A 72,089-nucleotide genomic window follows, 5' to 3' on the forward strand; every position below is an offset into this window, starting at 1 on the left:
GTTAGGATTATGTTAGCAATTGCTGCATTTTTCGATTGTGAAATATGGCAGATAGACATCAAAACTGTGTTCCTTAATGATTTCTTAAGGAAGAGTTGTATACGATGCAACCGGAAGGTCTTGTCGATCATAAGGATGTTAATAAGGTATGCAAGCTCCAGAGATCCATCTATGGACTGGTGCAAGCATCTCAGAGTTGGAATGTTTGCCTTGATGAGGTGATCAAAGCTTTTGGTTTTATACAAACTTATGGAGAAACTTGTATTTACAAGAAAGTGAGTGGGAGCTCTGTAGCATTTCGAATACTGTATGTGGATTACATGTTGAAAATGATATAGAATTTCTGGAAAGCATAAAGGGTTATTTGAACAAGAGTTTTTCAATGAGATACCTGGGTGAGGCTTCTTACATATTGGGCATCAAGATCTACAGAGATACATCAAGATTCTTGATAGGACTTTCATAGAGCACATACCTTGACAAGATCTTGAAGAAGTCCAAAATTGATCAGTCAAAGAACGGGTTCTTGCCTATGTTGCAAGGTGTGAAGTTGAGTAAGACTCAAAGCCTGGCCATGACAAAAGAAAGAGAAAGGATGAAAGTCGACCCCTATGCCTCGGCCATAGGCTCTATAATGTACGCCATGTTGTGTACCAGACCTAATGTGTGCCTTGCCATAAGTCCGGTAGGTAGGTACCACAGTGATCCATGAGTGGATCACAGGAAAGCGGTCAAAAATATCCTAAGTACTTGAAGAAGAGGACTAAGGGAATGTTTCTCATTTATGGAGGTGATAGATAGCTCATCTTAAAGGGTTAAGTCGATGCTAGCTTTGACACTGATATGGATGACTCAAAGTCTCAAACTGGATACGTATTTATTTTGAATGGTGGAGCAGTCACGTGGAGTAGTTCCAAGTAGAGCGTCGTAGAGGGATTTACATGTGAAGCAAAACATATAGCTACTTTGGAAGCAGCGTAGGAAGGATTCCGGATGAAGGAATTCATATCCGATCTAGGAGTGGTACCTAGTGCACGGATCCAATGAATATCTTTTGTGACAACACTGGTGCCATTACCATTGCCAAGGAACCAAGGTTTCACAAGAAAACAAAGAACATTAAACATCGCGTCAACTCCATCCGTGATTACATCAAGGAGGGAGGCATAGAACCTTGCAAAGTACATACGAATCTGAATGTTGCAGACCCATTGACTAAATCTCTTCCACGAGCAGAACATGATCAGCACCAGAACTCTATGGGTGTTAGATTCATTATGATGTAAACTAGATTATTGACTCTAGTGCAAGTGCGAGACTATTGGAAATATGTCCTAGAGGCAATAATAAAGTAGTTATTATCATATTTCCTTGTTCATGATAAATGTTTATTATACATTCTAGAATTGTATTGACTGGAAACTTAAATACATGTGTGGATACATAAACAACACTATACCCCTAGTGAGCCTCTTACAGACTAGCTCGTTGATCAAAGATGGTTAAGGTTTCCTAACCATAGACATGAGTTGTCATTTTATAATGGGATCACATCATTAGGAGAATGATGTGATGGACAAACCCAACCATAAGCTTAGCATCAGATCGTATCGCCTAGTTTATTTGCTACAGCTTTCTTCATGTCAAGTATCTGTTACTTAGACCATGAGATCACACCACTCACGAATACTGGAAGAATACTTTGTGGTTTATCGAACGTCACTTCTTAACTGGGTGGTCATAAATATGCTCTACAGGTATCTTGGAAAGTGTTTGTTGGGTTGCATGGATCGAGACTGGGATTTGTCGCTCCTGTGACGGAGAGATATCTATGCGCCCTCACGATGATAAAACATCACAAGAATCTTCCAAGCATGTGACTAATGAATTTAATTACAGGGATCTTGTATTATGGAACGAGCAAAGAGACTTGCTGGTAATGAGATTGAACTAGGTATGGAGATACCGACGATCGAATCTCGAGCAAGTAACATATCTCAGGACAAAGGGAATTGTATGTGGGATTAACTGAATCCTTGACATCGTGGTTCAACCGATAAAGATCTTCATTGAATATGTGGGAGTCAATACGGGCATCCAGGTCCCTCCATTAATTATTAATCAGAGAGGACTCTCGGTCATGTCTACATGTTCTCGAACTCATAGGGTCACACACTTAACGTTTGGTAATGCTAGTGTGGTATTGGGAAATTAATAGTGGTGAGACCAAATGTTGTTCGGATCCTTGGATGAGATCCATGATATCACGAGGAGCTCCAGAATGGTCCAAAGGTACATATTTATATATGGGAAGTCATATTCAGGGTTTCGGAAAAGTTCGGGAATTTTTAGTAGAGTACCGCGAAGGTTCTAGAAGGTTCCAGGGGTTCCACCATGGGGCCCAATGACCCGAGAAGGTCCCACATGGACCGAGGGGTGGGGATACAGCCCACATGGTTGGCCGCACCAATCCCCAAGTCCCATGTCGTTTAAATCTAGAGGTAAGGTCTTATCTCTCAAGTTAAAGGCTTGAATCTAGAGATAAGATGTTATCTCCAAATTTAAAGGCATTTCTTCCTTGTGGCCGGCCCTAGGAGGGTTTTGGATGCCCTCCCCTGCCCCCTAGACTATATAAAGAGAGGGGAGGCACATGGGGGCAGCCACCTTCCACCCTTGGCCGTCGTCTCTCCCAACTCCTCCCATCTCCTCGTGTAGACAACTTGTCCTACATGGTGTGGACTAGAGGATGAATTTGAGCTACTAGATCAAGATATGAATTCCGGAATTGGGATATGGCTAGGGTTTCGGGATGGTGGAGGGATGTGGAGCTAGAGGGGTGCTTTTGGAGGGGTATGGCTACAAAATGGAGAGGGGGAAACCCCAGAAGAGTGGGAGGAGGCTCCTCAAGGTGAGGGGTCTTATATAGGAGAGGTGGGATGCTCTGATCCGTCGGATGGTGATATGATGGCTCAAACAGGAGAGGGAAGAAGGTGGAGATAGGTGGGATATGGTCTATATGCACTAGGTGGCCTCGAACCAACAACAGTTTTATTCGCAAATATTTATCATTTAGAACGACTAATACCGCTTGCATATTTGAAGTTTTGGGTAGCAACGACTAATGCCGCTTGCATATTTGAAGTTTTGGGTAGCATACGGACTCCATTTCGATGAAACTTGAAACGTAGCCTCACTAAACAGTTCTGAGACCGCATAAATCATACCAACTATATGGAGGCCGTTTGGCATATACTTAAAAAATATGCATTCATTTAATAGACGGAGGGTTTGCGTGATGGTGACAGCTAGGCTTATGCAAAAGATGTGAAATAATTTGTGTACCCCCACAATACTACAACGAGGTCGTGTTTGATTGTTCGAATCATAGTCTCGATCCAGAAGATCTCAAGAGAGAAGGTGGCTTATTTATTCACCATTTAACTAAATGGTGAAATAAAATATTCAAGATAATTATTTAATTAGGGAAACCAATTTTAATTAGGGAAAAACTTTGGGATGTTACATTGGTGAGCTGGTCATTGAGTGTGGATTCCCTGGTCGAGTGGGAGGCCTTGTAGGTCCCATGGTTATGATATTTGCATGGGTCGCTCATGATCTCCTTGTAGGTGCGTCCTGGTCACCTTTCCTTGCTCTCCTACTTCTTCTTGGTTCCAGGCTGGATGGCCTCGTTGGTTGCTGCAACAAGGTCTGAATCTTGTTCTTCCTTCCTAGTGGTCCTAGTTGTGGTTTTTGTTGCATCCTCTTGAGCCCTCGCCATCAACGGGCTCCTGGGTGTCCGGTATTGGCATCGGGCGCGGGGCGGTGCTGGCAGTTCTTTTGCTTGTGATGTAGTCATTGGCGGCCTTCATGAGTTGTGCCACCATGGTGAGCCTTCCATCAGCCTGCTTCTTGTAGAACTTGTGATGGAGGAAGGGGTCCTGATCACAATTGATGAAGGCGTCTATCACCTGCTAGCCGATGACCGTCGTGAGAGTGTTCCTTTTCTTCATGCAGCGTGAGATGAAGTTGCAGACGATTTTGTTGTCGCCTTGGATGTAGTTGTGGAGTTCATACGCGCTTCTAGGGTGTTGGTATGTGCCCCCAAAACTATTGAGGAAAGCCGTCTCGAAGTCCAACCAGGTGCGGATGGAGCTGGGTGGAAGCCCATTGAGCCAAGTACGTGTTGAGCCCGTGAGGCATATGGGTGCGTAGCGTAGGGTGTTCCCTAAGCCGTAGTTCTCCATGCCGACTACTTTGAGGTAGTCGTTGAGCCAGTGGTCTGACTTTGATTTGCCGAAATATTTTTGGACACCTCATAGTTGTTGTCGTAGTGTGCCATCTCGCAGGATCGGAGGTGATCACAGAGGTCGGGTGGTGACTCAGGTGATCATGCACCAGTGGAGCCCATAGTGGGAGGGGTGCCAGGCTCCGACCTATGGCGGAGATTGCTTGTTGAGGTTTTCGGCCTCCCCTATTGGTGTGGCCTCCGACATGGGGACTGAGGCATGTCGATTATCCTAGGGTAGGCGCTCCATAGCTGAAAGGACGTTGTTGGTGCTGGCCAGACGCTGCATGTACTCGTTGATACTCTCCTAGAGCTCCATTTTGTTGTGGAGCACCCTTCTGAGATTTGTGATGATATTCGGGTTCCTGGTGTTTCGTGGAGCATGTAGGCCGGTACCGTGGCAGCTTGGAAGCTGTGGGCTGGTGTTTGGAGCAGGGTGACGTCTGTGGGCTTGTTGAAGCCCATATCGGCCTCATAACCTAAGGCCATGAGGGCGCTGGTGGTTGCCGGTTGGCGTCGTGATTGGCATTGCCTCTCGTTCGTAACTGTCTCAAGCCATCACGCCTCCTGCGTGGCAACATCCACCATGCCTTGTTCGAGCTGTTGTTGGGCGACTAATGTGGCTTGCCGAAAGGTCTCAGTTGCCTGTGTGGTGGGGTCGCCCACTAGTATGGGGGTGCTGAGGAATCGCAACGCGTCTTAAGTGATGATGGGTTGCGTCATTGTTACACCGATGTGGCCAGGAATTCTGTCCCTAGGAGTAGCGAAGCCCATGGGCGGCACCGAGGGATGTTGGATGTGCCTAGATGGTGTCTGAGCGGAGGTGGGGCCAGAGTTGTTGATGGAGCAATGACTGACAACTATGAAGCCAGAGGAGCGACGGGAGGCCCCTTGTGTGATGTTGCAGCCCTCATTGGTTCTGAAGAGGTCTCGGTTGGTGTTGTCATCATGACCAGTTGGAGAGTGATGGCTTGTGGGGCCTCGTTGTCATTCAATGTTGGTGCGGGAGTTGAGGCCGACTAGCTGTCTCCGGCCTCCATGGCTAGGGTCCGGAGTGATCTCGGCTTCAAACCCTCCACATCGGAGAATTGTATGACGTCGACTGTGTTGATGCTGCAGTCGAAGATGTGTCCGTCAATGATGCAGTCCTCTCGTATATGGTCTATGAAGCAGTTGTCGCACATCATGGCGACTAGGTGTGACATTGGGGCGAACTGGTGGTATTCCGTGAGATTGGCACAGCATGCCGACCACGGGGTCAGGGCCCAAGCCCCGATCATCAAACTCATTGGGGGCAGGGTCATCGCCTTCTGAGTCGGAAGTTGGTGGTGAGGACGTCGTGGAGCTTGACAAGTCTGGCCAGGCTCTAACGTCACCGTCAATCTAGTTGTGCGAGCAAGGGAGGCTAATGGGTTGATGTCGACCCGGCCCATCCCATCTGCAGTGAAGGTGAAGGAGCCAAAAGTTAGGCTTTCTCTTGGCGTGAGGCTGCCGAAAACCGGAGGAGGTCCGATCTAGGATCGACCTCCGGCCAATGCATCCCGTGCCTAGTGTGCCAACTAATGGTGCATAATTCCGTTAGTGCCCATGGTAAGGTAGCGAACGTAGCCGAGCGTACCAGATCAGAGGCCGCACGGAGAGTTTACCCAGGTTCGGGCCTCCGAGAAGGACTAATACACTACGTCCTGCTTTCTGTTTGTATTCATGGTGGGATAACTCATGTGGGGGAATACAATGGGAGATGGAGAGTGAGTCTACCGAGAGTATGGTTCTACGGATATACATGAGAATGAGAGCCCCTAGCCTCCACCTTATATAGATGGTGAGGCTAGGGTTTTATAGAGGGAGTAGATCCAATATGCCCGCCGCCATATTGACTTGGGGACTAAGATGGTCTTTGGATGCATATTCAATCCTTCGGGCTCCTTCCTGTCGCCAGATCCTTGGTGGCCCCCTAGGCCCCGTGGTAGGCCTGCTGTTGGGCTCCCCTTCAAGAAGCCACCCCCGATGTATTCTGTCGTTGATCGCACTCTTCTTCGGGTTGTCAATCATCTGGTTGGTTCGCTTGGTTTCCTTCTGCTCATGTGGTTACAGGTGGAGGGGTCCGATTCCGATGGTTTGGGTCATTTGCTGCGGGGGTGCGGTCAGGTTTTCTCTCTACTCAAGCAAACGACGTATGTATCACCAAAGAAATACATGAACAATGATCACCGTTGTTGTCTGTCATTAGTAAATACAACGTAAATACAAACGCAATACAAAGATAATCACTTGCAGACAGTTCAAGAAAAACATCTTTCAAATAGTTCGCCTAAGTTCTCATTGTATTTGTTTTTTGCATTCATAAAATATGTAGTTCATAAATTGTTTGACTTTAATTGGTCTTTCGGCAAGGACGCAACGGGTCATCTAATATGATGGATAAATTCGTACTATTCTAGAAAAATGTCAAATAAACTTGGAGCAAGATTTATTTTTCCTTAAAAAAATACATGAGCGGGATTTTGTTCCTCTAAATAGCAAAAACTTGTAGAGAAAATATCTCGTGGAACTATTTGAATGACTGCTATTACATAAAACTCAACATCTTATCCACTATTTGAATGAATGCGATTACATACATAAGAATCAACGTCTTAACTACTCTCTTCGTTTCACAAATATGCTCCCTCGTCACACAACATAAGAGCATTTTTGACACTACACAAATATACGTAGGATTTTCTAACTTTTTTCTGAATTAGATGTAGATGTTTGTTCTAGGGATCTATGAGGTCGATGTGGAATTCTATTTACTCAATTTAAGTTGAGTATTTGTTTCCCTCCTTTTCCAGCCAGGATCGTTAGTGCTAATGGTAGTCTGGATGCTGTGGAAGGAGCGCAACAACCGTGTCTTCCAGCGCGTGGCCGCCGTCGCCTCAGAGCTTTGTCATCAGATCATGTCGGAGGTCGGACTTTGGAAGATCTCAGGCGCGGTAGGGTTGACACACATTTGGCATTAGAGGCTCGGTCTTTCCCAGGGCGCTGTTTCTTCATGGTACCTTTGCGGCGGCCCTCCCGTAAGGCTATCACCAGCGCCATTTGTGGTGCTGCAACAACCTGTAAACGAACTCTGTATCGTCTGCTCTCCCTCTTCTAATACATCGACACGCAAGTCTTTTGCGTGTTCGCAAAAAAAAATTCCTGTATTTTCAATATCCATACAATCGAGTCCTTAGGTTTCCGAAATAGTGTAATAGAAAAAGAAGTGGTTCGAATCATTGCTATTTTACTCGGACCTGTTCTGAAAAAGTCGAGGTATTTCGATATTGGGAAAGTCCATAAAATTTAGGAACATTAGAGTTCTCATTAAAACAAATTTCGTTTGGTAGTATCGTTTCCATTTATTTTTTATAATAAACTCTGCATAAATTTCAAGTCATGTGTAGTGAAGACTATATTTATCTTTAACAAAATATGCTACTACTATACCAATATAACATTCAATCGGATTCCATGTGCTTGTTGTCTCAATGTTTTGGTACATGTTAGACGTGGAGCTGAAGTTAGGTAATAACTTGGAAGCAGGCTTCATCCCTGCACACAAATTTGATCAGGCGGCGGCGGCGGCGGTGGAGGTGGAGGTGTTGGTGCACTCTCCGCATGTCTATCTGTGCTGCTGGTGTTAGTCTTGTGAAGTAGAAAAGTCCCTGCAACAATAGTCACGAACCCACATAGTTGAGTAGCTATCTGTGTTGCACTCTGTGAAACCCAATCCTGAAATGGGGAAATAATCATGGCCTTAAGCCAGATAAAAATTATGTATACATATTACTTAAGAAAGGATCAATTTATTAATGCACATAATTATGCCAGGATATTGTTTATAGTACACGACTCATCAAGTAAAGAAGCAACCACTTCAATATTACTCCCTCTGTAAAGAAATTTAAGAACGTTTAGATCTCTAGTGATCTAAACGCCCTTATAATTCTTTACAGAGGGAGTACAAGATTAATCTTACAGGAGCACATAAAATGTCGCATATTTCCACTATCTACGTGTTGTGGAGATGGGCTAGAGGCGTACATATGCAAGGCAGTGACTACATTATCGGATTATTCCATGTATTGGTTATGAAAGCCTTAGGCACGGATTTTTATGGTTATTTCTACTTGCCGGCTATCGAGACGAGGGGTGGCATCTTGGTTGCTTGGATTAGTCGCACAGTTTGGATGAGCAACGTCCACTTATCGGACAATTGTGTGACGTCTCTGGTCTCCCCCTCCCTTGAAGACCATTGGTCGGTGGACAAGGTCGCTTTGCTCGAAGAGATGCGAGATGTCCTACTAGGCCACTAGGTCGTCATTTAGGGACTTAAAAGATGCTCTACCGTGACGAGGACAAGAGCAATGACAACCTCCACCGCTTCATGGTGAGGAGATTATGCCGTTTCCTCAATGATTGCAAACTTAAATAACTTTACTGAATCAGCACCAGGTTATAGAGGAACAACTCCACCTTAACGCTACAAAGTGTACATCACTAGTGTTGAAGAACTACTTCAACGTATTGCGCCACATATCGCTCTAGAAGCAACTATAGGCCGATATGGCAGCATGAGTGCAGTCCAAAACTCCTTAAACACAAGATCTAGTCCAAGATCTTAGATTAAAACACCAAGTTCTATTATAGGCAGTGAGTACAAAGGTTGGTTAGAAACTAGAGATCAGGACCTCTATTTAGGCCTTATACAATGCAAGGTGCTTAGGAGAGGTGCTTGAAGAAATAAACTAGGCTTTTCTTAAGCACCGGTGCTTATTTGTACAGGGTAGACGCTTAACTAGGCGTCTCTCCTGTAGAAATAGGCACTGGTGCGTGAGAAAATTCGGTTTATTTTTCTAAGCACCTCCCTAAGCATCCAGCATTGTATAAGGCCTTATAGGGCCTTAACAAGCCTTCACATCTTAACTTCTACTTATAGCTGAAGACTCTGGAAAACATTACTTAAGGTTCAGCCTCTACTCATAGCTAGAAGACTCTAGAAACATTATCTATCGGATAAGAAAACAAATACAACAACTTGTGTTCTACCCGATTTTGCGAATACTTTTGAGATTGAATGTGATGCAAATGGAACTGACATAGGCAGCGTGCTTATGCAAGAGCGCAGATCAAAGCAAACAAGCAAACCATAGGGGTGACCTGATCTTCACGAACTGGAGATGGATGCGGGGAAGAACATAAGCAGAGGAAAACACTCAACAAGGACAAGATTCACAACCAAACACACTTCTCATAACCAAAAGTTAACATAGGCGGTACTTCTTGATCCAAACACAACAAAGGAAGATGGAAACCAAAAGATAGTTCATCTCTTTTTGACCCCGAAACCGTAGAACAATAGTTCTACGGTATATTTTCATTAAAAAGTAAGTATGTACAAGCAAAGGAAATAAAGGGAAAATACATGGCATCTACCCAACTCCAGTTTTTTCTAACATGATGAAATATTATCTGTCGGGGCTTATGAGAGTAGGGAACTTATCCATTGCTCAAGAGCGGCAACGTTCTTCTCTTTAGTTCTATACTTGACTAGAGAAAGATCTTGGTATAAACCCTGCTTCCAGGCATCTATTCCTGGGGGGACATTATTGAAGATTTTCCCATTCCTTTGCATCCAAATGTTCCAGCATCCCATAATCACAATGTCCATGGCAATCTGGGTTGGAAAGCATTGCTTTAGGAAGATGGTATCATCAAAAGCAGAGGCACCTCTGTGTCTGTTTGGAGCAATAGAATCCCAGCAGGAAAGGGCAAATTGGCAATCTCAGAGGAGATGTAATGATGTTTCCTCAACATGATCTTGGCAGAGGGCACATTCATAACTCTGAAGCAAGAAATTTTTCCTTTTGAGCAGGCTTCTGGAGCTAATTGTCATGAAGTAACAGCCAAAAGAAGATTTTGTGCCTTATTCTGCTGGCCGCTTTCCATAGATCTCTGAACAAGTGGTGAGTGTCAGAAGGTCCCATCAGATGTTTGTACATCTTACTGACAGAGAAAATACTAGATTTTCACTTCCAAGAATCATTAGAATTTCCCAGGTGTTGCAAAATGGGTGTAATATCATTCAGTTGCTGGAAGGCAATGGAGGAGAGTGGAGTATGAAATTGCTGCATGATATCCAATGACTGTTTCATGTGTGCAACTGAACATTGGCCATCAATTACGAAAGAGTGTAATTCAGGATATTGATGTGCCAGGGGGTTTTCATGCCAATTATCAGTCCAGAACAAAGTGGTCTCTCCAGTGCCCACTGTAGAGTGTGCCACTTCCTTGAGAGGAATTAGCTTCAAATGTGCTTTCCACCAAAAAGAACCTTCCAGTTTGCCTTGAGGTGGATTGGTGGTGTAGTAAGATTCCCACAGCAAATTGACCCAGGGCAGATTTTGCTTGTTGAAGAATTTGTACAGATTTTTGATGAGCAGAGGTTTATTGTGCAGTTGAATATCTACCACTCCTAGTCCCCATGAGACTTAGGTTTGCAAACTGTCCCCCAGGAAATCATTGCTTTTCTAGTTTCTTCAGAACCAATTTTTCTCCAAAAGCAGTGCCTAAGGTATTTATTAATCTGATCAATTACTCCCACTGGCAAGGCAAAGGCAACTCATGAAGAATGTTGGAAGGGCAGAGAACACTGATTTAATCAATTGTAGTCTTCCATCATAGAAGATTAAAGTTGAACAGCCAGATATTCTTCTCTCAATTCTTTGCAGCATAGGACAGAAAACTTCAATTTTCAGCTTATTGACACTGAGGGGCAATCCTAAGTAGGGAAAGGGGAAACTTCCTTCCTTGCATTGAAGTATGCTAAGGATATCACCCATTTTGTGAGATGCCACATTGATTGGAATCACAATGAATTTGTTGTAGTTGACTTTGAGTCCAGTTTGGGCAGTAAAATGTGCCAACAGATTTTTTATCTGCATTAATTGCATGTCCTTAGCAGGAAGAACCATAATGGTATCATCTGCATATTGGATTACAGGGAAATCAGGACAACTGTTTACTTGTAATGGAGGGGAGATTATCCTTTTCCTCATGGCTTCATTGAGGATGGACTGAAGCAAATCAGCAACCAAAACAAATAGGAGTGGTGAGAGAGGATCTCCTTGTCTGACTCCCCTCTTGCAGTGAAAAACTTTACCAGGTATTCCATTTAGCAGCACAGCAGATGTACCAGATTTGAAAATCATATCAATCCAGTTTATCCATCTCTTCCCAAAACCTTTGGCTGATAGGATAACAGTATGGGATCGATCTATTGCTCTCTGAAGTAGTAGCTGTTACAGATCGAGTACATGGAGCGGCGCTCTCGAATGGGGAAAACAGGAAGAACTAGGGTTTGTGAGGGATTAGGTAGTCGCCGCCGACTCGTGCCGTGATCCACTGGATGTCGATGCCGTCTCGCTCTCCCCTTCAAGTAGCTGCGCCAGTGGGCTTCAGTTAGCCTACGTTGGCCCGAAGATGCGTGGGTTGGGCTTCTTGGGCCTTGACGACCGTGGCGCCTGGACGACGCGGTCGCTGTTGTTGCTGGCTTGTGGCCCTGGCTGGTCAGGGGCGTTGACATCCCCCTCTTCTTGAGTAGAGGCTTGTCCCCGAGCCTCCGCGAGCGGGAAGCGCTCCTGGAGACTGGCCTTGTCCTCCCACGTGTCGCCCAGCACCTCGGAATTGGACCAACGCACGCGCACCTGCTCGCGCATCTTGCCCTTCGAGAGCCTCCATCTTGACTGAAGAATGGCTACAGGAACTGTACACTGAGGCAATTGAGATTCGACCTCATACCCGAGTGCATCACGCGGCGTAGCAGAGAAACGTGAAACACCGGGTGAATCGTTGCTTGCGGAGGGAGTTGAAGCTTGTATGCGACTTCATTGATCTTGGCTATGATCGGAAACGGGTTGTAGTACTTGTACGCCAGCTTGTGATTTGCTCTTGGCGCGACGGAGGTTTGGATGTAGGGTTGCAGCTTCAGGAACACTTGATCACCCACTTCGAACATTCGAAATGAGCGCTTCTTATCTGCCTGACTCTTCATCACCTGCCTTGCTCTATTCAGATGCTGCTGCAAAAGTTCTTGTACTGTATCCCTTTCTTTGATCCACGCTTTGAGTGCTGGCACGGAATAGGTGTTCTCGGCTGTGATCCCCCGGTGCCGCGGCTCGTACCCAAACATGGCTTTGAAAGGTGTCATCCCTATAGCCGAATGATGAGAGTTGTTGTACCAGAATTGAGCTAGCGGAATCCAGAAACTCCACCGTCTTGGGCATGCTTGCGTGAAGCATCGTAAGAAAGTTTCCACACACTGATTAACCCGCTCGGTTTGGCCATCTGTCTGCGGGTGATTGGCCGTGCTGAGCCTGAGCTGAGTGCCTGCGGCCTTGAACAATTCCTGCCAAAAATGACTGGTGAAAACCGGGTCACGATCTAACACAATAGCTCCTGGTAGTCCATGAACCTTGTAAACTTGTTGGATGAAAAGCTGGGCTACTGATGCTGCTGTATACGGGTGGGCTAGAGGCAAAAAGTAGCTGAATTTGGTCCTTCTATCGACGATCACCAACAGGCAGTTGAACCGGCTTGATTGGGGGAGGCCCTCCACGAAATCCATGGAGATCATGTCCCAAGGCTTGGTAGGGATCGGTAAAGGCAACAAGAGCCCGGGTGAAGCCGCTCTGTCCGGTTTGGCTTGCTGACACACCGCACAGCACTGCACGTAATGTTTAATTTGTATCTTCATCTTGGGCCACGCGAAAAGACGTCTGATATGTCTGTAAGTCACCGGGAACCCTGAGTGACCTCCGACTGGGCTATCGTGGAAAGCTTGGATGATGGCTGCTGTATGTGAGTTCCTCCTCTCAGCCAAATTCTCCCTCTGAACCGGATAATGCCTTGCTGCAGCTGAAACCTGCCCTTGGGATCTTCACGCACGGCTAGTTGTTCCAAAAGCTTCTGAGCATGGGGGTTGCTGTTATAGCTGCTGAGGACGTCTTCCAGCCAACTGGGTTGACACGATGTGACCATAGCTAGAACTTATGTTTGGTTGGCGCGCGATAACGCATCTGCGCCGTTGTTTTCAGCTCCTTTCTTGTACTTGATGCGATACCTGAGTCCCAAAAGCTTGGTAAAGGCTTTCTGCTGCCATGGAGTATTCAATCGTTGCTCTTCTAGGTGGGTGAGGCTTTTTTGGTCCGTGTAGATGATGAACTCCGAGTGCTGAAGATACGGGCGCCATTGGTCCACTGCTACGATGATAGCCAGGTACTCTTTCTCGTAAGTGGACAGGCCTTGATATCTCGGGCTGAGTGCCTTGCTCATGAAGGCGATGGGGTGTCCCTGTTGCTGCAGAATTGCCCCTATGCCTCAATCGCACGCGTCTGTCTCCACTGTGAACGGCTGATCAAAATTGGGTAAAGCCAACACCGGAGCTGTGATGAGTTGTTCCTTCAAGACTTGAAAAGCCGTTTCTGTGATAGAAGTCCAGAGAAATGGAACCCCCTTCTTCAGTAAATCGAACAGTGGCCGCGCAATCACTCCGAAATTGCGGACGAAGCGGCGGTAGTAACCTGCCAGCCCCAAGAAACTACGGACTTCCTTGACATCTTGCGGGGAGGACCAGTTGACCACTGCAGCTATCTTGGACGGATCCGTGGGTACCCCTTGTGCGCTGATGACGTGGCCCAGGTAGGCTACTTGCTTTGCCCGAAAGCACATTTGCTGAGCTTCACCTTCCATTGGTCTTTGCGAAGCAGTTCCAGAACTTGCCTCACATGGCATTTGTGTTCCTCTAAGGTGGCGTTGACATTGGCCTTCAAGATATCTAGGATGGTTTGGTGCTCTATTAAATCAAAGGCTTTTTCAAAGTCCAATTTCAGGATGAGTATTTCCTCTTTAGATTGCTGGCATTGGTGAAGATAGTTCATCTCCATGGGATCTTGAATTCGTAGAGGAATCTTCTCCACAAGGGAGGTCTTGAACTTCAATAGAGTTTCTCCACAAGTGGGAGGCCTTAAACTCACTTGAGGATATCCCATTGGGTAGATAAAGGAGCAAAGCTCTCTAAGTTTGTGTTCTGAACTTTGTTAACCCTAGAGAGGAGGTGAGCAGAGCCCTTTTTGTCCCGCATTCAAGGATACTATTGCGAAGACCTCTATTTATAGGGCTTTAGGAAGCTTTCACATCTCAACTTCTACTTCTAGACAGATGACTCTAGAATACATTACTTACTTAAGGTTCAGCCTCTACTCATAGCTAAAAGACTCCAGAAAGATTATCTATAGGATAAGAAAACTAATACAACAAGCAATGACTTATGGACCAGCTTGTCTAGATTGGAGTAGAAGTATGTGAAAGTCAAAAAGGTTTTGACTTCTGTTTTTCTCTCTTTAATTTTCTCTAATGTTTCTCATCATTCTCCCGTGGTTGTTGGGAAACCAACCTCGAGTTGTCTTCATAAAGGGCTTGCTCTGGGTGGTAGAGAGTCAAGTCTACAACATTGAATGTGTTAGATATACCCATCTTGCTTGGAAGATCGATCACATAAGCATTATTGTTTATCTTCCTCGGAATAGAAAAGGGCCCATAATTTCATGCCTATGCCTCCCTTTAACACCTAAAGGCGGTCTTTCTTTCCGGAGGTATACCATCACCAACTTAGAATGATTTCGACCTCTTCTGCAGTCAGCTAACTGTTTATACTTCTGATTATGTGCTTCCAAAACCCTACGATCTTCAAATAGTTCAGTGTAGTTATCAGCAGAAGACAATGCTAATTTTTGGTTTCCCCTTGATGGTAGCTTCATCAGGTCCACCACATGTCTTGAAACTTTAGTGCAGATAATGGAGAGGACTCCTTCATGTCGATCTATGCCTTGTGTTGTTGCAGGAGAACTCGAAAAGAGATAAAACCAAATCCCATTGTCCCTTTCTTCCTCCACATGCAACGGATCAGATTACCCAAATATTTGTTCACCTCTTTAGTTTAACCACATGTTTCTGGGTGGGCAGTGCTAGAAAATTTTAATTCAGTGTTGAATTGCTTCTACAAATTTTAATATTTGGAAAAAAGAAGAGACTGCCTTATGGCAGAGATCGAGGGACAGGAAAATCTTAGAGGGGGATAGGAACAATGCCTATTTTCAAGCTCTTGCTAACCATAGACATAGAAAGAACCATATTACTGAACTGAACAGCCCAGGGGGGTGGTTACTTCCACCAAAGATATGCTTGATGTGGCTACTTCCTTTTATAAGGAGCTGTTTGCTTTTGAACCTAGATTTCTGGGAGGTGGATGAAATGGTTTGTGATGAGGAAAGAGAAGCCCTAGAGAGATCTTTTTCTGAAGATGAAATCAAACAAGCTATAATGAGTTCTTTTGCCAGTGGTGCTCCTGGCCCTGATGGCCTTTCTTTTTTATTCTACCAAACTTTCTGGGATTTAATTAAAGAGGATTTTATGTGGATGGTTAGAGATTTTGAGATTGGTGTTCTAGATATGTATAAGCTGAACTATGCCATCATTACCCTCATTCCTAAAGTTCCTATGGCTAGAGATATGAAAAACTTTAGACCTATTAGTTTAAGCAATTGTGCTGTTAAAATTTTCTCCAAGGCCATGACCACTAGGGTCTCCCCTTTGTGTGACAAACTTATTTCATCTAACCAAACTGCCTTTATTAAAGGTAGGTTCATTTTGGAAAGTGTGGCTATGGCTCATGAGGTCATTCATGAGATTCATAGGTCTGGTTCCAGTGGTTTAATCCTTAAGCTAGACTATGAGAAAGCCTATGATAGAGTAAGTTGGGATTTTCTGAAGGAAATGCTTCTTTCTAGAGGCTTTGGCAGTAAATGGGTGGGGTGGGTGATGTCTACTATTCACCAGGGGACATTCCAGGTCAGAATTAATGACACCAATGGCCCTCAATTTGCTGGTGGTAAAGGTTTAAAACAAGGCGACCCCCATTCACCCCTGCTGTTTAATTTGGTGGCTGATGTTTTTTCTAAAATGCTGCAGAAAGCTGTTAATAATAACTTCATATGTGGGCTTCTGCCTAATGCAATTCCTGGGAGAGTAGTCAGCCTGCAATATGCTGACGACACTATCCTGTTCCTTGACAATTCTGTAGTGTGCCAAGAACCTGAAGTGGATATTAACTTGCTTTGAGAAACTTTCTGGTTTGAAAATTAACTTTCACAAAAGTGACCTACATACTATCAATGTACCTAATCAAATGGCTAAGGAATTTGCTCAGGTGTTTTGCTGTCAGCTGGGGGATTTCCCCTTTAAGTACTTAGGTGTGCCTCTGCACTTTAAAAAACTTAGGAAAGAAGACTTGCAACCCATTATAGACAGGATTATCAAGAATATAGCTGGGTGGTTGGGGAGATTTCTCTCTTATAGAGGCAAACTGATCTTGCTTACTACCTGCATTGCTAGTATCCCTACCTATCTGATGTCTATTGTTAAATTTCCTAAATGGGCCATTGACATGATTACTTCTCAGATGTCCCATTTTTTCTAGGGGAATGTGGGAGATACTCATAAATATCATCTTGCTAGCTGGGGCCTGATCTCCAGGAGGAAGGAGTATGGTGGTTTGGGGGTACCCAATCTTAGGGATTTCAATATGGCCCTCCTGGCTTCCCGGGGAAAAAGATTTTTTGATGATAGAGCTAGTGACTGGAAAAAGATTCTGGCTTACAAATATAATGTTGATAACCCAAACCTCTTTAGTACTAGAACTACCATGGGATCCCCATTCATGAAAAGCTTAGCCTGAGCTTTGACAGCAGCTAAAAACTTCTATAGGTGGATCCCTGGAGATGGTAAGACAATTGCCTTTTGGCATGACACGTGGATTGGGGATTGTTCCCTGAAAACTGCCTTTTGGGACTTGTTTGAAATCTGTCAACAACAAGAAGCTACTCTGGCTCAAGTGTGGGTTGGGGGTGAACTCCAACTAACCTTTAGGAGATGTGTGAATGGAGAAACTCTATCCAGATGGAGTGATCTTGTTAATCTAGTGAAACAAGTTGTTTTATCTGATTCACCAGATCAGCCTGTTTGGCGGCTGGAACCATCTGGTAAATATTCCGTCAAGTCTTTTTACAAACTGATTAACTTTGGAGGGATCACTTCTGAGATCAGAGATGATATATGGAAAATTAAAGTCCCCCCTAATATTCATGTCTTCCTTTGGTTGATCTATTACAATAAGAGCCTGACCAGAGACAACTTAGCCAAACGTAGACATGTAGAGGATAAGACTTGTGTCTTTTGTGAGGAATTAGAAACTATCCAACATCTGTTTTTTGACTGCATTGTTGCCAGGCAGGTTTGGGAACTGTTAGCTGAATGCTTTAAGATTAGTGTACCTGACTCTTTTACTGTTTTATCCTCCTTCTGGAGGAAACGAAAACAATGTGAAGCTTTGAATATATCTGCTACTGCTGCCTTGTGGAGCTTATGGCGTTTGCGAAATGATTTTGTTTTTCAGGGGCGAAGATGGCGAAGTATACGCTGTGTTTTGAATCTGTTGGGGGCAACAATCAGGCAGTGGAAAATCCTATGCTCAGAAAATCAGGGTGTGCTTCTCCTTCGGTGTTTAAAGCTGCTGGACTACCGAAGAGGGGAATTGCTTAGAATCGCCTGGAGCTGAATGGAATAAAAAGAGCACCCTGGACCCATAGTTGGGGCACGTATGGCTAGTTGTCTAGGGCTAGCGTATGTGTTTTTACTGGCTATGCATCCATTCGTGAGACTTGTGTTGGAAAACACCAACTGTAATAGGGATAGTTGTTTGAACCCTGCTCATGTTCTCGTCTGTGACAGCTACTCTTTGGCTGTTGCCGAGCGCTGCTTAACAGTCTGTGTGTGTTGGTTTGCCTTGGCTTTCAATAAAAAGTTGGGGTGGAGGGAAACCCCTCTCATTTCAAAAAAAAAAGTGAGCCAAAATGCCGCAAGAAACTTGCTTTCACGGGCTAAGATGGTCATCGGAACACCTGAAGTCTGACCACTTCCCAAAAGAAAAGATTTGCCACATCATGAGCATCTAGTGCCTTGTGTCATGGAATGAAATGAGCCATTTTAGAGAATCCATCCACCACCACAAACACAACATCACTCCCTCGTCTTGTTCTTGGCAAACCCAAGACGAAGTCCATAAAGATATCCTCCCATGGAACGACAAGAATAGGCACAGGCATGAATAACCTTGTTTTTGGACTTGACCTTCGAAGGTTTGACATATGGGTCACTTCTGAACAAAATTCTTAGCATCTCTTTTTCAGAAAGGGCATCTTGGTGCATGTAGCTCCCGCTTACGCAAGTTTCGGGGAAGGGTCCGATCACTTTGGGTCTTTCGTAAGCAACCTTTCCCTACATTTCTGCAAGAGGCTGTTTCCAGTACTCGAACTGGTGACCTCGTGGTTACGAGGCAGCAACTTTACTGTTGCGCCAAGGCTCCCCTTCCCAGCATCTCTTCTTAGTTGTGGCCAAAAGTAACAAGCCTAGAGGTTAGCGATAGTCAACATGGCCACTAAGATCACTTGAATGGAGCTCTCTAATCAGCTTGAAACGTAGAAACTTCTTTGGATGCATAGACGACCATTCTTGTAGAGATAGCCATCATGCACAAGATAGTCTTCACCTAATGGCTGGTCTCCACGCCCCTGCCGATGTCTCTAGCAGAGGTTCCTGGGTACTCCACCTCCACGCCCATGGTGCCGGACCCTGTCCTGGTCACGCCCCACCCCCCGCCACGGACCGGGACAGACCCGCTACTGTGCGCGGACCCCGTCACTCTGCAGCTCCTCCGGCATCTCCGCGCTCCTTTCCATCGCCCGCCCCGCCCACCTCCTCTCCGTCGGCCGTGTCTACGGTGGCGGCCTCGGTGGTTACCACTCCGGTGGCTGCCCACCCGCTGCTGCCGCGGACGACAGCATACACCAAGCATGGCAGGTTGACCTCGACGCCGGTGACGTCCTCGCGCCGCAGTGCTCGGATCGACGCTGCCAGGCCGGTGAGCAGCCCGGCACTGCCCATTCCTGAGCGGGCAGAGCTCCGGGCCGCGGTACGGAACCTCGAACCAGGTACCACGGACATTCCTGCTACTACTTCTACTTGCTCGTTCTCCGCACTTGAGTCGGCTCCGCTCGGCCACCTTGCGAAGGTCGCGGCGGACTCGGCGATTGTATTTAGGGGAGAGGTTGCTCCCCATTTAGTCCAGATCGAGGCAATCCGCGCACAGGAAATCTTGGATGGGCAGTTGGCCGAGGCTCGGGAACACATGGCCAATCCTTCAACCATCGGGTCTCCTGGCCCGCCTCCCCACACACGGCAGCACGGCCGCGGTTGTTGAGGTCCGCAGCCGCACCCACTCCCGCACCGCCGCCCTTCATGCCCAAAGCGCCTCTCGTGTCCTAGGGTCAAGCAGCCCCCCCATGACTCCTTGATGCGGACCCTTATTTGGAACATCCGCGGCTTCGGCCAAGATGGCCGTCGCCGCCAATTCGCCGAGTATATGCGTGACGAACACATTGACATCGTGTCCATCCAAGAAATCGTGCTCACAGAGTTCTCCCTTTCAGAGCTCGAGCGCTTGAGCTCTCACTTGTTTGCCTGGCATTGGCTCACATCTAGTGGGATCGCCGGGCACTCAGGTGGCATCCTTTTATGCGTGAAGGATGCCACCTTCGAGGTAGGTAGCATGGACCGAGGATCGAGCTCTTGAGCTGTCACTTGTTTGCCAGGCATTGGCTCCCATCTAGTGGGATCGCCGCTCACTCGGGTGGCATCCTTTTAGGCGTGAAGGATGCCACCTTCGAGGTAGGTAGCATGGACCGGGGTGAGTTCTACGTCATCATGGAGCTCTTTGAACGGGCGGTTCACTTCAAGTGGGAGGTCATAATCGTCTATGGTCCTGCCGACCACAGCCGGTCGGCCTCCTTCCTCAACGAGCTTATGAGGAAGGTGTCGGCTACCCAACTCCCGGTAGTGGTGGACGGCGACTTCAACCTCCTCGGCTACGCGGAGGATAAGAGTAATGACCTAGTCAACTACCCTCAGATGCAAATGTTCAATGACTGCATTGCTGAGCTCGGCCTCCGAGAGTTAGATAGGGTTGGTGCCAGATTCACCTGGACCAACCGGCAGGTAGACCCGACCCGCTCCGTCCTCGACCGGGTCTTGGTCTCGCCAGAGTAGGAGCTTCGCTTCCCCCTTGCCTCCCTCCGCGCCATCACCCGTATCGGCTCGGACCATGTCCCCCTTCTCCTATCCTCGGAGGATGAGCGCCCTGCCACCCCCACCTCCTACAATCCGCTTTCAGACGTTCTGGCTAAACCAGAATGGCTTCGCCGAAGCCGTTCGGGATAGATGGGTGGAGGCACGTCTCTCCCCACCATGCCCTCTCGGTTGTCGACGATTGGCATTTTTGTGCCGAACGCGTGAGGCGGTTTATGAAGGGATGGGCACGAATCTCGACCGCGACTTGCGGGAGCGCAAGAAAGCCATTCTCAAGTCCATCCAGGCCCTTGACCTTCGGGCTGGCTCGGTTGGACTGGCCCCCAACAAGTGGTTGCTGCGGTATGACCTTGAGGATCAGCTCACGGTCATTTACACGGACGAGGCATATTGGCATCTTCGTGGGGCACAAAAGTGGGTCCTTAAGGGTGACGCCAATACGGCTTACTTCCAAGCCATCGCCAATGGCCGTAGGCGGCGGAACACTATCCCTTTGCTCTGGGATGGGGTGACCCTCCTGCAGCACCCGGCGGACATCCGGGCCCATGTGGACGGCTTCTATAAAGCCCTCTTCTCCTCCTCCCCTCGGGGAGGCCTAGCTTTAGCGGCAAATTTCTGGAGTGGCCACCAGTGCGTCTCTGCCGCGGAGAACGCTGCCCTCACAGCACCATTCTTTGAGGAGGAGGTCTGGACTACTATTAAAGGCATGAACCCAGCATCCGCCCTGGGCCCCGATGGACTCCCGGTTAAATTCTTCCAGACATTCTGGACTGTGATCAAACGCGAGGTCATGGCCCTCTTTGAGGAGTTCTATGTAGGCGCCATCGACCTTCGCCGCCTCAACTACTGGATCATCACCTTGATCCCCAAGGTCCTCGAAGCCTTCGACATCCGACAGTTCCTCCCGATCACAGTGATCAATGTGATATTCCGCATCCTGGCAAAGGGGTTCACCAATAGGGTGTCTCCTCTGGCCAACCGAATCACCCACCCTGAAAAGTTGGCTTTCATCCAAGGGCGGTACATCTTGGACGGGGTCCTTGTCTTTCACGAAGTCCTCCACGAAGTCCGCATCAAACACCAGAAGGCCGTCTTCCTGAAAATCCACTTCCACAAAGCATATGACACGATCAGCTGGAACTTCCTTCAGGAAGTGTTGCTCCGGAAGGGGTTTGACGATCGATGGGTCACCCGGGTCATGCAGTTGGTCTCCTCCGGACAAACCGCGGTCAACATCAACGGCGAGATCGGTCCCTACTTCCCCACCCTCTGTGGGGTTAGGCAGGGGGATCCTTTCTCCCCGTTCCTCTTCAACATGGTGGTCGATGCATTGGCTACCATCCTAGACAAGACGAAGGCCGCGGGACACATCCGCGGTATAGTTCCTCACCTGGTGGGGGGACATGGTGTGTCCCTACTCCAGTACGCAGACGACGCTATCATTATGATGGAGGGGTCCACGACGGATATCACGACGTCAAATTCCTCCTACTCTGCTTCCAGCAGATGTCGAGCCTTACAATCAACTTCGCTAAGAGCGAAGTGATGGTGATGGGCTATTCCCCCGCGGAGAGCCAGAGTATAGCCAGCCGACTCAACTGTCAGTTAAGCTCCTTCCCCACCACCTAGCTGGGGATTCCCATTAGTGACTCTCGGCTTTCGTCGCGAACTTGAGACCTTCAATGCTCAAGCTCCATCACCATATCGAGCCCTGGCAGGGTAGATGGCTGTCTAAGGCAGCACAGACGATTCTCATTAACTCATCCTTGTCCAGCCTACTCCTGTTCATCATGAGCTTCTACAGCTTGCCTGAGACGCTCCACCATGAGATCGGCACGGTCCAAGCACGTTTTTTCTGGGCTGGCGAGGGTGATAAGCAGAAATATCATATGGTGCGTTGGACCGACATCCGCAAACCTCGGGACCAGGGCGGACTTGGGATCATGTCCTCCAAACGGATGAACATTGCTCTCCTGACACGTTGGCTATGGCGGATCGCCAATGGGGAGGGTGGGCTGTGGATGCATATCATCCGAAACAAATACCTGCACGGCCAGTCGCTCGCCTTCTGCCAGCGGTCTAGGGGCTCCCAGTTTTGGCAATCTATCATCCAGTTGCTCCCGGTCCTCCGCATCGAGACCTCCATTACAGTGGGCACAGGGACCGCCACCCTTTTCTGCTTTGACAGGTGGGCTAGGGATGCCCCCTTCGCGGCTCGTTTCCCGGACATGTTCTCCATCGCGGTGGACCCTCGGGTCTCAGTTGAGGCGGCCCTTATTGACTTAGGGCGCCTCACGTTCCAGCGGCCACTTGGGCCCCCGAAAATAGCCGCCTGGCACGAGCTCCTAGACGTTGTGGCGCTCCACGAGCCGGATGGAGCTGGCGCACGACCGCCCATCCTGGTACCTAGAGCCCTCGGCCAAATTCTCCACGAAGTCCCTATACCGGACCATCGCTGCCACTCCTGGACCCACGCCCCTAGAAACGATCTGGTCGATCAGACTCCCTCTGAAGATCAGGATCTTCCTATGGCAATGGATCCGAGGGCAGGTGCCTTCTGGTGTGGAGGTGCTGAACCGGAATGTCCCGGGAGATGGGACATGTCCCTTGTGTGGGACGGAAGAAGACTCAAACCACATCTTCTCGTGTGTCTCCGCCCAGTTCCTCTGGAGTTGCCTACATGAGGTAGTCATTGGTCGTTGGTGTAACACCTCTTCGCTGAGCTTCAGGCCTCGCCCTCAGTGCGTCACCACATTAGGTGGCTGGCCATTGGGGTCCTTGCGTGAATGCTATGGACGGTTCAAAATAAGCTTGTGATCCAGCGTGTTCCTCTTCGACGTGCTGGTGTTCAAAATGTGTGGCTACTTGCAGCTTTGGCGGCCACTTAGCTGCCACCAGGACCAGGACGCCATCAACACTATCATTGCTGATCTTCGTGCGATGGATCTTCGCTTGGCGCCGCCGCTCCCTCCGCCACCACCTGAGCCAGATTAGCATCTTCATTGCAGTGCCTCCTCCCTGTCTTTTATTCTCAGGGTTTGTTGAGTTGTGCCCTCAGCAGAACCCTTCTGTACTATTTGTCGTGCTACCTTTGTGTGTGTGTGTGGACCTGTGTGGTACTTTGTGGTTGTGGTGGTTTGCTTTATATATAAAGCGGGGCGAAAGCCTTTCTCCGTAATGGCTGGTCCCTGATGTGCTTTACCCAAACATGAACAAAGTCTTTGTCGTCCTCATACAACTCCTTTGCTTAATATAAACCCTAGCTAGTTTCCCCTCTAAAATTAGTGATCTGATTTGGGACACACCGCGTCTTCACCGACAACAGCGAGCCGATTTCGCTCCCGGCAGTTTCCTGGTGCCAGGACGCGTTAGGAAAAGACAGACAATAAGGGAGGGCCTTGATTAAGCGCCGCTAGATCTCGAACATCAGGGGTCCTGAGCCCTCAGACCCTTAAGCGGTACATCTAGGTCTAGCATATGGTGCACGGGGTATTGTTTTCCACTTCGCTAAAAGTCCTCCAATGGTGATGGACACCGAGGGGTCATTACACGTGCAAGAGCTGCTATGAAGCCCTCTTTTAGAGAGCGGTCGGTTGGAGCTCTTAGAAGTAGACAAAGTCCCAGGCTCCCTCCGGGGTCAGGTTATTCAGGTGGCTCACCTATCAAGACCATTGCTAGATCGCTGAGAGACTGGCGAGACGATGCCTGCAAAAAGCACCAAGTTGCATGCTTTGCGACTAGTTAGAGTAGACAATGGCCCACCTCCTCACAGGTTGCTCTTTTTCATGCACGGTATGGCAGGAGGTGCTTTCCTAGATCCGATTGACGCCCCCCCCCCATGGGCAACGCTGCTGCTAGGAAGAGCACATCCTCAGTCATATGATGTTGGTACAATGGTGTATCCGTAAGCATCATAATGCAATCATCTCCGACAACCCTCAGCTCAGCCTAGTCATCCTCCTTGACACTATAAGGTGGAAGCCAAGCAATGGGCAACAGAGGGCGCATGGTGTCTGACGGCGTTGTTGCCAGCAAGGGAGACGCATACCATTTAGTGTGACGCAAGGCTTTTGTGTTTTCTTGAAAAAAAAGATTACGATAAAAGAAATAGAGATTTAATATAATAATATCCGGTTAAGATAGTGTTATGGATGCAACTTATCTCTATTACATAGCCCAAAGATTACTTTTAAACCGTTAAATGTTTAGCAAGCCTTAACTAGTTCTGTGGCAAGCTATGATAGACACAGTTTTTCTATATATTACATTTGGAATTCAAATAGTTATTCTATATATTACATTTGGAATTCAAATAGTTACATTCCTGTTGATTCACTACGTAAAATTTGGCATAAAAAATTAAAATATAGGTCATAAGACAAGAAAATTTGTAGTTTATGTATATTTTACACTATGTTTTTACGTTTGTAATTTTACGGAACATGAAATATTTTTTACGGCGGTAATATATTTTCTTACGGTCTCTTTTTACGTCGGAAATAAGACAAAATTTACGGAACGTAAAATTACGGTGCATTGATGATAAAATAGAGGGGGTGAAGAATAACTATTCCTTACGGTCTCTTTATACACCCACGGTGCAGAATAAGTAATTCTTCACCCGAGGTAATTTTACGAGTAGGATTTTCTACAAGTGCTTGCCACAGAACTAGTTAAGGGTTTCAACGATGCAAAAGTTCTCAAAAATTCTGAAAAAAATACTGTACCAACACACCTATAATATAACATGATCCAACGGAGGGATTAAAAAATACGACTGTATGTGTCCTGGACAAAAAAACAAATAGTTCAGTATATATTTATGTCGCAGTGAGCTGAAATGCTTATTATTTTTGCCGAGGACACATAGATGCATATTTTGACAATCCCTCCATTGGATCATCTTATTACATTAGAGAGATGCTCCCATATTTATTTCATATTTTTTGATAACTTTTGAGCCGTTAAAAGTTTAGGGACACTTAACTAGTTCTGTGGCAAGCTATGGTAGTTCTGTGGAATAGTTATTCTTCACCCCCCTCTATTTTACCATCAATGCACCGTAATTTTACGTTCCGTAAGTTTTGTCTTATTTCCGACGTAAAAAGGGACCGTAAGAAAATATATAATTGCCGTAATAAATATTTTATGTTATGTAAAATTACAAACGTAAAAACATAGTCTAAAATACACATAAACTGCAAATTTTCTTGTCTTATGACCTATATTTTTATTTTCTTATGTCAAATTTTACGTAGTGAATCAATAGGAATGTAACTATTTGAATTCGAAACGTAATTTAATTATGAAATGATCGTAAGATTACCTCGGGTGAAGAATAACTTATTCTGCACCCTGGGTGATGAATAGTAACACTATATATATATATATATATTACGTTCCCTTTTTATGTATGAAATAAGACAAAGTTTACAAAACGTAAAATTACGGTGCATTAGTGTCAGAATAAAGGAGGGTGACGAATAACTATTCCTCACTCAGGGTGACGAATAGTCAATCCCTATATATATATTACACAAGACATGGGTACAAGGAAAGAGGCATAGGCTAATAAGGACTCCTAGACCAATAATACCCCTTAACACCCCCCCCCCCCCCCCAATGCAAAGCGTATGCAATAGCATTGCATTTGAAGAAGTGTAACACTAGAGAAAATAAAATGATAATCCAAAATCCACGTCTTGAGAATGTCGTCGTACCATTAAGAGTCTTCAAAAACATGTCAAGCTAAGCCAAAGGGAATAATGAGAAGATAGTGCATCAATAGAAGATACAAGAGAAGTATCAAGAGAAGATGGATTGTCAAAAGAAGATGGGACATCAAGAGAATGAAGCATTGAGCACAAAATAGTTAGCCCAAGAAAACCGACGGCGGAAGAATCTCGACGGCAGGAGAATGATCGTAGACCAATGATGCAAAAAGAGGCCACGAAGATACAGTGGAAAATGTAGAAAACTAGAAAGCACATACTAGACTAGATGCGATGGGAACCAGGCACAGAAGGCGGGATCCAATGGTCAGGCGGCTGGTGTGGCAAGAGGACGGACGGAAGGCAGCGAATGGAGCGCCGATCTAGTGGCTTCACGCAACGGCTGCAGGAGCGATCTGGTGGCTTTACACAACGGCTGCAGGCTGGTTGACTCCATGAGCGAGCCCGACAAGCCGCAGCGGCTTAACAACAGACCAACCCAAGCGGCCGGATCAGAAGCCAACACAGGAGCGTGCGGGGATGAAGTAGCGTTGACCGACCAATAGAAGGCAGCGGCCGCGCAATACTTGATCAGGAGAGCACAAGTTGCGCGTGCGAATATTTTTTCTAGGGCTCTAATACCATGTTATGGATGCAACTTATCTCTATCCTAAAGGGCATATATATTACACAAGACTTAAAGGAAAGAGACATAGCCTAATAAGGAATCCTGGACCAATACTATTGAGAAAACACAAGACTTGCGTTTCTTTGTATTGAAAAGATAGAGTTTGTTACAGCCTCCTAGGAGGAGCGATTACAAACAGTGGTCTAAATCAGTGGACGTCCCAGGTTTGTGGTAGGATGGCACGCAGGCCACGGGCGCCAGCTCTTGCCCAAAGTGTAGCTTCATCCTTGATCCGTGCGATCAGCAAGTTGGTCGAAGGGGTCGCGCCGTTAAACACGTAGTCATTGCAATGCTTCCGGGTCATCAAGGGATCAGCAGAGTAGCGGTGGTAAGGCCCTTTTTCATAGGCTTTGGCGTGTTCCGCCGCGCCGAGCGCCACCACTCGGACAGGGATTCCTCACCGGAGGGCGTGGTGCATGGCAGGCGTAGCCAGGACAGGATCTCGTGCCACACTTGTCTGGAGAAGGGGCATTCCAATAGTAGATGCCGGATCGATTCGGGCTCCTGGTCACAAAGCGGGTAGCGAGGGGGGTGCGGCAGTCCGCGACGAGCAAGGCAATCAGCCATCCAACAACGCCCCAGGTGAGCGAGCCAATGGAAGAACTTGACACGCGGAGGTGCCCAGCCATTTCAGTTCAGTTTCCATGCGGGGCAGGAGATCGAGCCTTGGAAAGTGGCGAGGTAGGCGGATTGCGCCGTGTAGATGCCTGCCGCATTCCACTTCCAATGCAGGCGATCCGGCTCGACAGTGAGCTGATGTGCTTGACCGCATGCCAGGTGATCAGGTACTGGCCGATCTCGCGGATGCCGAGAGTGCCCTGGATGTCGGATGGCCATTGGTGCGCTTGCAGGCCGTCCGCCACGGTCCTGCTCTTGCGGTGATGCTTCGGGATGAGGGCATGAAGTTGTGGCGCTAGTTCCGAGATGGAGCAGCCGTTGAGCCATCGGTCCCCCCAGAACAGCGCGCGCTGGCCGTTGCCGAGGATCATGGTGGTGGACGCGAAGAAGGCGCACTCCGCAGCATTGAATTGAAGGTCGAGGCCAGACCATGCCCGGGTGTCATCTGTGCGGGCGAACCAAAGCCATCTGGTACACAAGGCCAGGCCCGTGCGCTCCAGGTCATGCACTCCAAGTCCACCAAGGCGAGTTGGGCGGCAGACGCGTTGCCAGTTGACGTGACAGTGGCCACCGTGCGCCTCCGTGCGGCCTGCCCATAGGAATCCTCGTTGGATTTTCTCCAGGAGCTTGAGGATCTTCTTTGGCGGCGCGAGCACTAGGAGCTGGTGGATGGGGATCGCGCTTAGTACCGATTTGACGAAGGCGAGGCGTCCGGCCTTGTTCATGAGATGCGCCTTCCAGGGGGGAGTTTTCCAGCAGTTTTGTCGACGAGGGGCTGGAGTTGTGCAGCAGTTGGGCGTCCAAGGGTGAGCGGGATCCCCAGGTAGGTGACGGGCATCGCCACGGTTGGGCAACCCAGGTTGGCGATGGCCGGGGCAGCCATGTCACCGTCGCATTTGATCAGCGTGGTTGTGCTCTTCTCGAAGTTCACTCGTAGGCCTGACGTCCGGCTAAATAGCTGCAGGATTTCCCAGACAGCGAGTGTGTCACGTGTCGAGGGGTGGCAGAAGAGTATGACATCATCCGCGTACAGCGAGAGGACGGATAGCGCCCGGCGGGGGTGCAGTTTTTGCAGCACGTTGCGCTCGGCAGCGCGGCGAAAAAGGCGCCCCAATGTGTCGACAGCAAGCACGAAGAGATGTGGCGATACCAGATCGCCTTGACGAAGCCCACGACGGTGCCAGATCGCTGGTCCCGGCGCACCATTGAGGATGACCTTTGTGCTTGCCGACGATAGGAGAATGGCGATCCAGCCGAGGAAACGGTCGCTGAAGCCATATCAACGCAAGACCTCAAAGAGGAATGGCCAGGATACGGAGTCAAATGCTTGCGCGAGGTCGAGCTTCAGGAGGATGCGCGGGGCGCCCAGTTGATGGAGAAGACGGGCCGATTGTCGGACAAGCACAAAATTGTCGTGTAGGCTTCGTCCCGGGATGAATGCGTTCTGAATGGGGCTGACCAGCTCGTTCAGCTTGGGCGCTAGGCGGAGGGACAGCACCTTTGCGAATATCTTGGCGACAAGGTGGATTAGGCTGATGGGCCTATAATCGCCCAGCCCGGCTGCATCGGAACGCTTTGGGATCAACGTGAGCAGCGCTTGGTTCAGGCAGCTGAATCCCCGTCCTCGGAGCGCGTAGAGCTGCTGGAAGACACGGACGAAGTCATGCTTCACAATAGGCCAGCAGGAGCGCAGGAATTCTGCGGTGAAGCCGTCCGAGCCGGGCGCTTTGCGCGTCGGCAAACGCTTGACAGCCTGCCAAAACTCCTCTTCGCCAAAGGGGGTGTCCAGGTCATCCAGGTTGGAGGGCGTGATGATGTCGTCGAGGTTGAGGGCCCACTCACGAGGGTGATAAGTTCCGAGCAAGGAGTCAAAGTGCGCGAACGCCGCGGCGGCCAAGTCTGCTGGATCAGTGAGAATGGCTTCCTCAACCGTCAGAGTGTGTATCCTGTTCTTCTGCTTGCGGTACGTGCATTGACGATGGAAGAAGGAGGTGTTCGCGTCTCCATCCTTGAGCGATGTAACACGTGCGCGTTGGCTCGCAAGGGTACGTTCGAGCGAGGCGAGGCCGAGGTAGGAGAGCTTGATCTGCCTTCGTAGCCAATCCTCATGTGGCGTCAATTGGCGACTCTCCTGGGCCATGTCAAACCGCAGCAGCAGTTCGCATGAGATCGCGAGCTGGTCGCGGATATTGCCCACGGTGCGCGCGCTCCAGCTCGTGAGCTTGCGTGCGGTGGCTTGCATGCGTCGCATGATGCAGCGAAACGGGTCCGCGTCGTCCACAGAGTGCCACGCGTCTGCGACCACGTCATGAAATCCATCGACTCGTGTCCAGTAGTATTCAAAGTGGAAGCGCCGGCGTGCTGGGGGTAGGAGCGAGCAGTCGAGGAGGAGGGGGTTGTGGTCAGATATGACCGAAGCCAAACATCGCAAGTGACACTCGCCATGCCGCTCTTCCAAATCCGCGGTGCATAGGACGCGATCCTGGACCAATACTAATACTCCTTAACAGAGAGAATGTATCTGGTGTATTGGACATCCATCTACAATGTCAAAAGCTTTAAAAATATATATAAATAATTGACTGCGTAGACACAATGACGTATAACAATCTAAAAAAAATTCAAATCCAAATTCAAAAGACAGTTTGTAAAACAAAAAGACGAACTCAGTGTCAATAGAGATAATTGGACGAATTCACAACCCAAATTAGATTAGCTACTATTCACTGAGATTTGTCTTTTTTTTTGCTTCTCGAGTTGTGTATTATTATGTGCTGATTTGTTTTCCATTTTTTTATGACTTTTAGATGAGTGCACTGAGGTTGGGTGCACCGTGGGCACCACAAGCCTTGGTGCACTGGATACTCTCTCCTAATCCTCCTGGTAAAGCTCTAGCTCAGATTAGGTCCTGCAGTAGCCAGACAGGGACAGTGCCCTATCCTAGGTCTTCGGATTATTCTACCCAAACCATCTCGTTAAAGCTTATATAATGTGGAAATAATTTCTTCTGCAACATGCAAACACAGTTTAAAATTGTCTAATCAATTAATACATTAAAGACAAAAGGAGATACAAAAGAAAGTAGAACAATTTAGTTCCATATATCCCTGGCGATGAAACTTTCGACCCTTATCACTTATAAATGGTTTCATCGAATCAGTGACAATCTGCTAGTTCATCGTTACTATGCAGTACAATTCCTATCTAGGAGTAAATAAGCTATGAATGTTATCATGCAAAGATATTTGCAAGTTGACACGCAGATATATCACCTTGTACATAATCATGTTAGCGAGAATCGTAAGAATGGTGAACATCACGTAGTATACCGGAGAGACCACAGCCGTATTGAAAGAGTCCAAAGCCTAGAACAATTCAACAAGAGGTGAAATAATCACAAGAGACTAGTTAGAACAGATTTCAGATTAACCTCTTTCTGCAGCATTTAAGATATCCGTAAAACATTGTAGAACAAGAACTCACCATTTGTATGAATAATTTAGAATTCTACCTGCTTTTTTCTTTTAAAGCAATATTTTGTGTTAGTTATCTTTGGATGACTAACTAGTCAGGATTGAGAGAAGGATAAATTTATTACCAGGCTCTTGCAAGTGTCCTTACATTTGCAAAATCTAAACTAAACAAAGAATCTGCAAGTTTCCCATTTAAACCAATAGCATGCTTACAAAGATATTCTATACTAAGAAAACTCTGCTTGCTAAGATTATCAGTTAAAAACAAACAGAAATATGCTTGGAAAATCAAGAGATAAACCATCAGATGCTTTAGGGGTTGTTTGGATAAGCAGAATATACAAAACCCGATCGCCATAAACTAGGAAAACAGACTAACAGAATAAAACCTTGTTTGGCCGCTGTAACAAACCATGGATATAGGAAACTCAGTTCTCGTAAAACCCAGAATTTTGCGTTTATGGAAAAACGAGTATTAGTGGTTTTTCCAAAAACGCGATTTACATATACCCGATCCCATACAGTTTCTCTTCTTCCTTCGTATCTCCTCACGCTCGTCCTCCTTGTCGCGACTACGCGGAAAGCATGCCGATATGGCATTCCTGTGATTAGCAGGCCTCCATCCACGACACTAGCTCCCCCGTGTGGCTTACCGCCGAGGGCGTCACCGCCAACCGCATCAAGCACTCGCATGAACTCTCCGCTGCCGGTGTCGAGGGGCTACACGCCCGCAGGCCGACCTCGTCTCGTCGGGCAGAGCTCGTAGGAGGACCAAAGAATGGCGGTAGGTAGTCGCGTTGAGAGGAAGCTTTGGCGTCTGCGTGCCGAATCATGGAGGCCTGATGGGAGGCGAGCAGAGGATGAGCAGTAGACATGGGGAGCGATCCGCCGAGTTGGGGTGGCTGCATGATGCACCGGCGACAAGGAATTAACAGCTGTACCTTGGGAATTGTCAATCAAAGGAGGAAAAGAAAAAAAGTGCAGAGAATATTACGAGGCAACAGAATAGGCCCCGTCCGTAACCAAACATGGAACAGGAAGAACTAGATTTGCACTTTCCTAACCCCAAACATGATTTTCTTTAAACTGATTATTCCATAAAAAAGGGGTAAAACCGGTTTTGCTAAAAACCAGCTACAAACTCGTTATGTACAAATCCATCGCTAATATTTGCTATCCAAACAACCCCTTAGAGTGATTAGGGCATCCCCAATGTGGCTAAGCAAACAGACCCCATCAAATGTCCGTGGACACGTCCGGGCATGTCCATGGACATCTGGCCAGGTGTTACATCCCATAATTTCTAAATTTGGAATGTTAATAGAATCTTTAATTTGCACCATTATTTCTGAGCATATTTTAATTTCTTTTTGGAATATTCAAAGTATTTTTCAACTCAAGGCAAATTATTGGAGGAGATAATATGAGTTCTCTATTGTTATATATAGTTGGAAAATGTTAAGAACATTTTTATGGACTTTTAGAACCAATTTTGGGAATAGATTAAACCCTAAATATTTTTTAGGAAATTATATTAAGACTCAAGTTCACTCTATTTGGAGAAAATGAATTTACAAAATTGCATTGAGGCTGGAAATATTTTTCCTATGCTCTATACTAGTACTGGTATATTTGTGATTTGTCTGGTATTTTTAGGAAGTAAATTGGCATTTTATTTAGACACGTTTACATAATGTATTTAATAATTAGGAATAAAACCAGGCAAACCCTAGCCTACTCGGGCTGCATTGTGTGAGCCCAAGGCTATGTTCCCCCGTGTGCGCAACGCAGCTTCCCCTCTCCCTCATTCGGCCCAGCCCATGTCCCACTTCACATTTTTCTCCCCAAACGGTATGTGGAGCTCCCAAGACCGTCAGATCCACTTAAAATTGAGCACGCGCCACGCCGCCCTCTCACCAGTGACGGCGCTAGCCCACCCGCTCATCTTCAACCTCTGCACACTATCTTGTTTCCTTACGACAATCGTGTCGTGCCCGATCCAAATTTGATCGATTTGGTTCAATGATTTGACCCTCGGCCACGCCTCGATCCTTATTAAATAATCTCCACCTCATCTTCCAAATTTTCGAATAATCTTGATTTGTCGTGCCCTAGAGCAACCGCACGATCTCTAGCAAACGTACCTTGACCTGAAGCCAGTTTCCACCATCGCCGCTCCAGCCAATCACTGTCGTCACAGGAGCAAGTTCGCCGCCAAGGACGGATTCAACATCACCAAGAACCACCACAGACGTTGCTGTCACTAATTCCCGAGTCGCCGCGGCGTTCTTCTCCAATTCCGACAGCTAGATCCCATCTCTTCGGTGAGCCACTCCGCCACATTCCAATATGTTTCCTAATGGCGAGATAATATCGCGAAGGGCTACGCGCCCTGAGCCCTCGGATCTCAATTAGACGTCCCATGCCCATCCAGTTAACCAAAGAGGTTTTGAGGAATCAGAGCCTACCACGTGGCACATCCTCAGTAAATGTGGCAACATTGACAGATTCATACTATTTTTTTGTCATGGACCCGTTTAGGGGCTACCGACGGTGTTACGGCCCAGGGGTGCCTCAAGCCATCGGAAGTCGGCCCATCAGGGTAACCAAAGGCCCCTTAGGTCACTACACGGCCCCAGCCATCAACCCGGCATGTGGGCCCTCTAGAAGGAAGGAACCGACATCTTGGCGTCCAAGGCAAGAAGACCGAATCTCTAGGAGTCTCCACACCTCCCTAGCCGACTAGGATTCGTGTAAACCTAGGCCTCGACGCCCTTTATAAGTCGAGGCCGGGCAAACCATTAGGGCACCTTATCATCATCCCTCAGTATACCTACGATCCTAGGGATCACCATTGTACACCCGATTACATCAATACAATAAGACAGGAGTAAGGTTTTACCTCCAGAAAGAGGGGCCGAACCTAGGTAACTGCCTCCTGCTTCCCCTCTAGGCTTTCAGGCTAGTCGTGACACCCTACCGAGGGGTCTGTCAGATTCTACACTTGCAGAATGCCATCTTGCAAAGCAAAGGATGGCTGAATGTTGTTGAGATAGGTGAATGTGGAGACAGCGTCAGGCGAAAGAGAGGCGGCAATCATTAACGCAGGAGCCGTCGCGAGAAGGTGATGATGCTTGCGCTCAGCCACGTCATTCTAAGAATGAGCACCAGGACAAGAAAACTGAGCAAGAGTAACCTGCTCAACAAGGACTCCACACAACATCTTGAAGATATAATCTCCTGCAGAGTCAGCACGAAACAAACGAATATGCGTAGAGAACTAAGTGTGAACCATGGTAGCAAAACACTTATATATAGGTAAGACCTTACTACGAGAAGACATAACATATATCCAGATGTGTCTAGAGAAATCATCTATAACGATAATATAGTAGCGATGACCTCCTTTCGAGGCAAAGGGAGCTGGACCCCAAACATCAAAGTGAACAAGATCGAAAGGACGCCGACACAATCTCGGTAAGGTAACTGGACCTGTTTACCAAGCAGACAACCCTGACAGTCTGAGGACACACCGTCGGAGACGGATCCGAGAAGACCAGGTCAAACTAAGGAATGTGAGACGAGAGCCACACAAGTGACCAAGGAGATGATGCCTGCTGAAAAGAGCTGGTAAACAAGGCAACATTGGCAGACAGAGAGGCGGTGGTAGCGGAGGGAAGGTGGAGCCAGTCAAGTTCCCAAAGGCCCTAGGAGTCACAGTGTCGAAGGCCAGCACCAAAGAGAGCACCAGTGTGACGATCCTAAACAAAACATGAGTCAAAGCCGAAAATGACCCTACAACCATAGTCAACAATCTAACCACCAGAAATGAGTTGCATGGTAAGTCAAGGAAAATGAGCAACATCAGGAACGATAAAAGATGAAGTGCCAAGAATGCATCAACCATTAACCAGGCAAGGAGAATTCAGAGGGTGAATAGAGAACAGAGTGGATGAATGATGAGTCATATGAAAAGATGCTCATGTATCAAGAATCCACAGAGATGTACCTGCCTGTGTAGAAGGTGGTCTCACAATGCCAGAAGAGTCGGTAGCAGAACCTACCGGTTAAGAACCAGAGGACGTAGCTAGCAGGAATCGAAGTCGCGTAATCTCCTGCTCAGTCAGGGGCTCGACGGGGTCAACGTAGATGCCCCAACAAGGAAGAACTAGAGGCAATAAGTAGGTCATGGAGTTGCACAGTATCCTACTGAGTTAAGGATACAGCTTGAGTAGTCGACATAGTAGCACCGAACAAGGAGCAGCGACCACCACCTGTGGAAGCCGCTAGAGGAGGCGGTGTAGGATGACCAGGAGTGGAGACGAGGTCGCATGCAGACAAGCACCAAGCGCCAAGGGTAGGCGTGTGTGCGAGGCTTAGTCGATGGGGCCATATGCACCAATACTGCCGGTGAAAGTCGCTAGAGGAGTCTGTGTAGACCGACAATGTAACACCCCGGATGTAACTTGCCATATTTGTAACTTCGACTCTTACCATTTCCGGCTTTAAGTTATGAGATTCCCTTCGTGGTTGGGTTTTGTTTTTCGTTTTGCATTTTGTTCATGTCATGCATTTCATATCATGTCATCATGTGCATCGCATTTGCATTCGTGTTCGTCTCATGCGTCTGAACCTTTTCCCCGTTGTCCGTTTCGCAATCCGACACTCCTACATGCACCGGCGCACCCCTCTTGACTCTTTTCGTGAGCGGGAGTTAAACGTTCTCGGAATGGGCCGAGATTTGTCAAGTGGCCTTGGTACACCACCGGTAGACCGCCTGTCAAATTTCGTTCCATTTGGAGGCCGTTTGATGCTCCAACGGTTAACCGGGTAACCGCAAAAGCCCCTTGTGTGTTGCAGCCCAACACCCCTCCAAAACAGCCCAATAACCCATCTAAACCATCTCCATGTCCTCCGTCGTCGGATCACGATCGTGTGGGCAAAAACTACACCTCATTTGGACACTCCAAACTCTCTCTACCTACATAAAAGCACAATGCACAAGATATGATATGCAATACATATGCGTGCTCCGGAAGAGAAATAATGAACAAGGCATCAACAAGGCACCAACAATCAATAACTCTCCATGTATTGCATCATGTTGCTTGTGCATTGCACCGTGATTGATTGTTGGTCCTTTGCTTGTGTTCTTGCTTTGGGTAGAGCCGGGAGACGAGTACGTGAACGAGGAACCTGTTGAGTACGCTAATGAGGATCAAGCTTTCGACAACTCTGAGAACTTTGCAGGCAAGATGACCATACCCCCGAAATCACTTCTATCTTTGCTTTGCTAGTTGTTCGTTCTATCGCTATGTCGCGCTACCTACCACTTGCTATATCATGCCTCCCTTATTGCCATGTCAAGCCCCTAACCCACCTTCCTAGCAAACCGTTGTTTGGCTATGTTACCGCTTTTGCTCAGCCCCTCTTATAGCGTTGCTAGTTGCAGGTGAAGTTGAAGTTTGTTCCATGTTGGAACATGGTTTTTGTTGGGATATCATTATTATCTCTTATTTACTTTAATGCATCTATATACTTAGCAAAGGGTGAAAGGCTCGGCCTTTTGCCTGGTGTTTTGTTCCACTCTTGCCGCCTTAGTTTCCGTCATACCGGTGTTATATTCCTTGATCCTGCGTTCCTTACGCGGTTGGGTGTTATGGGAACCCCTTGACAGTTCGCTTTGAATAAAACTCCTCCAGCAAGGCCCAACCTTGGTTTTAACATTTGCCACCTAAGCCTTTTCCCTTGGGTTTTCGCAAGCCCGAGGGTCATCTTTATTTTAAACCCCGAGCCAATGCTCCTCTGAGTGTTGATCCAAACTAGAGCACCGTGCGGGACCATCCCTTGGCAACTTGGGTTATGTTGGTATCTGTACGCTTAGCTTATCCGGTGTGCCCTGAGAACAAGATATGTGCAGCTCCTATTGGGATTTGTCGGCACAGTCGGGTGGTCTTCTTGGTCTTGTTTTATCATTGTCGAAATGTCTTGTAACCGGGATTCTGAGACTGATCGGGTCTTTCCGGGAGAAGGAATATCCTTCGTTGACCGTGAGAGCTTGTGATGGGCTAAGTTGGGACACCCCTGCAGGGTATAAACTATTGAGAGCCGTGCCCGCGGTTATGTGGCATATGGGAATTTGCTAATATCCGGTTGTAGAGAACTTGACACTTAATTAAAATGAATCAATCGCGTGTGTAACCGTGATGGTCTCTTCTCGGCGGAGTCCGGAAAGTGAACACGGTCTTGTGTTATGCTTGAACGTAAGTAGTTTCAGGATCACTTCTAGCTTCTCAACCGTTGCATTGCTTCTTTTCTCACTCTTATTTGCGTAAGTTAGCCACCATATATGCTTAGTGCTTGCTGCAGCTCCACCCCACTACCTTTTCCTACCCATAAGCTTAAATAGTCTTGATCTCGCGGGTGTGAGATTGCTGAGTCCTCGTGACTCACGTTTTTTGAGTGTCTATTTATTTTTGATTGGTATCTATGGATTGATCACAAGCCGAAACATGGTTAGAGCTCTAATATGTCTTGAACTTATACTGAATTCAATTAATCTAAATCTCGTAACATTTTCTGATCTATTTGATAGTCGCCAATTAAAAGGAGATATTTTCGCAATTTTTGTTATAGCCCTTGCTACGTCCCAACTGGGCTGCAACAGGTGCCGAGGATACCAGTGCAGGTGACGATACCGAACTCAAGTGGGAGTTCGACGAGGATTCGGGCCGTTACTATGTTTCTTTTCCGGATGATCAGTAGTGGGGCCCAGTTGGGACGATCGGGGATCTAGCATTTGGGGTTGTCTTCCTTTATTTTGGTTCCGTAGTCGGACCTTTCACTGTACTTTGGATGATGTATGGATTATTTATGTATTGTGTGAAGTGGGATTGTAAGCCAACTCTTTATCCCTTTCTTATTCAGTACATGAGATGTGTGAAGATTACCCCTCTTGCGACAAGCCTACCATGCGGCTATGCCTCTAAGTCGTGCCCCGACACGTGGGAGATATAGCCGCATTGTGGGTGTTACAGACAATCACCGGTGAAAGTCACAAGAGTCTGTATAGAGCGATAATCACCATGTGCGGAGGACGCGAGAGTAGTCGCGGAAGAGCGGCCAGTACAACCTGAGAGAGGTGCCAACGTAACAAGCGGACGAGCACCAAACAATGAAGGCAGGCGCATGTGCGAAACGGGGTAAGCAAAACCTCCTTGTCCAATCTAACACATCATATTGCTTTCTCCCTCCTTGCTTGCACTAGAATCACAATGTTGTAGTGGTATTGCGATAACTATACTTTTGCATAGCTTGATTATTGTCACCTTGATATTGCCTTTACTTCTATTCCTAACCTGTTGCCTGATGTTGCTTTTGGGGTATCACACATTTTAACCTGGCTCAGATACATTTTTTGTTATGTGATAAGAGTTAATTATGTTAATATGCAATTAAAGGCAACGGTGGGAGGCCATGTTTAGAGCATCGGATCTCTTCCATTTAGGCTGCACTAGGAGCGGAGTTCTTGTTAACTTGATCCAAGACCGAGCGCGCTAACCACTTGTGGGGCCACTTTAGTTCGGGCTTTCCATTTGGCATACGCAAAGTTGCATGAAACATCTTCGTCAACGGTAAGTATGAGATGTTATTTAATCATTGGGTGAGGTTATCACCTAATATTTGCATACATATAGGAATGTGGTGCAGCAAGCGGTTATCCTATATGGCTCTAGCCGATCCTTGTTCCCGCTCACAATGGTTGAGTCTGACACATAGCAACCGCATAATATCATTCCCAGGACGCCCACCAAACACAACGTGCATGTCATACTATGAGGTTAACACTTGTTCTGTATAGTGCCGGTCCCGGAGCGTTACATGGGTAAAGTGTACAAAACTCTGCAGAGTATAAAAACTAATCATGATTTGCCACTCCCCAGTTATGGACAATTTTTGAGCAACTGGACTTGAAACCTCTGGAAGATCTTATCATCTCAAATGACTAATATGAAGTGGGTTTAATTAAAACCTATGATCCTCGAAGGCTCTCATAGGCGGGTTAAATTGGAGGAGATGCAATTTAACAATAGGTTAACAAGAGATGAACAAGACTTGACTAGTAAGTAGAAGTGGGTCGAAACCAGCTTTCTGCAAAACAAAACCAAAAGCCTTTTCTTTTGTGCTCAGCCAGTTAAGGCTTTGACAATGTAAGATATTTTAGATTGATTATATGCTTAACTAGCTGTGGTTCTGTTCATATATTGCTATCGATCAGGAATAAAATGTTAATGTAAAATAGACCGAAAATTCAATGGTGGCTCATCATGGTCAAACATCTATACTTTAAAAAGTATGTGAATTCACGCATAGTTATACACAATGACACTCATAAGAACCATGCAAGTTCATATATCAGATGCCACTAAATCCAGTATTATGCCATTTGATTGAAACTGAAGTGCTATACCCAATTTCTCAAAAATGCAAACTTATACAGGGGGGGGGGGGGACACATCTCGGGGACGTAGGGGCTGAGAGATTTATAATGGTTACCTTGTTTAAATAGTTCAACTGCACCAAGCAGCAAATAATGACAACAAATATGAAGAACCACGTCTGGACGTAGATGAATTGGTTTGATTCACTAAATGACAGCTTCAAGGCAATGGCAACTGCTTTTACGCTGATAACCTGTCCAGTCAAAAAAATATGTCACTGAACAATCACTAACTTGATCCATTTAATGATTTCATCAGATGGTATTGCACTTCTAATGTACCGTGAGTGATCCCATTAGTGAACAGATTGCAATATAGACGAGCATCTTCCTATGACCAGAGCGTTTGACAGCCCAGAAAATCAAAAAAAGAGCACCAACCACAGCCACACATGAATAAACAATGAAACCTGCAGAAATTACCCTTGCATGTCAATGTTGAGAGTGCCAACAAAGATACAGCCAGATCAAAAGGGAGCAAGGCAAAACAAAATAGTGTAAGTATATCTTTCCCCTGAAGAAAAGTTTATTAAGTTAAAGTTCTCTTTTCATATACTGAATCGTTGTGATCAGCGATCCTTAAGAAATGCCATCACCAGAACAAGGGGAAACTTAACTAAAATACTCGAGTGAATTATAATCTAAAAGGTAAGTTAATTCTTAGATATTCATACGTTTGACCAACAGTTGCCAAATTCTACACTATCTGCAATTGGACAATTTTCCATGAAATCCAAACCCATGGTCAAGTCATGAAATATCAAACATTGAATGCATGATCATGCAATTAGCAGCATTGCATCAATAAAGCATGAAATACTACAGGTTTCTATTGACAGGAGCAGGTCTTCAAGTTGCTACCTGGCTGAGTTGCAAAATGCCATATTTCCTCCACTGAATTAATCTCCCTCTCCTTTGGGGCATGCAAAACTATACCAACAGACCCAACAACACACAAGATGCAACCAACAACACCAAACATATGCAATCTCTCTTTCAGGATGAAGTGTGCGAGCACTGCACTGCATCAGCAAAAGATTAAACAGAAACATATACTAGGACAAATAAGTAAATTCAAGAAAAAATGGTATGGCTGCTACCTAAATATGATGCTCAGAGCTCCTAGAGGAGTAACAAGTATGGCAGGGGCAAATGCGTATGCTGCAAAGTTTGCTATCTCGCCCAGAATCACTGCAAATAAATAAATAAATAAATAAATATATATCAAGATACGCATCAAGAGTGTTTCAGCTACCATTCCATGCTACAAATGTTGTTACAGATGAAATGGCTGTAATTATAAGTATTAAAAAATGTCAATTTGAACTTCGCTAGAGGTTGTCCTTATGCACTTATAAAGTAGAAACTGAAACTAATGAAGGCTAAACGGCGAACACGGCCCACCAATCTGGCTCCAATGCGGTCTGCGCCAGGGAGACCCCGTGTCCCCGCAGCTCTTTGTGCTCGCGGTCAACACCCTCAGCCGCCTCATGCGACGCGCCCACGACTGCAGCATACTATGGCCGCTACACCCCAGACGAGCTATTTTGGCGATCTCACTCTACGCCGACGATGTGATGATATTCTGCCGTGCCACCCAGGACGACGTGGCAGCCATCAAGGGCATCTTAGCCCTGTTTGGCCGAGCTAGTGGGCTCCGGGTGAATTATGCAAAGAGCTCAGCTACCATCCTCCATGGCGAATCCGCGACGGCCGAGATGATCACCCAACTTGGATGCCCGGTGGTTGAGCTGCCCATCACCTACCTTGGTATCCCGTTAACACTCCGTCGACCCTCTGCTGCACAGGTACAGCCCCTCGTCGACTCGGTGGCCACCCGGCTCCTGACATGGAAAGCTTGGCTCATGAACAAAGCCGGGAGGCTCGCACTGGTCAAGTCGGTGCTGAGAGCTATCGCAGTTCACCAGCTGCTCGCCTTTGCCCCACCCAAGAAGACACTGAAGCAGCTAGAGAAAATCCAACGTGGCTTTCTGTGGGCCGGCCGCGCCGTCGCCAATGGAGGGCACTGTCATGTCAATTGGCGCCACGCCTGCCGCCCCGTGGAATATGGTGGCCTTGGGATCCGCGATCTGGAGCGCGCAGGCCTAGCACTACGGCCGCGATGGATGTGGTTTGCCCGCACAGACACTGACCGCACATGGCAGGGCCTTGATCTCCAGTTCTCCAAGGAGGAGCGCGCACTGTTCTTCGCATCTACCACTATGATGCTCGGCGATGGCCGGACAGCACTCTTCTGGGACGACCGATGGATAAACGGCCAATCCGTCCGCGAGATAGACCCCATGCTATACCAATGCATCCCCAAGCAGCGACGCAAGACGAGAATAGTGGCAGAAGGCCTGGACGGGAACACTTGGGCCCGCGATATCCAGGGGACCATCGGGATACATGAGATTGGCCGGTACCTGATGCGCTAACCAGGACCGATGTTGGACGGCGTCGAGGCTGGCCAGCCGCGGCCTGCAGCACTACCCTAGGTGCCTCCTTTACCGAAAAAGGCTTTCGCCCCGCTTTATAAATAAAGCAACCGCCGAGCACAAAGTCAAGCAAGTACCAAACGAACAACACACACACACACCGCCACCGCAGGCAAGGTCCAACAGACAAGCACACCAACACCACACGGGTTCAGCTGTGGGCACAGCACAACAAGCCCAACACAGACACAACCAACACGCACAACACACACGGCGGCGCCTCCTTTGCGACCAAGACCCGGAGACCATCCAACACCTGCTACTAGCGTGTCCATTTGCTACGCAGACTTGGCACATCATCCTGGACTGGGCGCATATACCTGCCCAACCGCCAGCTAACGAAATCACCTTGATGAACTGGTGGCTGCGTACGAAGGCACAAACCCCTCCTATACTGCGCAAAGCTCTGCAATCGATCACACTTCTCGTCCCCTGGATGATCTGGAAACAGAGGAGCAAATGCGTCTTCGACAATGCAAGACCCTCGATAGATGCGCTAGTTGATAGGATTAAAGACGAGGCGAACTGTTGGGCAAAAGCTGGGGCACAGGGGCTGCGGGTAGTCTTGCCCGCCTCCTGGGATGTCCACTGATCGGAGGCGCTAGGACTCTGTAAATATAACCTCCTAGGAGGCATGTACTCTCTCTCACCTTTTCAATGCAATGAAACGCAAAAATCACTTTGCGTTTTCTCGAAAAAAACTAATGAAGGCAAACAGAGAATAATAAATACTGCAACAATCTAGTCATTTAGACTTGCAAGTCATATGTATTAACGGTCACTTCGCTCCCTTCCTGAAGGCGTTGCTGTTGAAGAACATCATTGTCCTTGTGGTGTCATGATAGTTGGTGTGGATATGGTCATTGCTATAGATTGTCGATCGTGGATTTGATCCCTTTGGGTTTTTTTTCTTTTTTCTCGCTTAGCCATAGCTTTGGTCTTATATGACTTTGCTATTGGCCGGCGTGTTTTAGTGTGTGTTGTGGTGTTGGCTGTGTGCATCCTAGTTATGCAAAGGCCGGATGTGTACTCATTGTGTTTGTATCCTCTTGATGCTTCATTTTTGAGTTAATAAAATCCACCCTTTGTCGAAAAAAAATGAATTAACGGTCACTTTAGTCAAAGATTCACTAAACGATGAAAAACCACAGATAAACCGATGAGATGAAACCAATCTGATAAATCTTCTTAGAGATAAGCTAGGAGAGGCTCTCTAACAGAACTGCTGTGTTCTCCAACAGAACAGAATAGATGTCCTAATTATTGAGCAAGTTCTACTAGTATTTTAAATCTGGTATTTCACAGAGGATTTCTAAATGTAAGAAGAAACTCCTAAATCTTTTTATATTTTAACTGAAGTCATATACTGTAAGAGAAGGCATGTAACACTAATGATATGAAGTTGTCCAAGTCTTCCTATCTGGGGAGAGGCTACAAAACTTTGATGCTACTCGTAGCATTTATATGATGAAATATTATTTAACCCAGCATCCAAATAGTTCTTGTTTAAAAAAAGTTATGGTTAAGGTAAACAAACAAATACAACAAATATCATGTATTCAACTTACTGAAGTTGTGTAGCCTAACTTTGTTATGAACAATGAGTTACAAAAAGTTAAACCAGTATGGGCCTTGCCCATCTTCACTTAAAGCCCATGTGGCCCAGGCCCATGGCTTTGACCTAGGAGAGGTTGCGCCAGCCAGTGTCTGAAGAGGTGCAAGAGCTTCACACATCACACCATCCAACCCCAGAGAAGAAAGAGACGCAGAAGTGAGACCCTCCCTGACTAAACATGGTATCAGATGCCGGTGACAGCAGGTGATGCGGAGCATCCCAAGGCCATCCCCATGGACCCAACTACATCTCCTACGACACCTCTTGGACCCATGACACGAGCACATGCAAGAGCTCTTGAAACCGAGGTGACATCTCTCCTCTCACAATTCCACTTCGAGGCACACGAGACATGGCTACTACCTCATATGGACACATTATGCATGCTCAGGTATCATGGAGACGCTAAGGAGCAAGGACAAGAAGAAGAGGAAGATGGACGTGAAGATGGAGACGAAGAAGAGGAGCTGCAGGAAAAGTCCCAGCCACCGGACGACCGGCCGGGAACGGACGTCCGGAGCCTGAAGCATCAACGGACGTCCGGTCCAGACCGGACGACCGGCGCACCCGCATCCAAGCCAAACGAGCGGACGTCCGGTCCAGACCGGACGACCGGTGCCCCTGCACCCGAGGCAAAAGAGCGAACGTCCGGCCCCGACCGAACGACCGGCGCGACCGCACCCGAGCCACCATCAGCGGAAGTCCGGAGCTACCAGACGTCCGGCACCCCCATCACAGAGCAGAACCAGCGGACGTCCGGAGGACACCGGACGACCGGCCGCTCCTGAGACACCGGACGACCGGCCACCAGCGGACGTCCGGTACCTGGCTGCGTCCAGATTCGGGCCCGAGGCCCATGTACCCCTACTTTCGCCCCCATTTGCACTTAGACTATAAATAGACCTCTCCCTCCTCCTTTCTAGGGTTAGCATTGGTTTAGCTCATTTGAGAGATAGAGCATTGCTCATCCACATCGGATCTACTCCTCGTGAGAGACCGCGGCCTCTTCGGAGAAGATCCCTTTGGATTCAAGACCTCCTTTTGGAGAAGAACTCAAGACCTCCTCACGGAGAAGACCGGTTACCGTGTATCGTCCGTTGTTGACTTTGGATCGTGTATCTTCTCTTATGTATTCGAGGATCTAGCGCTTTTTTGACTTGTTCTTGTTAGTTTGAGTGTTCCTCTTGTGTTTCCCCTTGTGATTTCCCTTGTTTCCCTCCTTGTGTTCTTCGTGTTCATCACGGGATCCGCTCCTTTCGTGAAAGATCAGCCCCTAGGGTTCCTACCCTACATCAGCAGGGTCTGATGGGAATGCGGCGGCAGACCTGGCTGAAGAGGGGGTGGTCTGCGAGGCGGCGCGGCAGGGCTGCATGGCTGTGGAGGCAAGGGAAAGACGTCGGAAAAGGTGCCCTGCTGCTATATTGGCTGTTGTTCCTCCTGGCGTTGATCCTGTGCTGCTGCTGCATGAAGGGAGGCAGGTGACGAGAGCGCTGGCAGTGTAGCTGCTGCGCGCAGCTGCTTGACAGGGGGGCAGGAGACCTTGCTGCTGCATGCAGATGATCCGGGCCAGTGAAGGAAAAGGAGGTGCGCCTGCATGGGGTTCCTGGAGGCTGGACGTTGCTGCTGCTCTTTGCAGAGGAGAAGAAGCAGTGACTGCTGCGTGCTGCTGCTGTTGCTGAAGTTTTTTACTGCTCGTGCTCGGCTGCTTGCACGTTAGGGTGCTCTTTGCACTGCTGCTGCTTGCTGTTGGTGGTGAGTGTTAGGAAAGCAACTTGTATTACTAGGAGGCAAAAGCCAACATATATACATGTACAAGAGAATGTCAAAAGACAAGAATATAGGTCAAAAGACATGATCAATATAACTCATCAAGGACATGTACGATAATGTTGTGACAAGCGTTCGAACAAGTGATGTCGACACTGATGACTTCCCGATTAAGATAGGACTGCATCAGGGGTCAGCTTTGAGCCCTTATCTTTTTGCCTTGGTGATGGATGAGGTCACAAGGGATATACAAGGAAATATCCCATGGTGTATGCTCTTTGCGGACGATGTGGTGCTAGTTGACGATAGTCGGATGGGGGTAAATAGGAGTTAGAGTAATAGAGACAAACCTTGGAATCCGAAGGGTTTAGGCTTAGTAGAATTACAACATAGTACATGATGTGCTGTTTCAGTACTACTAGGTGTGAGGAGGAGGTTAGCCTTGATGGGCAGGTGGTGCCTGCCTCAGAAGGACACCTTTCGTTACTTGGGGTCAGTGCTGCAGGAGGATGGGGGTATTGATGAAGATGTGAACCATCGAATCAAAGCCGGATTGATGAAGTGGCGCCAAGCTTCTGGCATTCTCTATGACAAGAGAGTGCCACAAAAGCTAAAAGGAAAGTTCTACAGGACGGCAGTTCGACCCGCAATGTTGTATGGTGCTAAGTGTTGGCCGAGTAAAAGGCGACATGTTCAACAGTTAGGTGTGGCAGAGATGCGTATGTCGAGATGGATGTGTGGCCACACGAGGAAGGATCGAGTCCGGAATGATGATATACGAGAAGATAGAGTTGGGGTAGCACCAATTGAAGAGAAGCTTGTCCAACATAGTCTGAGATGGTTTGAGCATATTCAGCGCAGGCCTCCAGAAGCTCCAATGCATAGCGGACGGCTAAAGCGTGCGGAGAATGTCAAGAGAGGTCGGGGTAGACCAAATTTGACATGGGAGGAGTCTGTTAAGAGAGACCTGAAGGATTCGAGTATCACCAAAGAACTGGCTATGGACAGGGGTGCGTGGAACCTTGCTATCCATGTGCCAGAGCCATGAGTTGATTGCGAGATCTTATGGGTTTCACCTCTAGCCTACCCCAACTTGTTTGGGACTAAAGGCTTTGTTGTTGTTGTTGTTAAAATTACCTTCATATTGGTACGTATAAAACAATATACTAAAAAAATAGTACATACTACCTAAAAAGTAGGATATATGCTACCCAAATGTTCTTATATATACTACATACTACACATACATACTCTCGGTTTTGACAGATACTACATACAACATACAAAACTCACATGAGGGTAACTACCCCTAGGTGGTAGGAAACATACAACATATATATAGGATAAATGTTTCATACCACCTAGGGGATGCAATAGAGATAAGTTGCATCCATAACACGAATGTTGGTGTCCCTCTAGAAACGCAGGTTTGTAAGTATGGATGTCACCTTCAGGAGGTCTAAGCCATTTTGTGGTGAGCCAAAAGATCTCCTTGTTGTTTGAAAAGCTTACTATGCCGATTGGACAAAATCATCAAGTGAAAGCTCATTTGGGTGAAGCTAGTGAATAAGATTATCATAAATTGGTTGGGAGGTAATTGTACTTGGTCATACCAGGCCAGACATTGCGTATGTCGTGGGTGTGGTGAGCATACATGAATGAACTAAGGAGCAGGCATCTTGATACAGTGCACAAAATACTAAGATGCTTAAAGGGCACTCCGGGAAAAGGGTTGTGGTTTGCGAAGAGTGGACATCTTGAGGTGGATAGGTATAGTGATTTTGATTGGGCCAACTGTCATGATGATAGAAGATCAACCTCGGCTACTGTGTGTTTGTGGGAGGAATTTTGGTGTCATGGAGGAGCAAGAAACAGACAATTGTGTCTGGATCAATAGCAGAATCTTAGTATAGAGCGTTATCTCAAGGGTTGAGTGAGATGTTATGGGTGAAGAACCTGCTGAGCCAGTTGAAACTTCTTAGGAAGGGACACTTGAGAGTATGGTGTGACAATCAGTCAGCTATAAGCATCGCCAATAACCCAGTTCAACATGATAGGACAAAACATGTGAAAATTGATCGCTTCTTCGTCAAGGAGAAACTTGCTGTTGGGATCATCAGCCTTACTCATGTCAGCTCTGGGCAATAGATTGCAGATTGCTTGACAAAGGGACTAAGATCAAAGGACTGTAACTTGGCATGTGACAAGATGGGGTTGATAGATATCTACCACCCATCTTGAGTGGGGGTGTTCAACCGGTATGGGTCTTGCCCATCTTCAATTAAGCCCATGTGGCTCAGGCATGGCTTTGACCTAGAAGAGGTTGAGCCAGCCAGTGTCTGAAGAGGTGCGAGAGCCACACACATCACACCATCCAGCCACCAAAGAAGGAAGAGACACAGAGGTGAGACCCTCCCTGATTCAACACAAAGCATATAAGCTAGATATAAAATCTACACAAGCACAAACGAAAAGAAAAAAGACTGCAGAATTGTAGTCGGCTGCAATAAGCAGTATAGCTAACTTCATTATTTTATAGTACAGTGCTAATTGCTTCAAAAGCATTATCTTAATCCACACTTACTAGTGACCATTCCCAGCCACCATAATGGTTCATACAAGTATGAATGACCTCCAGAACCTACAATGCATTAGCATAAGAAATCGAAATTATTAAGTTATACTATATAAAATCTCAATAGATATCGTACATATCATTCATATTGCATAAGGCTCAAAAGCATTTAAGGATTCACTCAACGATGCTATGCAATTAAGTCTTTGATCTGATTACGTAGGTGTCAGAAGAGGCATAACCTGCTCTTGCTCTAGCCCCAGAATCCCCAGCCTTCTTCAGCCCAATTTTCTTGATTACAAAGCTTGAACCGATGAATGCACTGGATGACATGGCTAAAGTCAAGCCTCTCACATTATCTAGAGAGGCCACCATATTTGAGGAAATACTTTTTTACAAACTAAAATAACCCAGGAACCAATTCCTACAATCCAAAGAATAAGAAAGGGTAAGGAAAGATAAAAAGAGAAACTGCATATAGTGAACTGCTAAAGAATAGCTCAATCTTCCTTGCTCACTAGAAACTTACAACCTCGGGTTGCTTTTGCTTGAACTGCCAAGAACAAATTTTTGCACTAATAAAGACACGCACTGTTATGTTTCATTTGAAGATGTCATAACGAAAGAAACCAACCTTTAATTGCTGAAGTTTCTACAGTCAGTGTCAGTCCACCATGAGAAGGAACTGATGCGGAAACACAATGTCCCTCAGGAGCAGGACTTCTCTTTATTCCGTGCTAAAACCAATATGGACAGAAAAGAATATTTCAGACACTCCAACTCAAGCCCATGTCTCAAGAAAGACTGAAGAAAAAATACCAAACAGTTGCATAAAAAGACCTAGTCATAATAATGAAAAAGTAGGGTTGCGAGACCGACGAGTGTGGGTGGTTGCGCTAGAACACGCACCATGTGTGAATTCCTAAGCGCAGCTAAGACACACACAGATGTCCTGCTCCTAGAGTTGGATTTCCAGCTGAGGCGTAGCCGGCGCATCGCCAGCCAAGGAGGCAGTCTCAACACTGGGCTATGTGCCCTTCGGAACATGCTCCGTAAGTGGGGCTTGTAGAGGGGAGTGAGAAGATCTAAGAGGAGGTGATTACCGTTTACCACCGACTATTTGTGCTCCCATTGGGTGACAACATGATCAAGGTGATCACGAAGCTTTACGGGTGGTCCATTGGTTCCCTTTGACGTGGCTCCATGGGTGATCGACAGGGGGTGGGTAGCCTTGTTGATGTTTGACCCTGCCGGTTCGCTAGGGCGTACCATGTCGAACTGTTAATGATAGAATTCGTCTAGGTGTACATATTAGTTCGGATTTTCATTTTTTGTGCTCCAAGTATTTTGTACTATATATTTCCCCATGGGCTTTACAATACAATCAAGTTGCATCCATAACATGGTATTGGAGCTAGTTTTTTCCGCACACGCAACTCATGCTTCTTTCTCCATGCAGATTTTTTTTTTGGTTCATCTTGATCGATCGATCGATCTCCATAGATCGGTCTTCTGACCGAGTCCCGATTTTCTTGTTCGACCTACTTGATTCCCTAATTTTTCAAAGCCCATATCAAAACCCACGGTGTCCTACTCAATTGGATCAGTCACCTCCAAGCAAGCCAACCAACGGCTTCTGCTCGTCCCCACCTCCCCACCTGATCCTGCTCGACGTCTGCTCTCCAGTTCGCCTCGCCGATACCACCACATTTTGGTCGCCTCATCTTCTTCCTCAAGCCGACGGCGCCTCCTCCTCATCAAGGTCGCCGCCGCCACCACCACATTTCGGTCGCCTCATCTTCCTCCAAAAGCCGACGTCGTCTCCTCCTCAAGGTCACCACCTCAAGATCGACGTCGAGCGTCGCCTCTCTGGTTGTCGGCGCCACCTCTAGATCGACATCCCACCGCCACCGACACCGACGCCTTCTAACCGGAGCTCTGCATCCCATATGTATCTGGGGCACAATCCTCTGTTTCACCAAATTGCTTGGTCTCAGGTACAAAATCTGTTACCGACCAGGCCCGACCAATTCAGCCGTTGATGCTCTGTCCCGCCGTGCACCGGATGCCTCCATCACAGTTATCTCAGTCTGCAAACCTGCCTGGCTGGATGATATCGTGGCAAGCTATGGAACCAACCCACAAGTGCGGAACATCATTTGTGATCTTGACAGGCGACCAAACCCCAAGAAACGTTTCACCATGCGCAATGGCTTGTTGTATATCAGAGATATAATCTGGTTAGGAGGCTCCCCTTCTCTGCAACAACGCGTGCTCCGCGCCTTCCACGACAGCATAATGGGCGGCCATTTGGGAGTGCCAGTGACCTACAAGCGCCTCCGCCATCTGTTCGCATGGCCTAGAATGAAAGAGCATATCAAGCAGTATGTGCAGTCGTGCTCCGTGTGCCAACAAGCAAAGCCAGAGCACGTTCGATACCCCGGCCTGCTCGAACCTCTCCCAGTCCCAGATGACGCGTGGAAGGTGGTCACCATGGACTTCATTGACGGCCTTCCTTCTTCAGGCAAGTTCAATTGCATTCTCGTCATGGTCGACAAGTTCGCCCGCTACGCCCACTTCCTTGCTCTAAGCCATCCATTCACGGCGGCGAAGGCGGTCCACTCTTATCTGGAGAACATCTACAAACTGCATGGCCTCCCTGAAGCAATAGTCTCTGACAGAGACCCCGTGTTCACCGGCAGCTTTCGGCGCGAACTCTTCAAAACTATCAGCACCAAACTCAATATGAGCACGCCGTATCACCCGCAAACAGATGGGCAAACGGAGCGCGTCAATCAGTGCCTGGAGATATACCTCAGATGCTTCACCCACGCCAACCCAAACAAGTGGCGCCATTACTTGGCTCTCGCGGAATTTTGGTACAACTCCAGCTTTCACTCTGGTCTCAATACTTCTTTCGCAGCTCTCTATGGCCACGAGCCACGCCATTGGGGAATCGAAGCCGCTTCTACATGCAAGCTACCGCAGCTCAAAGACTGGCTTGAAGAGCGCAAGCACATGCAGCAAGTACTTTCGGAGCACCTGCATCGAGCGCGCAACATTATGAAGAGCCAAGCTGACAAGAAACGCACTGATCGCTCCTTCGTCGTTGGGGACTCTGTCTTCGTCAAGCTATAGTTGTACGTTCAGACGACGGTGGCCCGTCGCTCCAACCACAAGCTCTCCTTCCGCTACTTCGGGCCCTACAAGATCATTCGCGTTGTCAACCCCGTCGCCTACGAGCTCGAGCTTCCCGCCAGCGCCAAGGTGCACCACGTCTTCCACGTGTCGCAGCTCCGCCAAGCCTTGTCCGCTTCTACACCGGTCGAGACGACGCTGCCAACCCCCATGGACGAACCTCTGACACCGGTCGAGATCATCAATACAAGATGGCGCCACACCCCGCAAGGACGACGTGAACAAGTCCTCGTGCGCTCGTCCGATCCCTCCATCCTCGACGCCACCTGGGAAGACGTCAAGACGATGCGAGACCGCTACCCCGCGCCCCTGGCTTGGGGACAAGCCATCTCTCATGGAGGGGATGTCAGCGCACGACCTGCCATGAAAGCAAGTGACAAGAGTGCTGCCGCGGCAGCAAAACACACTGCCAATGACGGCCTGGTGGCAAGGCGGATCGACGGCAGGCCCAAGAGGATCGCACAGCCCAACAGAAGATTCGTTGTGCCAGAGTGGGGCCACTGAGTCACGCGTCACCGTTGACTCCTCCTTATTCCCTCGAGCGACGATGGCAGCGGCATCCAGAAGGATCAGAACGAATGGTGGCTCTCTCCCCCTTTCCCCACCTACCTTCCTTCTTCTTCTTCCACAAGAACAACGAGAGTGCTGGTTGTAATCGAATTCGAGACTTGTATCCGAGATAGAGTGAATAGATCGATTCGGTACCTAACATCTACTCCCTCCGTTCCAAAATAGATGACTCAACTTAGTACAAAGTTGGGTCATCTATTTTGGAACGGAGGGAGTAACACTTAGCACCACGCATATCGCCTACTCCTATCATCCTGTTTACCTTTGGCCTTCCCACAATGATTATTAGAGAACTAGGAATACTGCAATCAAGTGCGTGTATCATCTCACATTTCTTTTTTCCGGGGCGAACTGTTGCATGGCACACCAAATCCGAAACAGCCATCCAATTCAAGCACTACATATTTATCTACAGCCATTCAATACGTTGCTGAAGCGCTAATGCTCTAGCACACGGCAAGCATCTTTCGTGCGTTTTCGTTTACAAGCCAAGGGCATAAAAGATAGATCCGCGCGAACAAACCACAGAAAACCGCGCTGGAGCATACTCCTACTCTTTTGAGAGGTGCTTTCTTCGGCAAATCGAATATTTCGGAAGAACCAGTCAGAACTCCAACACGAAAACTGCAGTGCTCCAAATGAACAGGCGATTGTTGCTATTATTCAACGAATGAAAAGGGGAAAGGGGGGAGGAGGTTACCTTGAACAGACAAAAATTCCCCGATCCTTCAGACCTCAATGGAAGAAGGGAAGACGGAGAGGGCAAGAAATCATGCGGAATAGGTTGCGCTAAAAAAAAGGAGAAAATCAGAGGGAGGGGGGGGGGGGGGGGGGGGGGGGGGGGACTGCGGGCATTTTGAGCAAGAATTGAAGATATTTTTTACTGCCACGCTTCGCCGTTTAATTATTTTTTGAAGGTGACCATCCATCAATCAACCAACCGAGATGCAAATTTCAGATCGAGAAGGGCACCGGTTACCTGCCCGAGCCCAGGGGCTGCGATGCGAGGCCGCTGCGACGGCGAGCAGGACAGGAGTCGTGGAGAACGTGGGCGAGGCGCAGACTTGTGGCTGGCAGGAGAAGTTTGCTCCAGTAGGGTTTTTTTCTCGTGCGTTTCACCATGAGGCCCCTCGTACTGTCGGCTGGCTCATAAGTGTGTGTTTGAGCGTGCTAGGGCGTGTTTGGTTGCTGTGTACAACAGTAATTGTATTGCATACATTTCTTCACTTAGTCTGGCTCTGAAAAAACAGTCTCATATGCGACATCTGCAAGTTGTTTGGTTGCCTACATCTAGGGTCCCTGCATTAGGTAATACGCAAGTGCATTTTGTTTGGTTGCCTGCATTGGCCCAAGCGGCACATGAACAAGGTGTTTGGTTGCACGCATAAGGTATGATTAAGAGCTACCACTTGCACTTAGCACACAAGGTTAAGAGCTAGTAGAGAAAAGGGGAGAAGAAATGCAGTGTGCGCCGGACCATGGCGACTGCGGTGGACAGTAACCGTGGCGCCATGTCCAACATGACGAGCACGAAGTCATGGGCGAGCGACCCCGTCGGCGAACTAGTTGGAGTGGTCGCTCAAAGACAATGGACAGAGAGGAGAAATGCAGTGCTCACGCCATGGCATCGTCAGTGTAGTAGGACGAGAGAGAGAGGAGCTGAGATGATCGACGCCGGAAATGACTCCAGTGTGGTAGGACGAGAAAGAGGAGGTCGGGAGAAGACCAAGATGATCGACTCCATCGATGACAGAGAACAGAGGAGAAGAACCCTGTCAGTGTGCGTGCCATGGCGGCTTAACTACAGTAGGATCATGGAGAGAAGGCCGAGATGAACGACGGCGATGATGTTGCTGCCACAACAAGACCCGAGATAGGAGATTGAGAGAAACCACACCGGCTAGAGGAATAATTAAGCGATGTCTTAAATCACAGCACACATAACCATATGTACAGCCATGAGAAATATGTAGATTTTCTCATCTACGATCGTCGAAACAGGAAACTTGCAACACAAATGTTGTGCAAAACTGCGAGATTAGGCTGCTGGTCAAAGGAAATTTCAAACAATCAATCATGTGCGACGAATCTGACAAAATTCATCCAAAACAGCTTCAAACGGGAACAAGAAATTAAGCATATACGGTCGATAAAACTACAAACCGATCGCCTGAATAGACCCGTCGATGTGCATCTTTTTCGTGTAGAGATTACCTCGAATCGAAGCACCGTTGTGTAGATTAGAGGGACATGGAAAAGAAGAGATTAGAGAGGAGCTTACTGGAGGTTGAAGAAGACACCACGTAAACACCTTGCATCCCTCCCGTTTCTCCTCGTGCAGGGGCCCGCTCGTTGCGCTTCCGCTCGGCGTGGCTCGGGAGAAACTGCCGATTTGAGTGTTTCCAGCGAGTCAGGCCTAGAGGTGCTTTAAGAAATGTGCGATGCAGGTCAATAGTGTATGCGGGTTACCAAACAGGCCAATTTCTTCTCACACGGACCTGGTTAGGCCAAATCCAGGCAACCAAACACGCCCCTAGTGGTTGGCATCACGATCCGCTTAAGAGGGGGTTGTGTCCACCTCATCTTCATCTTAAAATTTAAAAATATTCTTATGTCACATGGACATCATATTCGTCTTAAAAAGGAAAATGCTAGAAAAAATTATAAAAAAGTCTCACTTCCATCTTCAAAAAATAATTTCAAACTTTCAAAATCTTCCTCATCGTGATCAACCAGCATGCATCACGTGGCATAGCTAGTTGGCCATCTTTTATGACTACTAGTGGACCCGTTGTGCCAAATGACACAGAGGCACGCTAAATCTATGTGCACGATGAAAATAATATACATGGTTTAATCGCCTTTAATAGGAGACATGGTGAATTGTTGTTTATAATAAGTCTCATTTTAAACCATGAGCGCTTTGAAAAAAAAAGCATTTGTTAGTAAGTTTAGGTCTGGACAAGCACATGGGATATCAATTGTAACTTTTTTATACAAAAAATGAAAGACTTATCTTTTCAAATATGTGCAATATGTCAAGCAGGTTAAAACACATTTGAGTACATAGAAACATGGCCAATAGATTCAACAAAAGAGCAAGTCCAAATAGTCGTCATCATAGGTGATACATTGTAGTTAAGATAGTACATGATAAGAGAGACTTCACTGGATTTGCAAAATTGCCTTTCCAAACGTGGTTGTGGATTCACAATTCACTACTCATTACCGTGGTTGCTGCACAATGTGCCGAACAACCCCCTCTTTGTAGTTCTTTGTTCAAATATATCCTATACACGGTGTTCTGCCAATCAGACCAAGAAGAAAAAACAGAATGGAAGAATAAGTTTTATCCTAATGCAATACATGTTGAGTAGGGAAGAAGGTTTGTCCCGCTCATCAATTTGCGTTGATCGCGGTCATTGGAGGCTAGACAGGAGCTTGGAACATGGTATTGTGCATCTATAGAGTGGAGTATGTGGTTGGTGGCTCGGCTGGGAACCCGAAAGCTTTCAGGTCATATCATGATTACAACACAGTCCAATACAAAGAAATTATTAAGGTTGCATGATCGCAGCAATTTATCTTTGAAAATATATACCTGAGCATAAATAATTTGTTGTGTTATTCGAGTGGCAGAGGCATAATTGTTGATAAGGTACATTGTTACTGGGAAAGAAAACTAAGACCGCTCCATGAGCATTCCACCTTTTTGTTGTTCTCAATACCACAGACTATTAACCATAGTCCAGTTGTTTCCTCATAAACAATGGAGACATACCAAATATGTGAGATCTATTCATTTCCTTTCTTTTTTGAGTGAGAATCTATTCATTTCCTAGAGGGGAACACAGTTACATGAAAGGGTGCAAACAGTCACACCCAAAGCTTAGAGCATGTAACGCCCGGATAATCAAGCTACAGCAACCTCTGCTAATGACACCACGTCACCTCCATTACTGTCGCTAATCTCGTGTTAGTTCGAAAACGATTCAAATTCAAATTTGAAATTAAGGCAAGCAACAAAAGTTTTCCAAAAATAAAACTAAAATGTTCTAAATGTGTCGGATAAATCATAGGTAAATGGGGTGGTGAAACCAAACTTTTATGAAATGCTTAACTACACCATAATGATTTAAATAGTAGCAAAACTAATTATTTAAATGCCTGCACTAATTAAATAAAATATCAAACTAAATTATTTGGGGACTAGAGTTTTTGTGGCAGTGGACTAAATTGAAATACCAAATTAGATGCCAAGTATATATTTCACAAAAAACTAAAATAATAAGAAACAAAGATAAAACAGAAATAAAAGAAAAGAAAATACAAAAGCAAAAAAAAGAAAGAATAAAAGGGCCCCCCTGGCCAACTGGGCCAGGCGGCCCAGCTCACCGGCCAGGCCGGCCCACCTGGCCCAGCCGGCCGACCCGCCCCTACCTTATCCCTAGGAGGGGGGGGGAACCCTAACCGTAACCCCCCACTCTCTCCTCCCTCTCGCCCCCCGATCTGGATCGGGGCTCAACCCCGCCCGCGCCCCTGCCGACGTCGCCGTTGCCGCCGTGGATCCCGCGCCCCGCCGCCGAGCTTCGTTGCCGGATCAGCCACCTCGTGTCCCCGTCCTCCTCCCCAACGGCCTTCACCGACCTCGTCGCCCCGTCGTCGCCCGGAACGCCGCCTCGACCACGCCTCCTCGCCGGACCGCCACACCGTCGTCCTCCCCTGCGTCGCATCGCGCCGTCCCCGTCCCCCACCTCGACACCCGCTGTCGTTGCCCCTACGAAGCCCGGTGAGGCCACGGCCTCCGCCCTCCTCCTTCCCATGTCCCTGCGCCCCTCCTCTCTCTCCGTTCACCGTCCGCGCAGCTCGGCTGTCCCCGCGTGCCGGAGCTCACGCTCCGGGCCACCCGCCGCTCACGCACGCACGCGCACGCGCGCGCTCGCCGCCCTCTGCCTCCGCTCCCGCCGCGCACCGCGAGCCCGTGCCGCGTAGTGCCGCGCCATGTCCGCGCACCCGCGCTGCTTATTCCCCGCTACCGCCCCGCGCACCCACGCGCGCACACGCGCGGCCGCGTGCCCGCGCCTCCAGCCGCCCACGCGCGCGCGTCTCGCCTGGCAGCGGCACCCTGCAGCACCGCGCTCGCGCTGCTCCCCTCGCCCGGCCCCTCCCCCTGCCGTCGCCGCCGGCTAGCCGCAGGCCGCCACGCTGCCCCTTGCCGCGGCATGCTGCTCCGGCCGGCCGGCCTTGCCCCCTCGTGCTGGGCGGGTACGCCCCGCCCGGAGCCCGCAGCCCCGCTAACGCCAGCGCCTGTTAGGCCCCCTCTGGGCCACTGCCAAACGGGGCCCACGCCCCCATTAAAAAAAGGAATTAGAAAATTAATTAGAAAAAAATAAATAAATAAAATAGAAATGAATTTAATTAATTAATTGATTAATTAACTAAATTAATTAAGTTAATTAATCATGTTTAATTAAGCTAATTAACTAGTTAGTTTAATTAAATAGTACTTAGTTTAACTAAGACCTAATTAACCTAAACAGGGTATGACAGGTGGGTCCCACTGGACCCACATGTCAGTTTGACCCAGTCAACTCAGTTGACTGCTGACGTCAGCATGACATCATGCTGATGTCATTAATTCATTTCGAATTAATTTAAATAATTAATTAAATACCAAAAATTAATAAAATCTTCACAAAATCATATCTTTTAATCCGTAACTCGGATTAAAATACTTTCAACATGAAAGTTGCTCAGAACGACGAGACGAATTCGAATACGCAGCCCGTTCATCCGCCACGCATCCCTAGCATAGCGAACATGCAACTTTCCCCCTTCGGTTCCTCTGTCCGAAAACGCGAAACACCGGGGATAATTTCCCGGATGTTTCCCCCATTCACTGGTACCACCTCGTACCGCGTTAGGGTGCACCTAGCATCATGCCTTGTCATGTCATGCATCGTCATGCTTTTGTTTGCATTGTATTTATTGTTTCTTCCCCCTCTTCTCTCGCTAGACACCGAGACCGACACCGCTGCTACCCAGTACGACTACGGTGTTGACGACCCCTCTCTCTTGCCAGAGCAACCAGGCAAGCCCCCCCTTTGATCACCAGATATCGCCTACTCTTCTCTATACTGCTTGCATTAGAGTAGTGTAGCATGTTACTGCTTCCCGTTAATCCTATCCTGATGCATAGCCTGTCCTTGCTACTCCTGTTGTTACCTTTACCTGCAATCCTACTTGCTTAGTATAGGATGCTAGTATTTCCATCTGTGGCCCTACATTCTTGTCCATCTGCTGTGCTATACTATCGGGTCGTGATCACTCGGGAGGTGATCGCGGGATTATACTATGTACTTTATACTTGATACATGTGGTGATTAAAGACGGGTCGGCTCGTAGGAGCACCCGCGAGTTGGATCTTTGAGGCGGAGCGACAGGGCAGGTTGACCACCTAGGAGAGAGGTGGGCCTGGCCCTGGTCAGCGTTCGCGGATACTTAACACGCTTAACGAGATCTGGGTATTTGATCTGAGTCTGGCCATTTGGTCTATACGCACTAACCATCTACGCGGGAGTAGTTATGGGTATCCCGGCTGTCGTGGTATCAGCCGAAGCCTTCGTGACGTCAGCGACTGAGCGGCGCGCGCCGATTGGAACGTAAGCCTGCTTTGTATTAAGGGGGCTAGTTCTGCTTCCGGCCGCGTTCGCAACGTGCAGGTGTGCTAAGGGCGATGGGCCCAGACCCCTGTGCGCTTAGGTTTAGACCGGCGTGCTGACCTCTCTGTTGTGCCTAGGTGGGGCTGCGACGTGTTGATCTTTCGCGGCCGGGCATGACCCCGAAAAGTGTGTCCGGCCAAATGGGATCAAGCGTGTTGGGGTATGTGGTGCACCCCTGCAGGGAAGTTAATCTATTCGAATAGCCGTGATCTTCGGTAACAGGACGATTGGAGTTGTACCTTGACCTTATGACAACTAGAACCGGATACTTAATAAAACACACCCTTCCAAGTGCCAGATACAACCGGTGATCGCTCTCTCACAGGGCGACGAGGGGAGGATCATCGGTTAGGATTATGCTATACGATGCTACTTGGAGGGACTTCAGTCTACTCTCTTCTACATGCTGCAAGATGGAGGTGGCCAGAAGCGTAGTCTTCGACAGGATTAGCTACCCCCCTCTTATTCTGACTTTCTGCAGTTCAGTCCACCGATATGGCCCTTTTCACATTTACCCATGCATATGTAGTGTAGCTCCTTGCTTGCGAGTACTTTGGATGAGTACTCACGGTTGCTTTCTCCCTCTTTCCCCCAATCCCTTCTACCTGGTTGTCGCAACCAGATGTTGGAGCCCAGGAGCCAGACGCCACCTTCGACGACGACTCCTACTACACCGGAGGTGCCTACTGCTATGTGATGCCTGCTGACGACGTCCAGGAGTAGTTAGGAGGATCCCAGGCAGGAGGCCTGCGCCTCTTTCGATCTGTATCCCAGCTTGTGCTAGCCTTCTTAAGGCAAACTTGTTTAACTTATGTCTGTACTCAGATATTGTTGCTTCCGCTGACTCGTCTATGATCGAGCTCTTGTATTCGAGCCCTCGAGGCCCCTGGCTTGTAATATGATGCTTGTATGACTTATTTTATTTGTAGAGTTGTGTTGTGATATCTTCCCGTGAGTCCCTGATCTTGATCGTACACGTTTGCGTGTATGATTAGTGTACGATCGAATCGGGGGAGTCACAAGTTGGTATCAGAGCTGACTGCCTGTAGGAATCCCCTTTCCAACTCCTTGGCCGAAGTTGAGTCTAGTCGATGAAAACTATTTTCCTAACATGGCTGTGCGGCCCATGGGCCCACGTCGCCATCTGGGTGGTATTAGGATCTTTTACTCCTCGATCCTTACTCTGGGACTCTGATCTCTCTTCTATTCGGGTTAAATGATTTGACTAAAATCTAACTTTAGGTTCTCGAAAATACTTCCTCCCGGAGAGCCCCATTCAGGCCAGATGATCGACTGCTTCAACAGAAGATTCTGACAATACTCTCTGATGTTCTCCCAAAACCTTATGCCGTTGCTTTTGCAATTCCCTACCGCCGAAATATCCCTATGGATAAGTATTTAGACCTGTCGTGCTTACTTTTATTCCCAGTCGATCTTGTTATTATAAGATACCCCGAGAATACTTTGTGCCTACTGCCTTGCAGTTCTTTGCCACATGCATACCACTACGGATAATTACTCGCATTTATCGAGTATCCGCTCATCCCCAGATATTCATGCAGTTCACAAAATTCTTCGAAATACCATTCGGTCTTCCGAAGATCCTCAGCAACCTATTGCTCCTGAAATTCTTGCTTGCTTGCATTATGGTTAATCCCATAAGTCTCGTAATCTTAATGGCATCCCTTGTCATTATCATTTGAGTCTGTTGATTCAATATGAGTGCGAATGTTCACAATCATCAGTCGAGTCCTAGGATTATCTTTCCGGCTCAGACGCCATTTTGAACATGAGCTGGTTCTCGACCAAATTATCTGTCGTCGATTGTGCCTCTGGTATATTCAATTGATCCATTCTTGATCAGAGCGTCTGCTTCTGATCTCTTGTTTTGGACATCATAATTCCTTTGGTATCTAAACCTCGAATTATTCAGATGTTCTATAAAATGATAACCGTGCATTCTTTCTTCGACTGATTGAGTACCGATACTCACATCAGCTCCGTTGTGGATTGCCCGATCCATTGTTGGATTTCATCTGACCTCGTCCTTCATATTCAATAACCTTGTGAGCCTTTCCACGGGTACATAATGCCTTTGGTAAATTGTATCCTCTGCTTTGTCAACCATGCTCTGTTTTCGGACTTGTGTTAGTTACTCTTGAAACTTGTGGTATATGTTTCTAAGAAGCCCCTATGGGTTGAACATATGCCTTCTCTAAACCGTGTGAACCCGGAAGTTTTCACGAGTCATACTCTTCTGGTGCTTCGCCAGATAAAATTTCAACACTGCAACTTCATCGAACGCGAGAAGTGAATGAAAGGTTATGCATTGGAGAAGTGGGAGTCGACCTTGAACTTTGTGTTCATGCCCATGGACGCGATGTAGATCCTATCATGGAAGCTTCTTGTAACTATTTCCTTTATATAATATCCTTTGCTATCGGTGAATTGATCCTTTGCAATCATGGTTCCGACCATGTTCTCCTTTAAATACCATTTTCGATGCAAGTATAAGCACTTGTCTTCTGTGGACCAATACCCCGGTCCAACCTCTACTTTGATCCGTCTTTGGGTATTACCCCCCTGGTATCTCGAGATTATCTTGGAACTGCATAACTTCTTATGAGTTCTTCATCAAGTACTACATTCTCACTGTTTACAGTTTTCATGGTCTCTGAGTTATTAAACACTCAAAGACACCGATAACTGAACCGAGTCTGCCCTACGGTTCAACAACTCTTGATAATCTTCTTTAAGTCCGAGTTTGAACTCGGTCACGTAAATCCTAGCCTGCTCGGCTATATCATTATCGTGCCAATTTTAACTGTGCTACCTGGTCCTTAACCTCGGAGCACAACTTTCGATGATGAGCTAAGGTTACGCCGATCTCCCTCGTCATTCCATTTCGCCTTGAACAACAAGCTTGATTTCAAGTTTGTGTCCTACCCATGGTTCCAATAACCTTCCGCTTCATCATTCCTTTGACCTGATGTCATCGCTGATTGATTACATCTTCATGAAATCTCTCGCCAAATGTGTCGTGATCATCATCGACCTTATGAGCTCTTCCAGGATATCAATTGAGTTCATGATGAGAAATACTATCCTTGCCCCCGCTGATTTGTGTTATCTTTGACCACTTTATTGCCTTCCGTTCAACACAAACTTGTTCGTGTTTTGTGTTATACCTTGAGTTCCCTGCTATCTAGCATTTGTTCTTCTTTACCTTGGAGTATTACCATCTTTTAATATCAAGGATGTTGTGAGGATTGCTCCTCCTCTTAAGAATTCTTGGTATAGTGATACTTCTCATCATCACCATTCTTTCTTGGTCCTCGCGTTGATTCCAACCGGGGTACCAACAAGTGAACGGTGCTGATTGGATTCTGCCTTTCTAGCAACCCTATTGCTTTGAATAATGGTCGGCCATTCATTCTTAGACTATTGATTATTGAATCACCATTCTGACATTGGTCGTGCAGCCCAACCCATATTTCGGGCGCACCTTTCTACCAATGTTTAATTGTGTATATTTTCCTCAAACATGCTTCATTATATCATTTGATCCGACAAATGATATTTCCTTGTTCACCTAATTGTGGAAATCCATCTTTTGTTAATCTCGATGAATTACCGCTGATTCCATCAGCCACCTCCTCATCCCCTCGTTGGTTTACTGATGAACTCATGTTTCGGAACTCACTTCCATAGTTCATTTCCTAAGAATCTTACAATGGCATCCCGTCAAATTGTGTTGCACCTTTGCTTCTCAGACATCCCGAGTCTGAGGTATCCTGACACCAATCAGATCTGAAACTCGGTCAGATATGCTGGTTGGAACATTTTCCAAGAGTTATAACATTGGTCTCTAAATAACCCGGTAAGGTGGTGTCTTTGCTTAGCATCCCTGGCCAGAGGACCTATTGTTGTAGTATATGTATCCTTTTATCAAGGTTAGCCATTCTTCCATGAGGAAATTGTAAGATTTATTCTATAAGTTGTTCCTGATGGATCCTTTGTGTTTCCAAAGTCTGATCTTCACCTGTTGGCCTTGTCAATGCTATCTCGAAGCATGTCTATGGTACTCCAGTTTTCAACAAGAACATTTGAAGCCCAATGTTAAATGTTTCCTGCTCAATTATCCAAACACCGTTGTATGGGTAATGTCATTAAATTTCTCTCCCCTTACCTCAAGAGTTTTCGACATTATATCCTGTCATGGATATCGTGCTCTGCTTGTCCTTGGGAAGGATATACCCCTGAAATATGTGTTTAAACACATTTTCCTTCCCCTTGTTCTGTTTAATTTGATAATCACATTTTCCTTTCCATTGTTGGTTTAACCTTTCTTGTGATCTATATGATCTAAGCAGTAATATTCTCCTGCTTATGTAAACACCTCGGTGTACCATTCTGTCAGCAAGACCCTGTTACTATTGTTGAAAACTTTCCGGTAACCGCCGATGGACGAGAACTCTACCTATTGGACCGCCTCGTTCAACGAGTAGGAAAATGGTTCTCTTCGTCCCTCGCCCTTGGTACCGATGTTGTTTCCGACCTAACCGACAGACTATCCTCTGACATGCCTTGCTTTCATGATCGTGCAATACGTCACCGCCCTTCCTGCTTTTAACCCACATGGTGGGCCCATAACCCACAGTTCCTCAGGATCGAAACCTGACTCTCCTGTACACCCCCTGTTCCCAAAGTTATTCCTCACGCGTGGCCTCGTGTGTAATTCATGAGCCACCTTCCGATGAGATCATCAATCTGGTATCTGACGCAATACTTATTCCCATTGCTCTGAACCCCTTTCACACTTCGCTTCAGGCAACGAATGATTGCCTATGCGCTCGAAACTTCTCATGGTACCTTATTACTTTGCTCTCGATATTTTCTTAAGTTTCAATTCGAGAGTTACTTTCCGCCACCTTCCCCGATGTTATCTACCAGATGAGCAACCTTGTAGAGGTTTGTTCTTCCGAATCTACCGTTTTTCCTTATCATAAGTACGATGAAGACACAAAAAAAAGGAAGACGACTTCATCATGATGACCTGAAGCAAAGAAATGAAGACGTCGACGTAATGGATCAACCTCTTCGAGAAGAGCAACCTAGACTGTGAAGAATCGTTAGAAATTGTGTAACCTAGTCTCCCCCCTTACATCCCCCTTAAATCTCGGGACGAGATTTCTTGTAGTGGAGGAGATTTGTAACGCCCGGATAATCAAGCTACAGTAACCTCTGCTAATGACACCACGTCACCTCCGTTACTATCGCTAATCTCGTGTTAGTTCGAAAACGATTCAAATTCAAATTTGAAATTAAGGCAAACAACAAAAGTTTTCCAAAAATAAAACTAAAATGTTCTAAATGTGTCGGATAAATCATAGGTAAATGGGGTGGTGAAACCAAACTTTTATGAAATGCTTAACTACACCATAATGATTTAAATAGTAGCAAAACTAATTATTTAAATGCCTTCACTAATTAAATAAAATATCAAACTAAATTATTTGGGGACTAGAGTTTTTGTGGCAGTGGACTAAATTGAAATACCAAATTAGATGCCAAGTATATATTTCACAAAAAACTAAAACAATAAGAAACAAAGATAAAACAGAAATAAAAGAAAAGAAAATACAAAAGCAAAAAAAAGAATAAAAGGGCCCCCCTGGCCAACTGGGCCAGGCGGCCCAGCTCACCGGCCAGGCCGGCCCACCTGGCCCAGCCGGTCGACCCGCCCCTACCTTATCCCCAGGAGGGGGGGAAACCCTAACCGTAACCCCCCACTCTCTCCTCCCTCTCGCCCCCCGATCTGGATCGGGGCTCAACCCCGCCCGCGCCCCTGCCGACGTCGCCGTTGCCGCCGTGGATCCCGCGCCCCGCCGCCGAGCTTCGTTGCCGGATCAGCCACCTCGTGTCCCCGTCCTCCTTCCCAACGGCCTTCACCGACCTCGTCGCCCCGTCGTCGCCCGGAACGCCGCCTCGACCACGCCTCCTCGCCGGACCGCCACACCGTTGTCCTCCCCTGCGTCGCATCGCGCCGTCCCCGCCCCCCACCTCGACACCCGCTGCCGTTGCCCCTACGAAGCCCGGTGAGGCCACGGCCTCCGCCATCCTCCTTCCCATGTCCCTGCGCCCCTCCTCTCTCTCCGTTCACCGTCCGCGCAGCTCGGCTGCGCCCGCGTGCCGGAGCTCACGCTCCGGGCCACCCGCCGCTCACGCACGCACGCGCACGCGCGCGCTCGCCGCCCTCTGCCTCGCTCCCGCCGCGCACCGCGAGCCCGTGCCGCGTAGTGCGCGCCCCCGCCGTGCTATTCCCCCTGCCGCCCGCGCACCCACGCGCGCTCACACGCGCGGGGCCGCGCCCGCGCCTCCAGCGCTCACGCGCGCACGCCCGTAGCGGCCACCCCAGCAGCCGCTCGCCGCTGCTGCCCCCCTGCAGCACCGCGGCCCTCTGCCTCGCCGGCTCCGGCTAGCCGCGCCGCCAGCGCTGCCCCTTGCCGCGGCATGCTGCTCCGGTCGGCCGGCCTTGCCCCCTCGTGCTGGGCGCTGGGTACGCCCCGCCCGGAGCCCGCAGCCCCGCTAACGCCAGCGCCCGTTAGGCCCCCTCTGGGCCACTGCCAAACGGGGCCCATGCCCCCATTAAAAAAAAGGAATTAGAAAATTAATTAGAAAAATAAATAATAAATAAAATAGAAATGAATTTAATTAATTAATTGATTAATTAACTAAATTAATTAAGTTAATTAATCATGTTTAATTAAGCTAATTAACTAGTTAGTTTAATTAAATAGTACTTAGTTTAACTAAGACCTAATTAACCTAAACAGGGTATGACAGGTGGGTCCCACTGGACCCACATGTCAGTTTGACCCAGTCAACTCAGTTGACTGCTGACGTCAGCATGACATCATGCTGATGTCATTAATTCATTTCGAATTAATTTAAATAATTAATTAAATACCAGAAATTAATAAAATCTTCAGAAAATCATATCTTTTAATCCGTAACTCGGATTAAAATACTTTCAACATGAAAGTTGCTCAGAACGACGAGACGAATTCGAATACGCAGCCCGTTCATCCGCCACGCATCCCTAGCATAGCGAACACGCAACTTTCCCCCTCCGGTTCCTTTGTCCGAAAACGCGAAACACCGGGGATAATTTCCCAGATGTTTCCCCCCTTCACCGGTACCACCTCGTACCACGTTAGGGCGCACCTAGCATCACGCCTTGTCATGTCATGCATCGTCATGCTTTTGTTTGCATTATATTTATTGTTTCTTCCCCCTCTTCTCTCGCTAGACACCGAGACCGACGCCGCTGCTACCCAGTACGACTACGGTGTTGACGACCCCTCTCTCTTGCCAGAGCAACCAGGCAAGCCCCCCCCTTTGATCACCAGATATCGCCTACTCTTCTCTATACTGCTTGCATTAGAGTAGTGTAGCATGTTACTGCTTCCCGTTAATCCTATCCTGATGCATAGCCTGTCCTTGCTACTACTGTTGTTACCTTTACCTGCAATCCTAATGCTTAGTATAGGATGCTAGTTTATCATCAGTGGCCCTACATTCCTGTCCGTCTGCCATGCTATACTATCGGGCCGTGATCACTCGGGAGGTGATCGCGGGTTTATACTATGTACTTTATACTTGATACATGTGGCGATTAAAGACGGGTCGGCTCGTAGGAGCACCCGCGAGTGGATCTTTGAGGCGGAGCAACAGGGCAGGTTCAGACCACCTAGGAGAGAGGTGGGCCTGACCCTGGTCAGCGTTCGCGGATACTTAACACGCTTAACGAGATCTGGGTATTTGATCTGAGTCTGGCCATTTGGTCTATACGCACTAACCATCTACGCGGGAGTAGTTATGGGTATCCCGGTGTCGTGGTATCAGCCGAAGCCTTCGTGACGTCAGCGACTGAGCGGCGCGCGCCGGATTGGAACGTAAGCCTGCTCTTGTATTAAGGGGGCTAGTTCTGCTTCCGGCCGCGTTCGCAACGTGCAGGTGTGCTAAGGGCGATGGGCCCAGACCCCTGTGCGCTTAGGTTTAGACCGGTGTGCTGACCTCTCTGTTGTTCCTAGGTGGGGCTGCGACGTGTTGATCTTTCGCGGCCGGGCATGACCCCGAAAAGTGTGTCCGGCCAAATGGGATCAAGCGTGTTGGGGTATGTGGTGCACCCCTGCAGGGAAGTTAATCTATTCGAATAGCCGTGATCTTCGGTAACAGGACGATTTGGAGTTGTACCTTGACCTTATGACAACTAGAACCGGATACTTAATAAAACACACCCTTCCAAGTGCCAGATACAACCGGTGATCGCTCTCTCACAGGGCGAGGGGAGGATCATCGGTTAGGTTTATGCTATACGATGCTACTTGGAGGACTTCAGTCTACTCTCTTCTACATGCTGCAAGATGGAGGTGGCCAGAAGCGTAGTCTTCGACAGGATTAGCTACCCCCCTCTTATTCTGACTTTCTGCAGTTCAGTCCACCGATATGGCCCTTTTCACATTTACCCATGCATATGTAGTGTAGCTCCTTGCTTGCGAGTACTTTGGATGAGTACTCACGGTTGCTTTCTCCCTCTTTCCCCCAATCCCTTCTACCTGGTTGTCGCAACCAGATGTTGGAGCCCAGGAGCCAGACGCCACCTTCGACGACGACTCCTACTACACCGGAGGTGCCTACTGCTACGTGATGCCCGCTGACGACGTCCAGGAGTAGTTAGGAGGATCCCAGGCAGGAGGCCTGCGCCTCTTTCGATCTGTATCCCAGCTTGTGCTAGCCTTCTTAAGGCAAACTTGTTTAACTTATGTCTGTACTCAGATATTGTTGCTTCCGCTGACTCGTCTATGATCGAGCTCTTGTATTCGAGCCCTCGAGGCCCCTGGCTTGTAATATGATGCTTGTATGACTTATTTTATTTGTAGAGTTGTGTTGTGATATCTTCTCGTGAGTCCCTGATCTTGATCGTACACGTTTGCGTGTATGATTAGTGTACGATCGAATCGGGGGAGTCACAGAGCATGATCGTCGAAGGGGAAAAGCTAGAGCTATAAGATTTTCATTCTTCTCCTCAACCACAGCTTTCACCAGATGTCAGCAAGGAAAGGCTAGCTTTCACCAGATGTCAGCAAGGAGAGGCTAGCTTTCACCAGATGTCAGCAAGGAGAGGCTAATGTGCAAAAGATCCTGTAATACAATGAACCGGATTAGAACCACAAATTTTAATTGTTTTTGTAAATAAGAACTGGTACTGGGTGGCAGATAGCAGAGGTAGCATACCTGTATACACCTAATAGTTACAATATTCCACCAGAAACAACATAGGGAAAGCCCTTCTTTTACCACCGATATCTAAATAATAACAAGATATTCAAATTTTTGGTAGACCTAGCGAGTGTGCATAGTACGACTGTCAATCCAAAAAGTTTGTAAAAGACAGTTTCTACCGAAACATGTATGCAAGGCATAGTGGTGATTTAATATCTTTTTAGGGCAAATTGTAATGTAAATTGGTAACCGTATGTGGTATAAACAGCATTGAAAGCTCTATCAATATAGTTTAGAAAAGTCATTATTAACTGAGTATGGTAAAGATTGCCATGAGACCAGGCTGGTCTTACCAAGGATTCTCAATATACAGATAAACAAAGATCAGTTGTCCAAATTAGTGGAAATTAGTGAAATGGTCTGTGGTCTGGTACAAATGACCCTAACCCTCGAGAAACGATCTAAAATACCATGAAGTCCATGAGTAATGAAAGCGAAAAAGATGTCGTCAAGCTTTTCCATCTTCTTGGCGCCACTTTGCGTCTTGGGCCCGGTCTCTCTTAAACATCAAGCACTGCATGTAAATATAGCCAGCAAAGCATGAGTGCTTTACTCCAATCAAAGTCTAAGCTATATGTAGCTGACATAAGGTCAGTCCAGAATAATTATCCGTCGGTCGAAGTTCAAGATCAAAAGTGATTAACAATAATAACAAGACTTTGGAATTTTGGCAAATCAGTGATATGTTGCGGTATAAAATTGTTGTAGATGTTTGTCAGAATGAACAAACAAATGGGGAGAGGGAAACTCGAGATTCTGCACATGATAACAGTGAACAGTCCTAGTGTGCCACCATATGCTGCAACAGCATATCTAAATATCATTGGCACGAGTGTTTGACATGTAATGCATGCTTAACTTACTATGCAGTAATGCAAGTACCACTACATATTCATCTGTACTGTTACTATTGTATATACCCAGGTTACTACGAAATACATGAATGGAAGCAAGACTAAACAATAAAAATAGTAGACCATATAGTTTATTTGGTATAGCAGTTTTTCCTTCCGATGGATTTGGAATAGCAGTAAGGACCAATAGAACTCCATTATCCTGATTAGATGTTGGAGCTAATATACCAATTTTTTTATGTTGAGCTAAAGTATCCATGTTTTGGTCATCACATAAGTCTACTTGTGAAAACTTATGTGTCTCATTCAGTAAGTAGAAATAAGCTTAGCTTTGTCTAAGGATGAGTTTAATTGTATGAACATTGTATCAGCATCAGATTCAAGCAGGAAACAATATCATCCTACTCTATAATCTCTCTCCTTCATTTGAGTATCAGGCAAAGAAATTGGATAGAACTCACCAAGTCCACACTGATGCAGGCTAGACTCTTTATGATGCATATGGCCAGTGAAAGACAATAGAAAGACCCCCACCTTTGTCATAGGGTTCCCATAATCAAAAACATTAGTTTTCCAAAATTGAATTATCTATGGGGAGGCGAGGAGGATGGGAGCACACTTACCGCGTCCACCGACAACCACTGAATCCTCGTCAACATAATTATCTTTGTTAGCATGAGAAAATACTACCACCCAAAGCCCCAAACCAAATCATTTCAGGGCGCACATGAACATCTACACAGCAGTCAAGTAGAAAATATTTTGTTCTCTAAAACTTGAAATATCCCTTCGCCTTTTATTCATCTTTTAATATTAAAGTGTATCGAGCAATAAGGCAACATTCCATGAATCTTCGAAATCTCAAGTATATTCCAACAGAAGCAACGGCAATGTATATACCCAGGTTACTACAAAATACATGAATGGAAGCAAGATAAACAATAATAATAGTAGACCATATAGTTTATTTAGTATAGCAGTTTTTCCTTCCGATGGATTTGGAATAGCAGTAAGGACCAATAGAACTCCATTATCCTGATTAGATGTTGGAGCTAATATACCAAGTTTTTTTTATGTTGAGCTAAAGTATCCATGTTTTGGTCATCACAAAAGTCTACTTGTGAAAACTTATCTGTCTCATTCAGGAAGTAGAAATAAGCTTAGCTTTGTCTAAGTATGAGTTTAATTATATGAACATTGTATCAGCATCAGATTCAAGCAAGAAACAAGATCGTCCTACTCTATAATCTCTCTCCTTCATTTGAGTATCAGGCAAAGAAATTGGATAGAACTCACCAAATCCACACTGATGCAGGCTAGACTCTTTATGATGCATATGGCCAGTGAAAGACAATAGAAAGACCCCCACCTTTGTCATAGGTTTCCCATAATCAAAACCATTAGTTTTCCAAAATTGAATTATCTATGGGGAGGCGAGGAGGATGGGAGCACACCTACCGCGTCCACCGACAACCACTGAATCCTCGTCAACATAATTATCGTCGTCAGCATGAGAAAATACTGCCACCCAATGCCCCAAACCAAATCATTTCAGGTCGCACATGAACATCTACACAACAGTCAAGTAGAAAATATTTTGTTCTCTAAAACTTGAAATATCCCTTCACCTTTTATTCATCTTTTAATATAATCGGGTCGGGCCGTGTCGACCCGCGTGCTCAACCTTCAGGCCCAGGCAGCCCAGGGCATGCCGGGCCCGACCCGTGCCGTGCCTGGCCCAAGGCGGGTCGTGCCAGCGTGCTCATGGGCCGGCCCAAAAAACGGCTCATTTGGCCAGCTATACTCGCCACTGCCGTCGATGGCAAGGAGGAGGAGGTGGGTCGAGGAGCCTTGATTGTTTGTATCTGTGTTGGTATTTCCCCAAAGAGGAGAGGATGATGCAGCACATCAACGATAAGTATTTCCCTCAGTTATGAAACCAAAGTTATCAATCCAGTAGGAGAACCAAGCAACACTATGTAAGCGGTAACTACACACAAATAACAAATACTTGCAACCCAACGCGTAAGAGGGGTTGTCAATCCCTCCTCGGTATTGAGATAGATAAAACTATATAAGATTGGATAAATAGATCTAGCAAAAAAACAAAATAAAATAAAGAAAGAAGAAGTGCAGCAAGGTATTCTTGGGTTTTCAGAATAATAGATCTGACAATAATATGATATAAAATAGACCCGGGCTGTAGATTTCACTAGTGACTTCTCTCGAGAAAATAGCATACGATGTGTAAACAAATTACTGTTGAGCAATTGATAGAAGAGCAAATAATTATGATGATATCCAACGCAATGATCATGTATATAAGCATCATGTCCAAGATTAGTAGGACGACTCCTGCCTGCATCTACTACTATTACTCCACACATCGACCGCTATCCAGCATGCATCTAGTGCATTAAGTTCATGAAGAAACGAAGTAATGAGATAAGAGTGATGACATCATGTAGACAAGATCTATTCATGTAGGAATAGACCGCATCTTTTTATCCTTAATAGCAACGATACATACGTGCCTCGCTACCTCTTTTGTCGCTGGGTGAGGACGCCGCAAGATCGAACCCATCACAAAGCACCTCTTCCCATTGCAAGAAAAATCAATCTAGTTGGCCAAACCAAACCAAAGTTTCGGAGAAGAAATACGATGCTATAATAATCATGCATATAAGAGATCAAAGAATACTTATTCATAGATAGAACTGATCAACAAACACACTACAAAAAGTCATTACATCAAATAGATCTCCAAGAACATTGTAACACCCTCGATGCGGCTATATCTCTCACGTGTCAAAGCACGACTTAGAGGCATAACCACATTGAAAGCAATGTCGCAAGTGAGGTAATCTTCACACAACCCATGTAATACATAAGGGAAAAGAGTTACATAGTTGGCTTACAATTGCCACTTCACACAAATACAAGAATAAAGCATTACATCATCCAGATACAATCAGGGCCCGACTACGAAGCCAAAATAAAAGAAGACTACCCCAAATGCTACACAGATCCCCGATCGACCCCAACTGGGCTCCACTACTGATCAACTAGAACGAAACAACACAAAGGACAAGTTCTTCATCGAGCTCCTCCTTGAGCTTGGTAGCGTCATCTGCACGGTTCAACGGCACCTGCAAACTGGTTTTGGAAGTATCTGTGAGCCACGGGGACTCAGCAATCTCACACCCTTGCGATCAAGACTATTTAAGCTTATAGGAAGGGTAAAAGGTATGAGGTGGAACTGCAAGCGACTAGCATATATGGTGGCTAACCTACGCAAATGAGAGCGAGAAGAGAAGGCAAAAGCACGGTCGAACAACTATGATCAAGAGGTGATCCTAGAACAACCTACGTCAAGCATAACTCCA

General features: G+C 47.1%; 1 protein-coding gene across 12 annotated transcripts; it reads right to left on the reverse strand.

Annotated features, from left to right (window-relative positions):
- Window positions 1–7,627: 7,627 nt before the first annotated feature.
- LOC125513222 (probable magnesium transporter NIPA2) lies at window positions 7,628–52,933 on the reverse strand. Of its 12 annotated transcripts, XM_048678270.1 has the most exons (12): window positions 52,759–52,907; window positions 52,480–52,568; window positions 48,646–48,748; window positions 48,544–48,564; window positions 48,254–48,435; window positions 48,021–48,077; window positions 40,657–40,747; window positions 40,418–40,578; window positions 39,839–39,966; window positions 39,613–39,750; window positions 30,856–30,948; window positions 7,628–8,065 (listed from the first exon to the last, which is right to left on the reverse strand). In XM_048678270.1, exons 5-12 carry the CDS (start codon window positions 48,384–48,386, stop codon window positions 7,856–7,858), a joined length of 1,011 nt encoding a protein of 336 aa, XP_048534227.1. In that variant the 5' UTR covers window positions 48,387–48,435; window positions 48,544–48,564; window positions 48,646–48,748; window positions 52,480–52,568; window positions 52,759–52,907; the 3' UTR covers window positions 7,628–7,855. The 12 variants fall into 12 exon arrangements, with proteins under 12 accessions (XP_048534227.1, XP_048534224.1, XP_048534223.1 ...); XM_048678267.1 differs by lacking the exon at window positions 52,480–52,568 and having other exon boundaries at window positions 52,759–52,914; XM_048678266.1 differs by lacking the exon at window positions 48,544–48,564 and having other exon boundaries at window positions 52,759–52,906.
- Between the last annotated feature and the right edge of the window lie 19,156 nt (window positions 52,934–72,089).

Source organism: Triticum urartu, chromosome 6 (assembly GCF_003073215.2).
Source record: "Triticum urartu cultivar G1812 chromosome 6, Tu2.1, whole genome shotgun sequence".
NCBI classification, from domain to species: Eukaryota; Viridiplantae; Streptophyta; class Magnoliopsida; order Poales; family Poaceae; genus Triticum; species Triticum urartu.

What these genes read in the sequence shown, in the direction of transcription:
- LOC125513222 (XM_048678265.1), bottom strand. Translation starts at nt 48,386, where the DNA reads ATGGTGGCCTCTCTAGATAATGTGAGAGGCTTGACTTTAGCCATGTCA. An exon ending in GCTCTGAGCATCATATTTAG is followed by an intron (nt 40,579 to 40,656) that starts GTAGCAGCCATA and finishes TTGCTGATGCAG; the next exon opens with TGCAGTGCTCGCACACTTCA. An exon ending in AGTTGAACTATTTAAACAAG is followed by an intron (nt 30,949 to 39,612) that starts GTAACCATTATA and finishes GAATTGTTCTAG; the next exon opens with GCTTTGGACTCTTTCAATAC.